At 37.5% G+C, this 72,089-nt stretch overlaps 1 long non-coding RNA gene across 1 annotated transcript; it reads left to right on the top strand.

Annotated features, from left to right (window-relative positions):
• The first annotated feature begins 14,832 nt into the window (after window positions 1–14,832).
• On the top strand, window positions 14,833–47,111 carry LOC110368959. Its single transcript, XR_002428573.2, has 4 exons — window positions 14,833–14,888; window positions 32,802–32,873; window positions 45,717–45,817; window positions 46,380–47,111. It is a non-coding gene; the product is annotated as an uncharacterized LOC110368959 (long non-coding RNA).
• Window positions 47,112–72,089: the final 24,978 nt, after the last annotated feature.

The raw sequence follows: 72,089 nt of genomic DNA, 5'->3' as shown, positions 1-72,089 counted from the left end.
AAGAGCAGTGTTCTAGGTTACATGACCCCTTTAGCGACAGATCCGACCCTCTCAAGTTACATAGGCGTGTTTTTGAGAAGGGCAGCCCAAACGGAGCACCCATAAAGTGCTGGATATTGACCTGAAAAATTCTTTAATATATCTAAAGATAAGCTAAAACTTGGGTCAAAACACAGTCACACAGTGGTGCTTTCATTCTTCATGTAGTTCTGATTAGGTCCCAGTAACATTGTTCTCTAGAATAATGTTTTTATACTCTGATCCTTAAGCCTCACATTCCTTCATGTTTTAGATGTCTCTGCTCTAGCACAGCTGAATCAAATTATAGTATTGTTACCTGAGCATTCTATTAAATTCTGCAAAACCCTGTTGATCACCTGTCCGTTCAATTCAGGTGTGTGGTGGCAGGCGGAGCCTAAAACATGCAGGATAGTGGATACTGGACATGGTTGAGAACCACAGCTCTAGGAAGCATATCATTGGTAAGGTTGGGAAAACTTTTACACGGATCCCCATTTTTCTGATGTCACAGATATCTAATGATCTACACTTGTTACTGGATCATTGTCAACTAAATACAAGATATTATATCTATTAAAAATCCAAATAATGTGTTTTCTAAATAAAAAAAAGAGGTAATTTTGGGCATAGAAATAAAAAAAACATAATTTCACCATTTTCTTTAAAGCAACAATTGAATAAATCAACATAATGGCAACGCTGAATTCATATTATACAAACACAGGGCTTATTCTTGAACATTAGTCATTTGGGGTTACTTTTTCATAGAAACTATGATGGACGGAATTAAACCTACATATAGGATTACTGCTAAAACTAAGGGACAAATGGATGAAATATGTATGTTTTCTCCAAGTGATCACTGATTAGCTGTTACACCCTCACAAAAAACCAGAACTAGAGAGAAAAAAGATTTTCAGCACCTGCCACACTCTCACCAATAAAATGGATGACACTGATGTCATTGTTGGAGGGAAAATGAGCTCTGACATATTTTTATTTTATTTGACCTTTATACAGGATATCATTGAGAGCATCCTATTGAAAAATAATTCTCATTTTCAATAGAGACCTGTTCTAACATTATATGCAAGAACGACAGTATAAGTGTATATTAAAATACAGTGTCAAAATGTTTAAGATAATAAATAATTACAAAGCCATGGTTGAGATCAAAAGCATGATTAAAATCAAAAACAGGATTAAGGACAAAAGAAGGAGCCTACGGCCATTTTCTCAGTAATTTTGACCCGCTTATTAAATTCACCCAGAGAAATCAGATCAAAGAGTTTCAATTCCTTTGTGCAGATCAGTCGGGCAACTCTAATCTAAACTGCTGCAGCAGCTCTGCATGACCATAGTCCAAACTAATGCAAACAATAAACATTCAGTCTGCCTCGCCTGCAGTGCTGCTGGCTCAGGTCACATACGTGAGATAAAAATCATTTTGATGTGCAGTGTAAAGTTGGCAATTAAGTCAAATGTGAACATATTAAATCTAGCAACATAAACAGAACAGTAAGGCAACCTTGGTGTTTTTTAAACCACCTTAGTTAACAAGTAAGGCCTTGACTTTCTGTTGCGTTTCCTATGGCTGATGGACCGCATAACTATAACAACGGTTTAAATACCCTAAACCACAGATAGATGTAGCTTATGGATGTAGGTTACTTTACCTTTTAAACTTGTCAAAGGTTCTACTCTTTCTTTAGTTTTGTTTCGCCGAACATGTATTTCCTTGCTGATCATTCAAGATATTTTAAAACAAATTTCTTCATCGAAAACGGTCACTATTTTTCCACTTTTTTAATAATGTATTTGGCCGTTATTAACCCAATTTCAATCATTTCAGCCAACTCCTTAGATGTTTTTTTTTTAAACTTGATCTGAAACAGACTAAAGAAATCAGAAGTTACTCACAGAACAACTTTCAGCCTGCTGAAAAGCAATTATTCATGTAGTAATACAGTGTAGGGCTCTTACCTATTTGCTTTACTTAATCCACATTGGGGACATTTCTTTGGACAGGCAGTGTCCAAAAAAGGAGAATTTAGCAAGCAGGCCAAAAAGTACAATTTTAGTCATATCTGCTGTCCCTCCTACATGGCTTGTAAGAAACTAGACTTATTGTTTTTTCAATATCTTTCTTCACGCCATTCATTCCTAAAGCCCAATTTGGCGTAGTGCATGACTAATCGCTGTGCCGTACAGAACAAAGAGCTCCACCTAAAATGAAAGGCTATGGTGGACCTGGCCACGTCAGCCTGCACAGGATGCATTGAGGATGCGTAGTTCTTCAACAATCACCTGTATTTTTACTGAGATTAAATAACACATGGGGGTGGACTGGGTTATCTAATTAGGGGACTTCTGAAAGTAATTTAGTTCAATTAATTTTCTTTTCCCTTTTAAAATTATACTAAACTTTGCATTGGTATATTACATAAAAAAGTGAAATCCCAATAAAATCCCAACGTTTTAAGGGGTATTTTTGGATGTCATTGTGAATAAGATGTTTTGTTTTCTGCAGTTTTGCTCCTTTTTCAGTGACAATGTTGGAAGTTGGCAAATTAAAATAAATTCAGAAGGGTGATACACCACCAACACTTGAGCCAAGGTAGCATACCAACCCTTTGGTGACGATCCTGAGTGGAGAATTTCATGCTTGGTCACACTGAATTTACTGCTAACAAGCCTACTAAGAAGTCTGCTAGCATGTTTATATATTCAAACAGCTCTTGGGACCTCTTTGTTGCATTCTGCTACACCTTGTAAGACGGCAACTTAGAACAGCAGTTAATTCAATCGAAGGGCCATGGATTTGAAAAGCCTCCCAGGTTCTTCCACATAAACAGCCACTGTAATCCAATTGAATAAATTATAAAAGAGGATTTAGGTTTTACAACTTTATCCATCCAGACACTAGTACTGCATACATGAATATATATGGATTTGAGCAAATGTTGCACACAGCTCTATCCTGCACACAAAGGCACATTTTGTGTCTAAAACCATTTATTTTCTTTGTCTGTGGTGGTAGAGGAGAGGAGATAATTGTACAGAATGACAAAAAGAAACAAGGAAAGGAGTGGCAGCAGCTGGAGGCAAAAGAAAAACACTGTTGTTCTAAGGTTGTGTTAACAAGTCTTATTTGTGGCTGTTTTTGGCTCTGATTTCAAGGGTTTAAAATGATAAAAATGGAATCATACTATGCGGTATTCAGGAATTTAAGTTCACACATTCATATAAAGGCAATTTTGTTTAGGCATTTTTGTCGCAAATAGTCTCTAATCAGAGGCACTAAACAATCTTAAGCAACTTTGGGCTTGCTTTTTTTTTGCTAAAGTTGCTTTAAAAATTTTTGTGACCCAGTTTTTGAACTTGAAATCACTTATTTGTGATTGGTTTTGAAGGTTGGCTTTAGCCAATCACCGTATCAAATGAAAACGTAAGCAGCTGACATCATGAGAAACCACAAGAAGGTATGCTAGTCAAAGCAATATTGCTGTTCTACTTGAAATTGTGGATTCTTACAAAACAGATGTGGTAGCAGCAGCTATGGGTGCGTCCTCCTGTGCTGCCATGATTGTGTTGGTTCAGCTGTGGCTTTCATTGCACCGGTATGTCCCGCCTTAAACCTCAGTACTGCAACGGTTGAAACTGGAGCAGTAATGCACATAAACCGCATGCATTCATCATGCAGGCAAGGTTACATTCCTGTCCAAATCACAGAAAAGACTATTCAGATTGGAATAGTATTATTACAGGACCTCAGAGTTCTGCAACGTATAGTAAGTAATTTGCAGGGGTAATTTTTACTGACATGGTCGATTTGTACGCGATTAGCAACACGGACAATAGCCACAATTATTACAAATTGCATGTGGTCCCTGTTAAAACTACTCCCATCAGAAAAAGGGTTAAGTCTGGATTTTGACTTCAGCATTTGTCAGATCTAGATAAGTATAGAAGATAAAATAAGAATGTGAAAATATTTGTATTTATATTTAATTCCCATTCCTGTTTTCCAAACATTGTGTCCTTGCTTATTTATCCTTTGTGTCCTTATTTTCTTACTTCTTTCTATACCTCTATCTGCCTTTCCAGTATGAACTTCCACACTACCTTCATTCCTTCCTTTTAAGCCTTTCCTTCTTTCTTTCCTGGCATTGTTCATTCTTTTGTCTTCCCAACATGTGTCCTGCCTGCCTTTTTTTCTTCCTTCTGCCTTTCTGTCCTCAGTCCTATTTTTTTTTCTATTCTTGATTCCTCCCTTCCCTTTCCAACTTTGTATAGTTCCTGATCCTTTCTAATTTATTATCCTTGTTTCCTTGTGTCCTTTGTTTTATTCCCTTCTGTTTATTCTTTCCATCCTTGTGACCTTCCTTCCTTGTTCTGCCTCATGTCCTTGTTTCTCTCTTGTACCATTCTCTCTTCATTTACATGTTCCTCTTTCCCTTTATTCTTTCTCTCATTGTCTCTGTCCTTACTCCCTTTTTGCCATTCATTCCTTTTTACAATGCCTTGTACTTTCTTCTTTCCTTTATTTCCTTCTTTGTGTTCTTTCTTCGATGAAAGGCGTAGGAACCCTGATTTATTCTGATATTTATTCCAGTACTTTGGATTGAGCTGTCCCATCTTTCTCAAGCTGGTTATAAGAATAAGTCTTGTCTAACATCAGAACTTCTGCATGTAAAACAATGCTGCTAGATGCACCAGAGAAACCCTTGAGGCTAGTAACAAATTAAAATACAGAAATTTGTTGTTGGGTGAATTCTGAGGTTCCATTAATTCCACCAAATCTAACCAAACCATATTTATCTGATTTAACAATCCAAAATAATTGGCACATTTACTCTCACTTCATCACTGTCATTGGTGTGTTTTTGTGTGCTAACGAATAAATTGTAAGCTCAGCAGGCAATATGACCAGTGGATCAATGCTTTCAGTTTTTCAAAAACTCTGCACATTTTCTTTTGTGAGAATCACATCAACACACTGCTTCTTTCAGTTGAAAATGTATTGGGGGCTCAAGGTTCAGTTCCACAAGGACCCCCTCTTGTTACCATTTTGTCCCTCTGAAAAATCACAATGATTGGTTTTGAAAAGGTGGGGATGGAATCTGCCGGTTAGGCTTTCAGACCTTTCTTCAGGGAGATGAACATTACTGCATCTCTGCCAGACTAATGTTGATCCCCGTAGGTCAGACTGTCCATTATTTCAGATAGTTAGTTGATGTCACAAATGATAATTACCACATATAGTTGACTGATATTAGCAAATATTTACATCACTGCAGGTATTCCCCATCCACTACTTTCAAGGATACATTTTTGTTTCACTTTAACAGCTTCTATGAATACTAAAACAATTGTGTAAAATTAAGTGTTGAAAACTATTCAGCAGTTGTGAGAAGTCATTGAACTCCGCTGCTCTTTAGCTACAGCTTTGCTGATTCATATTCAGTAATGGAAATGGAAAACAGTAATAGCTTTAACCTCAAGTCAACAGTTAGGCTTACCATTGCATTAAACTATAGGTCATGATAACGTTCAGTTTCTCATGTGGTTTCATCGGGAGTTCATAATCTCGTTTTGCACTCACTAACTAAATTTGATAAGCTTGCATATCTTCCACAGCAAATCATAAATAGATGTACGGCAAAACACAGAATTTAAAGAATGAATGCACAGACATCGGCTCTTGTAGAAACATGGGTTCAAGAGTTAATTGTACAAAAACTTGCAAGTATTCTTGATCCTGAACTTTTACACATTTAGAGGCTTTTCAGCCCGAACAAAAAGTTATTCATAACTGTGAAGAGGGAAATAAAGTATACATGAATTTTAGATTAACAAAAAAATTTATTTATGTATATAGTGTCACTTTACAACAAATATCACAGAGCACTTTATAAAACAAACAGATCCTGTTTTATATACTAAAACAAACATATGGTCATATCAGTGAAATCATATTGACCAATTAGAAGTTATTTACATACATTCAAATTTAATTCCAGTTTTAAAACAATTCAGTTAAACTTTGTTTTTCATGCCAACTGGTAAATTAAAAACAATCTAAATGAAGAAAACCCATCTGTGGCTACAATGTCTAATGTTGGACAGGTTTGGGTAGTCAACAAGAAAGTCAAGTTATGAAGTGGTTTTGTTGTGTATCGGGATTTGGAAAACCTGCCAATGTGAGAGTGCCTAAGGGAAGACTGTTTGACGCAGACTTAGCTTAGCATGATACTTTAGTTTTGTAAACCAGGTCCATATCAAAATTACACACCAATCAGACTTAAAAGTTCTGCCAGATTCCTAGAAACAAGAGCAGATTTTTTTTTTTAAATGGGATGGATGCCATCTCAATGGTCAGACCAGGTTATCTCCTGGTTTACCAATTATCAATCTAGCCCCATTGTTTCAAAACTTGGCCTAAAAAATCTGAAAAGTGTGCGATACATATGCACTAACTCCTGATGATCGTCAAATGGAGAGCATCTGTGAGCAGCCACAGGTTTCTAATTGGTTTAAGGTTTAGACTTTGACTGGGTCATTACAACAACTGAACATGCTTTTATCTGAATTATGTTATTGCAGCTGAGCTTTATGCTTACAGTCAAAAATATTCAACCCATATCAAATATTTTACAACATCTAACAGGTTAACTTTCTGGGTTGCCCTTTACCTTCATCCATCCTGCTAAAGAAAAGCATCACAACCGTTTGATGCTGCCACCAGCATTCTCTGGGATGATGTTTAAAATGCAGTATTAGCTCTCCACCACACAAAGGCTTTTTCATTTATGTGGAAAAGGTGAACTTCAGTTCTCATCTTACCAGAGCACCTTCTTCCAGATGTCTACATTGGTTGTTACAAACTGAAACAGGAATTCGTATAGCCTATTTTCAACAATGACTTTTTTCTGCCACTCATTCTTGAAGACCAGATTTATTAATCACAACTCATACTTGTCTTGTCAACAGGTTCCCCACCTGATTTGTAGATCTTTGCAGCCCTTCTATTATCATATGCCTCTTGGCTGCTTCTACGTTATGATCTCTTTACCTGGCCTGTCAGATTAGGTTTACAGCCAGTTCTTGGTGGATTTGTTGTTGTACCATAATCTTTTTGTTTCTGGATGATAAACTGAATAGTGGTCCGTGGTACGTTTACAGCTTGGGATATAATTTAAAACCTTTGCCTAATTTAAAGCATTACATAACTTTGAAATGGACTACATCAGACCAACCTGTCTGGTGTAGTCCTTGGCTTTCATTTTGCAATTTGTTTACTAATGTTCTATTTAAAGGGGAAAAAATGTGGGGCTTTCACAGAGCAGCTGTATTTATCCTGAGATTAGTATACACGTTGATGAATTTTATTAACAAATTTGGTGGCTGCTGGCAAATGGTTGCACTGGATTTATTTAGGGCTTTCAGAGTAAATGGGACTAAATACAAATGCATGCCACACATTTAAAAAAGTGTTAATCATAGATTATTTTCCTTCAGCTGTGGTTGTTGAATGATATGTTGTAGTCTTTCACAGAAAATCCTGATGAATACATTAACATTTATACTTGTACCTTGACAATCTATGGACAAATTCAACAGGTATGAACATTTTAGCAATCCTCTGCAAGTTTGGGAGTAGACTCAGTTCTAATGCAAAAGATGCTGTGGGAAAAATAAAAGCTTTGATGCATAGAAAAAGGTTGATATACAGTTGGAACCCATACACAAGCATGGATTATGAGAAAGTGTGTTTAAAGACTTGAGGGGAGCAGCAGAGACTACTTATTTCTACCAGAGAGGGCTCAAGTAATGCTGTATGTCCCCTGAGTCTCTTGCTTTTGGCTGCACTCGTGAGAACAATGTCTGTAATTTACTTTTTACAGATTTAGTTTCAAAGGGCTTTTTTGCTCAGATCCGTCTTTCTAAGGGCATCCTACATGGTTCTCTGTTGTGAAAATTGACTTATTTGCAGCATACCAATTTAGCTTACCTCCTGTCATGAATAGTATGTAGGTTTGGAACAAAAAGACACCTTTTTATATTAAGCAAGTAATTATCACTGCTGTATGAGTGCATGAGGCTAGTTTTGTCTCTTTGGAGAGATAAATGGTAGCCCTGGCAATTATTCCTGCCAGAGGCTGAACTACAGAGATATGTGGGCTGCAGTGAAGTGGCACCTTTGCAGAAAGACTGCAACACACACAAACACTGCTTGTACTAGTTTCTCAATTTCATGAGGGTGGCAGATGATGTTACTCGCATTGGGAAAGAGGAGTACTCACTCTGACAGAAATTTGCAAATCTCGCATATTTGAGCGTCTTGCACTCAGTGTGTCATTAATAATAAAGTGTAAAGCTGGGAGTTCAACTTAAGAGCTGGGACAGCCCAGTGAATCATTTAATGGCAGGTCTGAAGCAGTGGCATTACTAATTGAAGGACACAGAGTCTATTGGATGGCAAGGTAGTGGAGCATGTGGAGTGCATACTACTGTAATGAGACACCCAGCTCAATTGTTGTGACGTTAAAGTTTGTCAAAACAATAACCCCTTATTAGATTTAGACATCTTTTAATATTGTGGCATGAAGGCAAATGGTTAAGCTTTTGCTTATTTAAAATCTACATTTTAGGCCAGGATTTTGTCATTACTCAAATATTCTGCTTAGCAGCATCTTAAGCTTTGCCTTCTTTTTCAACAGTTTCCACTTGAGATGGCTTCAACAAACTTATTCCCGCACCTGCCTCTCTGTGGATCAAGTTTTTGATGAGTTTGCCCTCATGGGGGGGGCTGTGCAATCAAATGCATCACTGCATTAAGCCAGCGTAAAATGTCCCTATAAAAGAGAGGAGGAAAGCAGGCAGAGGAAAAAAAGAGTGGCAGGGGACGTGCGTGTGGATTGATCACACTGCTGCACTTAGAAAGGCAATAGTTACCAGCTATGAAAGAGTTGCTGTCTCCCATTGATCCTATAATTTCCTTTTTTTTTGTCACTGCTTGGATCTCTGCAGACATACAGTACAAACAGTACAAAATGCATTAAACGTGTCAAGAGTATTGTATGTGCGTGAGTTAGCAGGTTTGTGTGCATTTGTAGTGATAAGCTGGTTTCATTACCCTAGACAGCTATAGCTTGAACTTAGTGTCAACACATTTGTTGTCCAGCCTGAAGACTCAGAGCTCTGCTGATTTTCATTGTAGGAGAGTGAACTTTAATCTCAGCAAGATTTGTTTTACTCCGGGGTTTCCAGGTGAACGCAATTAAGTGGATCTAACAATATCACCCGATGGCTGTCTCGTGGTTGCTACTGTGTAGGACCCGACTTAGCCGAAGCTTTACATTCCAGAAGAAAAACAAATATAATTTACATTCAGTGAGGATTAGTTTCTAACATGTATTTTAAAGTTATATCACAAATAAACTGTATAAAAGCCAGTTCCTCTTTAACTTGTTCCTTTTTTGATGCGATGCTGAAGTGACATGGAGGAGGACCTTTGGAAATGTGGAAGGAGTTGAGCCACACGCTCCTTAAACCCAATCTGTATATAGATTTCCCAAAGTAACATCATAAATTCACTGTTATTGTTAATCCTACATATTTAATGGGAGCAAATGGATAAAAGCAGATAACAGAATGCAGAAATGGGAAATGTAGTTATCTTGTGACAGGGAGAATTACTCAGTCTGTGGATATTTAATGTTGTTTTTCGAGGAATATTCCTGCTTTAACGTCTACAAATATATCAAAAGACATCTTGCTTTAACAACCTGAATGCAATTAGTTTATAGTGGCTGGGCATGTTTTATCATACTGTTTTTAAAAATAAAACATTTTGTGTAACTAGAATTTCGCTTGGATTGGGAAACTAATTTTTATTTTTATTTTTTTATCAATGGGTGTTTTACATACTATACATCAGCCGGGTTTCCTCAATAAGTACTGCTATCAAAGTTTCTCATTACCTTGTGTATTAACTGGCAGTTTCTCTATTTGGGGTTAATACTTATAATAGGAAACAATTAAAAATTGTATTATTTTTAATGCAGTTTTATTTATAGCACCCTAGACAAATATTTGCACTTCTAGTATGATGTATAAAGGGCTTCAACATAAATTAATAATTTACTGCTGCAGCATAATCCCTATTGTTTAATGTTTCATTTATTCAATAGGGACAAAAATTAGATGTGTGTAAAGGTTTGTACAAAAGCAAAGGTGCCACCCCTAATAATTCCTTTAACCTGCAGCTAAAGCATGTTTTTCCTTCCATGATTCGCTGTTTCTCTAGTGAGAAAATATGTGATTCAGGGGCTAATTTAACCTTTCTTCAAAATGGGAAAGACAAAAAAAGATTTGTAGTATGTTGGGGGACAAAGCCACCATAATAGCAGTAAGACACCATCTGCACACCAACTTTCTGTTTTGGAGGCATGCCAAGAAAAGGACCATTACCAACTGTGGAGTGTGCCTAATACTATGGGGAATTTAACTGTATCTGAGTTTTGATCAGATAACAAGACTCAGCCTTTTGTCATCTGATCAGAAGTGTGTATGGCATCAAGAACTCTGAAACACCATAATCTTAAAAAAGACTGTGCTGGGTCTTTCAGCAGGATAATGGTCCAAAACAACAAAAGTATGTGTATGTACCAGAGTTGGTGTCCTGTGGGCAAAATAAGGTTTTACAATGTCTTTACCAGCAGGAATGCAACTGATTGTGGCATTGATGACTGTGTTAGTCATACAGGTGCTGGTCATATAATTAGAATATAATGAAAAAGCAGATATTTTTCCAACAATTCCATTCAAAAAGTGAAACTTTGTATATTATATTCATTACACACAGACACATACATTTCAAGTGTTTATTTCTTTTAATTTTGATGATTATAACTGGCAAATAATGAAAACCCCAAATTCACTATCTCAGAAAATTTTAATATTGTGAAAAGGTCCATTATTGAAGACACATAGTGCCACGCTATAATCTGTTAGTTAACTCAAAACCCATGCAAAGGCCTTTAAATGGTCTCTCAGTCTAGTTCTGTAGGCAACACAATCATGGGAAAGACTGCTGACTTGACAGTTGTTCAAAACACGACCGCTGACACCTTTCACAAGGCGGGCAAGACACAAAAGGTCATTACTAAAGAGGCTGGCTGTTCAGAGCTCTGTGTCTAAGCACTTTAACAGAGAGGCGAAGGGAAGGAAAAGATGTGCCAGGAAAAAGTGTACAAGCAACAGGAATGACCGCACCCTGAAGAGGATTGTGTAACAAAATCCATCTGATTAACAGTTTCATCGTGTAGTTTTTTTTTATTTTTTTATTAATCTTGTGGGTCTCTGACTAGGAATACCTTTAAACTCTGCTATAACTGAGTGCAATAGTAACTTTCCTGACAACGCGACATACAGCTGCCTCTGAAAGATTTTCTGCTTCACCTACATTATTAAAAAGTGCAGCACAAAGAAACTGTTCAGAAGTGAGAGCATCCCCTCGTTGTTAGAAAAGGGATGTGTGGGCTGAGAATATTGAAATAAATCAATGACGGTGGGAACAACCGGTAACACTTGAAAATATATTAATCCAGAAATGATGAGGCATTTCATCGTGGTCTGATCAGCCTCTCCTGCCAGATTTATATGAAATATTTGCATTCCAGCATACAAGCTCCTCCAGAAAGGACACGCCTTTTCTGACACATCCTTGTGCAGGTCTAAGCTAAAAAGGAGGAAAAGCTGAGTTTGCCCAAACAACTCTGCTCGGTAGCAGGGTTGTTTCAGTAATCTGTTGTCAGAATTTTACTCAGGGTAAAGGCTCCCAAGCTTTTTGAAGCCAGAATATGCAGGAATTTACCCTAGAACTTACTCTGAATATCTTCTAACCCAGCCTTGTACAACGGGCCCCTGCTGTGTTTGCTCGAGTATCAATAAACCAGCTTTATTTACTGTGTAGCCAAGATGGACTGATGATTTTTTTTTCCCCACACTGCACCTCTCAGTGTGACACACTAGTTGTTATAATCATCAAAATTAAAAGAAATAAACACTTAAAATAGATCAGTCATGAATATAGTATACACATTTCACTTTTGCAAGACCAAGGAGGATTACCGAAGGTACAGGAAGACTGATCACGCTCCTCTTAATATATGGGGAGGTGGTGGAGCATGTGGACAGCATAAAGTTCCTGGGCATTCAAATCCCAACTGATCGCTTCTGGAATGTGAACACCTCCCACCTGGTGAAGAAGGCCCAACAACGGCTCTTCTTCCTCAGGAAACTGAAATGAACTGGACGTTCCACTAACCTGCCAGAACAACTTTGACAGAGCTACAATAAAAAAACATTTTATGTTTCAGCATAACTGTGGTATGGGAGCTGCACAGTGCAGTAGAGGAAGGATTTAGCACCGATGGTGAGGACAGCACAAGGGATTGTTGGATCTAAAAGTTTTGGACACGGTTTATTGCCACAGAGCACACCCACCTGGCCAATGCACCGTTCAACGTACTTCCATTAGCTAAATGATTTAGAAGCATTAAATCAAAAACAAAAACAGCTTCTTTCTAAAAGCTGTAAGGGCTATCGCCTCCTGCTAAGATGTTTATGGTGTGTTACATGTTACAAACACACTATTGGTGATGCCTTTTTGCATGCTCTAATTTCTGAGGGAATGTCTGATTGCGCAGTTCTGTAAATTAAGGCTTATGGTTATTTTACAGCGTTTACTGCAGGCAGGAGTGCATCACTGGGGGAGCGTTGAGTGATTAAATCATGCAACACAATAAATCATATCGTTCACACAAAGGGATTGATATCAGACTTTTTATACTCAGATATGAATCTTATCAGACCACAGACCCTAAAGACTATTTGCTTCTTGAAACTTCTTAGGAAGAGTGTTGGTCAGTGCAATCAACTGATTTCATTCTTATAAAAAAGTGTGGAAATATGTCTGTTGTGTCTGCATGTTATATTATCTCTATGCATCCTGAGCTGGTGACTCTCAAAAATCTTTGTCACTATGTGTTACCATAGCAAAATCGTTTTGATATATTCAGATTTAAGATTCAGCTATATAGATAAGATGTATATATTTAGATTTAATATGTAGATTCAAGATTTGATTATTTGACATATATATTTGGATTTAAGATATAATTAGAAATGCATGTAATATTTATGTTTAGCATATCCTATTAAATATGATTTTAAAAAGCACCAAATGTGAAGTAAGTGCACTAAATAATAGACACTGAAATTTTTTCTAGCTAAAGTTTTGCTTTCAGCACACTGTAGAATAGTCATACCCATTTCCAATACTATGGAAACATAGATCTAGACAGATTTACTATACAGTGTTTTAAAAGAGGACTAGTTCACCTAAATGGATTTTAGTTAATTGCTTAATTGAATTAATGTACACCTCAATCAATCTGTACTTTTTGTCTCTTCATTGAAGAAATAAAAGCTTTGGTTAGTGCAAAGTTGTACACAACAGGGTAACATTCCTGTATATCAGCCTTCCTAAAAAAGATGGATCCTTTTGGGTGATCAGCCCATGCACTACTCTTAGAATAAGTCATCTCTCACCAGGACACAACCCTCAGGTTTAAATAAATAAGATTTTACATGCCTGCTTAGCCACATGATTGACAACCTAATAATAATTCTGATGCATATTAAAGAACAGCGGTTTAATGGGTTGAAGGAAAGGTAGTGTGGCATAAGCAAAAGTGACTGGCATATTTTTAATTCCACCCCACAGACCCACAATCATGCACCTGCCATCAATAATCCTCCACAAGCAGAGCTACACTAGTAGATTTTAATCCTGATGACAAAATGTGCGTCCTCTTCTGTTCACTCCTGTTAAAAAAAGCTGTCCTTTTTGGCCACCATTGTCATGTTTCCTCACTGTATAAGGTCAACGTAATGAACATTTAATGTCATTTTGAATAATTTATTGTCTGAGGTAATCATAAGCTCAGTTTCACAACAGAATAAGAGAGATCCCGTCTTTTATTATCTCATGCTTCGCTAATATTTTTTTAATTCTGAAAGTTATCTGTATCTTTTGGCTCATCATCTCATAGGTATTCATGGCACCGTATTGTGAAATTACAAGTCCACCAAATGCCCAAGTGATTCAGCATCACACTTTTCATTAAAAAAGGCTCACAGGAATGAATGAAGACCACACGAGAAAAAAGGGGAGATAGTCAGGCAGTGGAATAGTCTTTCCATCAGCAGGAACACTCATAAATATTGTAATTGTGTGGTTATAGAAAAGGGAGCGGTTGTGAGCACTGTGATTGACTTTGAGTGAATGCCGTGTCACCTTTTGAATGAATTGAACATGAATGCTGTTGTCAGAAAGAGGAAGAAGATAATGGCCATTGTGACTGCTGTATGGAAGACATCAGATTTCTGGTTGCTGTTTGGGAATAGGCAGAACTGCCTTTTCTGTTCACTGTAAAATTCTGTGGACCATTATTTGCTGATATCTGCTGGCTGGTTCCATTTATTCCCAAACTTAACAGTATGAACTGTTTGAATCCCTTCTGATAGCAGTTCATGTAATGGACCGTCGTAATGTGGCATACCTGAAGCAAAATTAGACCATTCTAACTGGATTTACAGGGAGTCCAGTTGCTTCTTCCTGGTGGTTGTCTCCTTAAAGGTGCTTAAATTTTTAGGGAGAGCCTTCCTGTGCTGCGGTGCCTTGAGCACAAGAGCCCTTGAGCTAAAATAACCAGTCTCCTAATTTCTGTTCTTTCCTGCAGGGAAGAAGTAATACCAGGCTGTAATGTTTTTGTCATTTCCAGGCCCAAGGTTTGGTGAGTTATCAACATCAAACACAAATTGTAGTAAAATTATTCACATGCACAACAGTGGAGAACATTCAGTTCTGACTTTTACTTACTCTGAAATGCTTAGTATCTTTATGATAGGCCCCGAGGTTAAGAAATTGGTTGTCTCCAGAGCAGACTAATACAAAGATAAAAACTTGCCATTTTCTGTATCAAAATTAGGCGTGGTTTTGTACCTTTGAGTATCAGAAAAACAAAATAGTAATTAGTTGACTGCAATTTTTGACATTTAAAGTAATTTAATTTTGGTCCAGCAGATAAAAAAATATTCTGACCACAAATTACAGCTTTACTGCAATTCTGAATTCTTTAAAAAAAAAAAAAAAAAAGATTCATTGAATTGCTTACTCTTGAATATATATTTCTCGATAAATATTTTGTTACCAATGTAAAAATATTGTTTAAAATTTAACAAAACTTTATCTTGTTAAAATTACCTTGGTCTTGGAAAACAGTGATGTTTATCATCACATGAGCCTGTGCAATTCTGCCATTCTTAACATATTATCTATGTAGGCCTGCAGTTGAGTTAGATTCCCACAGGATAATAAAAAAAAACAAGGTTTGATGGTAGTAGCACAAACATTTGAAACAAAAGTACACAACTATTTTGTAATTGCTTTTAAAAACCAGCAGCTTTCATGACCCGCTGGCGGTCACCAAAGACCAGCAGGTAATGATAGTTTCTCAGCAACCTTTTGAAATAGAATGGAGATATATATTTGCAGCAATCTACATGTTTGGTTTTGGTGCAAGGTTTAGATTGCAATTGCGTGTCCTAAATAATAAATTTTTACCAACTTGGAAAATTTGTGCTGTTCTCGGGTACTAAAACATTGGTGTCTGTCTTCAATGCTCTTTGCCCTTACTCTTGTTGCAATTTACTCATGTTTTTGACATGTTTTTTTTCCCTGTGCCATATACTATAAACTTCTTGTGTAAGATTTTCTCTAGTATTCCTATTTGTTTTCTCTGAACCATCAAACCTTCAGCCATTTACTTTTGCTTTTGTGTTTGTCACTTTTACTGTCTTAACTTCTGTTGGGATTGGGAAAACGTGTATGGCTGACAAGTATGTCTCCTTTCGGCCACTGAAATCAGAAATGGCGGCACAACATGGGGCCTCCCAGTGGGTGCACCGGCACCTATGTATTTATAAACCACTAAGTCTAAGGTATGAAAACACTTTTATTTTTCATGTGATGCTTGATTTCTACTAATTAAAAGCCAATTTAGTTGCACACCGTTCCTTTCAGAGTCTGCTCTGACCTTCCTTAACATTTCTTTTTTTGTTGTTGTTTCCACATTTCGGTTGAGGAAATCCTAAAGATAACCTTTTAGGCCAAAAACATATTACCATAAGGAAAACAACTCTAGTTTACTAAACTTTGAGAAAAAAAAGTTCTACAAAGTGCAAAATGAAAGAGGAGTGAGGTGAAACACTGCTGATGTTCATTGTGTTGAGTCTTAAAGTCTTTAGAACATTTGACTGCAAATTGCTTAAGAAGCTTCTCATACAAAATTGATTGTCTTGCTGGTTGAAACTCATAACTTATGCTATTTGATTCATTTTCATGCATCATTAAATATCTCTATTTCTAAAATAGTCTTTGATATCCTAACAGTAACCGATTTAGTTCTCCAAGACTTCTATTGAGTTACTTCATCTGGTAGATCTGCCGTTCATGCTGTCCTTAAGACATCACAGCGCTTATTGGGATTTTTGACTATTTAATTTCAAATTATTTAGTTCAGAGCCAGAAAAAAATATATAAACCAGTCTTGCTTCACATGAAATCATGTTTTGATGTGATGCAGGGTTATTATTTCAAGCATCCACACTGGTGTCTCATAACTCTTGTGATTGTTTGATTTTTAAATGCCTAAAATTTCTAACCTAATTTCTCCAACATAAACTGGATTTGTTAACAAGCAGGCTTAAATCTTCCCACACAAACTCATTAAGCACACCCCATTCATCCAAGGCATCACAGTCACAAGGTATATGAGATAAAGTATATGACTTTAGCTAAAAATGAAGTCAGTTTGAAGTGAGTGAAATGAGTTTTTCTGATGTTTACATGTGCTCTCTGGGATCTACAGCTGCATTATTCAGATGCATTTTAATATTCATCACTGTGGGCTTGGAGCAGGCTTCATGTCTGTGGTTAGTGTCTGCACCTTGCGCACTGCATGACAATTAGTGCCTTACATAACCACTAGCTAGCCACACACCCACATTAAGTGCACACTCACAAGCAATTGCACAGACATGCATTTGTACACATTAACATGTAGCAAGAAAACCCTAAAAGTACACACAGAAACCCAGAAGAAAATACAAAGCTTCAAGTCGCACACCCACTTGACGTCTTGCTTTACCTGGAGGGTGTGTTTTAGTACAAATTACCTCATACTTTGTCATTTGGACTATGGGTTTTATTCCTTAAATCAATCTTGCTTGCAGTACTATGATGCTACCTTTGTGAATGATCTGCTAATACATAATAAGGCATATACAATTATTGATATAGCTTTCTTTAAACCATCCCCACTTTAACTACCTAAAGTCCTATGGATCCCATGGCTTCACCCCTGCCCTAAGCCTACCATCAGCATATCACTGGTGGCTGTGTGTGTCTGTATATATATACTGTAGGAATTTACTTTCCTTCCCACTGAACACTGGCTGGCATCCTGTCTCAATCAGCGTACCTTGATGAAGATAAACAATCTGAACTTGATGATCTGAGACAGAAGAGGAGTGGGTTACTGATGGGAAAGAGGAAGGTAGAGGTAATGAATAGAGGGAAAATGGAGACAAGGGCAAGTGAAATTAGTTAGACAAGATGTGTGGTGAAAAAACTGTATCAGGGGAATCTGTTCTGTTTACTTGATTATGTGAGTCATCCTTATTAGTTGGATTTTGAACTATGTTGCCACAGAACAACTTCACAACAAGGGGTATGTTTGATAGAGCTAGAGTCAGATGTTTTATTTGTAAAATCTTTAAAAAGTTGGTGGGGTGGGGGGACCCTGCTAAAATTGAGCATGTAATACATGTGCTCTAACTGCGAACCTTCTTGATTTTAATACTCTATCAAGAGACAAATGTACCTTGCTCCCAAGGAGATGCAGTAAAAGGCTCCATTGCTTTTTTTGTTCACCAATAAGTTTTCTGAAAATTGGATCCAGGCCAAAGAATTGAATGTGATGAGCGCCACAGCTGAAGCAATCCACAGGCCTTGAAGGAATGCATTTATGGGATGGTGAAAGATCAAATCCAATTGCCTCAATTCTTACTTTAGACAGTCTCTTCTTTATGCCATAGAAGTAGAGCTTTAATGAGGTTTTGACTGCAGGATGATTCTCTGTGGTTGAAAGATTTAAAGAATATAGAGGGACTGCTGTGTGTAACTTAAAAGTTTAAAGATGCTGCTTTTTATCTGGATACATCATAAATGCAAAATAGCATATTTTTTATTCAGACAACGTATTTAAAGTATCTTCTTTCAAGAATTAAAACTGGTTGTATTTGTTCATCTTTGGCAGGATATTAGGTCCTATTTGCATTTAATATTTGACTTTCCACAGCAGGTTTCTCTGTCTATCTTTTTTCTGGGTCATTGTACCCCCTAAAGCCGATTGTTATCCTGTTCAACAAAATGGATCATCAAAATCTAAAAACAGATTGGGGTGAAAAGATCAGAGTTCTGCAGTTAACACTGCCATGAAAAAGATGGATATGGGTCACAAATGGGCAAAAAGATTGGATTTGGGTCACATTTCCCTGCATTGTGAACATAGCCTTAGTGTCACATTTAGTACGTTCAGGTTTAGTCTCATCTGGTTAGAGGACCGCCTTTAGCCTGTTGACTGTGACCTCTACATGGATTGTGGTAAACTACATATATGCTTTCTCTCTGTTTTCCTTTAACAACACTTTTTCTCTTTGCACTTTACAATCAAAATTTTCAATTGCACAGGTAATACCCATCTTGCTGATTGATCTTTTCATTTGAGCTATGGAACTCAGCAGCTCCCCCAGAGTTGCCATTGACTTCCTGGTTGCTTGTTTGAATAATGCTCTTTTTGCCTGGCTTGTTAGGTTAGATGGACAGCCTGGTCATCGTCAGTTTGCAGTTGTGTAATACTCATTGAATTTTGACACTTAATTGCTGACCTGCCAACTGTGCAAGAGTATTAATGACAGTGTTTGTTCCTTAATGTCCTCATAACAAACCTTTAGGTGCCTGTATAGAATATACTGAGATTACATTGCGTTCCATTGGACTCCATTACCTGGGGTACCACTAAAGCCAATCAGTAGTTCAGAGTTTATTTAATGGTGACAGAATAAAGGCAAATTAATTGAAATGTAAACCACACCTTTCAGATTTTGATTTGTATGAAAAATTCAAAGCATTACGGTTTTTAACTCCACTATTATGTACTACTTTGTGTCGGTCCATCACTTGAAGCTTCGTTCGGCGATTTTTTTCCAGAAGTTTCTAAAGTCCCTTTTTAAACAACTGCACATGCGCAAGACCGTCTTACCTTGCTCTTCAGGGGGATCATGTGGAAAAAAAATCCCCCAAATCCATTCTGGTCTTATTTCTTTCTACTGAGGGCTTCCTGTTCTTCTCATAAACATGAACGCGGTCACTTCTTGTGACTCTCAACCTTTTTCAAAGTATACGGTGAGAGCAGAGGAGCTACAATGAACAGCTATGCCCAGCCAGCAAGCGGAAACTAGGAAGGAAAGAGCGCAGGGATTGGCATTACGTGAGCACATCAGAATGACTGGCATGTGGGATAACCAATAAATATGATACCCCTTGAACTTGAGGGACAGAGGGGGGTGAGTGCAGGACCAAATCTGTCTGACCTTCAGACCGAACGACAGATATTGGTTAGAGTTTTTACAGGCCTTCAGCTCCCACAGAGAACAATCTTTTTAACCTCCTTTTTCTGAATACAAAATGTATTAAAGATTTTCAGGATGGGAGGACCCTTTTACCCGGTATAACAAAAGGTGTCTCTGAACAGGATTATCAACTATAGCTTTAAATCTCAATATAACAAATGTACCATGAAAAAATGTGAAAAAGTTCCAGAGGTGTGAATACTTTCGTAAAGTATTGTATTCCTTACTCCTTTTACATATTTTGCAGAGCTGACTGTTGTTCCTGGCCAGGCAAAAACAATTTAAATGCAAATCAATTTTCCAAATGAAGCAGATCCCGCTCATATTTAGCACACACATTATCTAATCGCTATTTAATTTCACATGCAGAGACATATCTAAGTGAAATCAAATAGTCTTTTTAAACTCCCTCTCTACCTCAAACATTAGCCATTGGATTCTGAGGCAGGGGGCCGAGTAGACTACTAATGTGCTTGCAATTGAGATCTTAAGTGTCCTTTCACACTCTAATCAAATTGATAAGGTGGTGCTACTGCAAGGGCAATCTCACTGTCCTCTGCTTTGAGAAAACTTCTCGTTGATTTTCTCTGTTTCTCTAAGTCTCTCCTACAATTCACTTTCATCAGGATTCAATTCAGAGTTGTTTTGAATGCATTCATAGGCAATAGTCTTTGATGCAGCCATCAAAGGCCTCAAGTCACTGATGAGTAATAACTTTGAAATATGACGGCAAGTATAAAAAAAAACGTATGAAATGAAATTATTAAAATCACATTTAAAAGTTTTCGATCACACATTCCATTGGGCTTGAAATAGTCACTCACCCAAAAAAATAGTTAATTGCACTGGAATGTTGTTTTGCATCAATTATCCTTAGGGATTTTGCCATTCATAAGGGCCTACATTTGGTAGATGAGTGAGCTGCAGCTAAATGTGGATTGTATTTTCTACTACTGTTTTTTTCCCCTTAACTTTAACAGGTTTTTTGCAATTCAATGTAAAAATATATTTTTCAAAGAGGTCAAAAGGTCCCGGGATCAACAGCGTCAAACCAATGGTCTTAGTCCCCTTGGTTTAAAATATCTTCAGCAGACACTGAACAGCATTAGTTTCCCTGGATTTTAGTTTTAGAGGGCTATTGACACCAAATCTATTTAATTCATTTTCTGGTTGGATAAAAGTGAAATTGCTTAGATGTTGGGATGCTGCTCTTATTTGGAAAATGATGTCTGTTTCTGCATTTTTCTTACCTTTCTTTGGAACCTGCTTTTTTATTCATTAATTGTGTGACTACCAGAATATGTGCAATGTTGGGTCATCTGACTACTTAATAGGTTCACTAGAAGTAGTTGTTTCATTAAATATATTTACCATAGCATCAGGATATGAGCTGTTATTCAGCTTGGCACAGTAGTTTGCCATGTTGTGTTAAAGCAAGTGTTCTTGGCACAAATGGGTTTTCTCTTAGGAGTGTCTTAGGAGCATACAATATCTGCATGGTGATTTGTCCTGAGTGTTTGTTACCCTGTGATGGACAGGCACAATGTTTAGGGTGTACACTTCCTGTCGCCCATTGACCTCTGGAGACGCAGTGACCCTGCATGGGTAAGGGGCTACAGACAGTGGTTTGATGGATTAATTACCTGCAACAATAGTTATGGAGAAAAATTAGGATTGATGGAATTCTTAACCCGAAACCGTTTTATTCCTCTGGTCATCTCTGTTTGGCCAGCAAACCCACAGAGCCAGATGTGCAAACAAACCTTGGTATGATCTTTTAAGTGTTGTTTGTTAGAGAATATGAATTGAGCTCATATTTCGTTAAAAGAAAGGGGGCAGTATACATATTGGCCTTTTTTCCTGAAAGGGGAATGTGGACTGATGTTATCTGCCTGAGGTACTGTAGTTTACCTGAAAACCTGTTGGCAGAAGCTTTCGTTCCAAATAGAATGTTGTTTAACTTTCTCAGGCTCCTTGATGTCTTTTGAATTTTATTTTTTGAATTACTATGGCTGGGGTGATGGAATTTGTACCAAATTTGTCAAGATTGTGTGTTTGGGAGAATTTGAAGTTGAATTTGAAGTTCTTTAGTCTTTTATGACTGCCTGACTGTAATGTTGAAACTAGAAGTGCATTCATGTAAAGGCGCCCACGTACTCGGGTGTACTTCACTCCGCAGAGGTCCGAGCATACTCAAGGCGGATAGGTACGTGCAGCGCAAAATTTGTATGACTTCTCGGCAGCAAGAAGTCTTTAAATCAAACTGTTTTATATGTGACACCTAGCTTGATACACTGAGCTGCTCCAAGCAGGTAGTCGCAAGGACGCTCGGCATCAGTCCCTCTCTGTTCTCGTGCCCGGAGTATGCACCAGCAAGAATAAACCTAGTAAGTTAATAAAGCATAAAAGTTATGTTTATTTCGGTCTTATGTTAGTAACAGGGCATTACAGTCCAACTATTCTGTCCATTGGACAGAGACGGATAGAGGACTGATATTACGCACTTAGGAAGAATATATAGTGGGTCTTATGGTCCAAAAAATAGGATATATACTGTGTTGTCTCTGCATTTGGGGCCAGCGGGGCCTGTCCTCACGAGATGTCATGTGGAGCTCTATGTTAATAATAATCAGCGGGACAGGATTGTTCTTTTATATAGTAATATTGTAAAAAAGACAGATCTCTTAAAACAGCCTCTATCTGTTTTAAGAGAAAGCCAAAGCCAAACTCAAAGAGTAAGTTTGCATTTTGAAAAAATATGAGGATGAGAATGGTGTAATAAACCATAAAAAGAGTGATCTGTGGATTCAGTTGAATACTTTTTTAATGGACTGCCGACACTCACTTTTGAAGTCTCTTTTATCTGCCACCGTAACCATATCCAACCATAAAAAGTACAATTTAGAGACAGTTAAGACTGTTTTATTCATGTTATATAGCATTCCAGAAAAAAGACCTTTCTATTTATTATCTCATACAGGTTGACTAGGCTTAACTATATTTCTTATTGAGGAGTGGAATTCCTTTCTTTTTCTCCTTTGCAATTTTGTTTTTCAAAATACTACAGAAGATTAACTCTTGAACTCTCTTGATTTTGTCCATATTTGCAAACTTACATCCAACGTTATACTGATTTTTAGACATTAGGAAGAAATCGGTGCATTTTGCATAAGGGTACATTTACTTGGAGAATTTGGAAAGTAGGGATAAACTATTGTGCGTGACAAGCAAATCACCTTTTTGTCTTTTTTGGCTTACTACATTATTTACTCAACTTTAAAAGAGACTCTAGATGGATGGCCCATTGACAGTACAGAGGGGTGCAATCTCTTCCAGTATTTAGTACTTTGTAAATAAAACTCACATACAGGTTTTAGTGTTGTGACTCAGACTTGGTTTTAGATTTTATAATCAACTAGCCATTGTTTCCATGGTGACAGAAAAATGCATAACAAGGTTGTCAGTATTTGCCCACCAATTCATGCAGAACAGTACAGCTATAAAAAATGTTTCTTGATATAACCTACTGAAAGATGAGGACAGAGAGATGAAGAGATGCAGAGATACCTTTACTAGGTTGCCTGTTATGCCTGGTAGATTAGTTAAAAGGATAATGTTGAAGGCATTTATTGAGACACGTTGAACAATAACACCCCATGTATACATGGATTATACTCAAAATTTAGGATTTAGAAAACAAAACTTGCCAAATCCGGTCAGGAGAAGGGTAAAAACATCGTTTCCACCAACAAAAGCCTTCAGAGCCGTTCTCTAATGTTCTTTTAATGAAACAATATTAGGTAGATTGGACAATACGGAAGAAATAGCAGCATCAATGTTAACACTTGCTTCCTTGATGCGAGCCGCCATTGCTTTCTGAATCAAAACAGTCTCACGTCACGGTCGCTTCTCCAATACGTCACATCTATGAAACTCCAGCCATGCGTCCTGATTGGCTTGACAATAAAATTGGTTGGAGAAATCACTCTCCATGGGAGAGGTCCCAGATGGATGTGAGTGAAGCTAGGCGGAGCTAGGTGGAGCGAAATCCATATGGCGAGAGTCAGGTTAACTTTAGTCATGAATAAATGCAACATTTTTGAAAGAATGGCACAGAACTCTGTAAATGCCCTTCTATCTAATTTTAAGCTACCTACCTACCCACACTTAGCCCCCTATACCCCATAACCTGATACACTTGTTTGTGAAAACATTGGAGGATATTCAAGCATGAGTGGCTTTGTTTATCCAGGTTAGTTCGGTCATAAAAAACAGCTTTTACCAGTTAAAAATTTTATCAAAAGTGAAAGGGTACCTGCCACACAGAAATCTGGAGACTGCACTCCATGCTTTTTTTAATACGAGATTGGATTACTGTAATTCATTATATGCTCGCTTGGACCACTCACTTTTATACCGTCTGCAGTTGGTATAAAATGCAGCTGCTCGTCTCCTTACTGGCACACGTAAACGTAAGTAATTTCCCTCTGGGATTATTAAAGTATGTTTGTTTCTGATTCATTTTTCAAAATGCAAACTTACTCTTTAAGTTTGGCTTTGGCTTTCTCTGATTCTGAAACGTGACCACATATCACCCGTTCTATCCTTGTTGCATTGGCTTCCGGTTGTTTTTAGAATAGATTTTAAAATTTTATTGTTTTGTTTTTAAAGCTCTTAATGGTCTAGCCCCCCAGCACTTGACTGAGCTTCTCCAAATCCATGCCCCGGCCAGAACACTGAGATCCTCTAATCAGTTGCTACTGGCCATGCCTAAAACCAGACTTAAAACCAAAGGTGACCGTGCCTTTATGGCAGCGGCACCAAGACTCTGGACTTGCCTTTGAGGTTTTTAAATCCTCTCTATAAGCACACTTCTTCTAAGTCTAAGTGGACATTTGGCAAAATTTTATTTTATTTTCAAATTTATTTTATTTACATTGAAACATTTACTCTATTATATTTTTTCTCCATTCAATTTTTTTTTTGCATTGTGTTTATGTATTTTAGCTTTCAGTTTTTATCTTATGCTCTGCAACTGTGATTTCTGTACAGCACTTTGGTCAACCCCGGTTGTTTTTAAATGTGCTTTATAAATAAAGTTTGAGTTGAGTTGAGTTTAAGGTCAGCCCACACATTGGGATTCATCAAGATGTTTTGGCAGGTATGAGACTATGAACTCCCCCAGATACCTCTTTTTTACCCAGTCTCTCATTCTTGAATCACGAACAGTGACCTTAACTGCAAAAAGTGAGGTCTTCAGGTTTTTAAATGCATAATTGTGTTATTTTGTGGCCTGCTTGATGGGTCATTGATGTGCATTGTAATTGTAATTTTGGTATGCTAGTCTATATGTTCTCCACTTGTAGAAAAGGTCTGTTACAGTGGGGTCCCAGAGCCTTTACATTTTTCTGCAACACTTTCAAGAGTACTAGATGCTAATGACTTTGTTTCCAGTCTGTTCCTGAATTACTTTTGTTTGGGACATGATGGTCTGCTTTTTGGAGTCTTTAAGCCTACTTTATTATTGTCAAACAGGGCAAATACTTTTTCACAGCACTGTGAATAGATCTGCACTTTACCTTGTCCCTTTGTTTGAGTTCAAGATTATCATGACCATGTTATGCTGCTTTTTATGCCAGGATATAGTGATTTATGTGTTACCACTGCATACATGTTAACATAGTTAAATGTGTAAGAGGAAAAGGACACAAACATGTGAGCACAAGCGCTCACGTGTCCACCTCATGGGACTTGAGCGGAAACGGTTGAAGCAGTTTTTGACACTGCAGGGACAAGGTGCTGGAGACTGTTGAGGCTGGTATGCGAAAAGTGGGAGATGGAAGAACCCCTGCCAGTGAAGATAATCCCCAGTTTTTTTCTCAGTGAGGAAAAGTTATGGGTGTGTGAAGAAGATGGAGCCCTGGGGGTAGCACATCACTGCTGTGGGTGTCTCTGAATGTCGTCATCCTCTACAACTGTGCAAAAAAAACCATTGCTTTTTCCGTCAGTGTGCACTCGTCATCATTTAATGAAGTTTCTTCATCAACCTCAGACACAATATTATGGCAATGTGTCTGCATATCTACTCATTGGAATGACCATTTATTACAAAATCCCTGAAGCATATGATCTTGATTTCAAGTTTGAGTGTAACAGACAAGCACTTCTGCGTGGTAACAAATTTCAAATTAAACTGCCTGCTTCTATTATATGCACCATCTTTACTCACGACACAGCCACAGCAAATGATCTGACAGTTATATCATCTTCATTCTTTTCACAGTTTTTTCTAGTTGTGGAGTATTATGAAGCATCTGAATGGACATAGAAACTAATGAGCACTGCAGCACAATAATATCGCCACATAGACAATATCTTACTGTCTGGAATGTGGTTTTCAAAGGTAGGAGGTTAAACGCTAATTTATACCAAAGTGAATATAATTATCAAAAACAAATACGTTATTCCCAAACAAATCAACATATTTTTAATCTTAACATAAGTTTAGAGTCCCCTGGTTTTCAATAATGTTTTCAAAAGGGAACAAATTGAAACTCTATTTTATTAAAAGTAAAGCAAAGTCCAATGAGAGTTTTAGGCTTTGTGATTCTAGTAATTATTGCTTTTCTATGTTTTCTGTCACTGCTATGTGATGTTGACATGCGTGACAAAAACAAAAGGGGTGTGATTAGAGCCAAGTGAGGTTGAAAACACAGGTCAAGTTTAAAGTAATATTACTCTAAAGTCATACTAAATACTGAAATATTTTTTTAAATGCTGAAACCTTTGTGCTACTGTACAAATGAATCTGAATGTGCACCCCCACAAATCTGCCTAGTTTATTTCCCACCTAAACCTTTTTAGACATTTATGATCATGATCAATTTTTTCTCTTAATTTTACAGTGCCTGTATTCACAAAGAATCCCAAGCAGCTCTTAGTGACGTCATTTTAGGAAAAATGAGATTCTAAGATTTTTCCTCAGGATTTTACCTCGGAAAGATGTTAATCACAAAGCATCTTAGGCCTTAAGAGTGCTCATGAAATGATAGAGCAAGGACTCTTTATCCAAAGCAAAATACCTCAGCAGTCTCCTACATAAGAATCAGAAATACTTTAATAATCCCAGAGGGAAATTACTGAGTGCTGTCCGCATAGTGCAGTCAGTAAGGAAAGAGCCTGTATGGTCCCTCCCGCTAATTTTGCCTAGGAACCTCACGTCGTTTCTTACCAGGGCCAAGAAGCCATAAGATATGCAAGATTTGCGTGACATGTATCAGAACAGCCCAAATACTGAAAACGTCTGGAGAGAAGAGAGCACACACTTTTTAGTTCATTTTCTTAAAGCTGTAGGCCTGGATTTGACTCGCATCTTTCATGTGCGTTTCTGTCACGTCATGACGTCGGAGTTGAAGGCTGTCAGAATTCAGCACAGCAGTCTGAAGCTCCTTTTCTCCCCACAATAGTGTTTTTACTGTTGATGCCATGAAAGGTCAAGAAACAAGAGCTAGAAGTTGTTATTAAGGGTACTCAGATGGAGCCTAAAAGTGTCTTAAGCAGGGAAGATGGCAGAAACAGAGAGAGATGATTGGCTGATCCACCACCCAAATGTGGAGGAGATGAACACATAAACGTCTATAACAACCATAACAATTATTAATATGTATAAGATAAACTTTATCTTCTTCATAGAGGGAAATTAATTAGTTTCAACGGCACCACGGGTTGAAGTTGAAGCTCTTGTTTTGTAATTTTAAGTAAATAAATACAGAAAGTTTTAATAGAAATGGAACAAAGTGTCATGATTTGAAGGTGTTTGGTTATGGTTTTGATTTAGTTTCATGTTTTCTTGTCATTTATTTATTTCCTTTTGGTCTTGCCATATTCAGTTATTAGTTTTGCTGTTTGGGTTTTGCAATAGTGCTCGCTACCATGTTTTAGATTTGTTAGATTTTTTCCTAGTTACTGCATCGTCTTACTATTTACCTTCTAGTTGTTTCATGCATTAATTTTTACTTAAGGTTTTGCTTTTCTGTTTTCAGACATTATGTCCTTGTATTTCTATTCAGCTCTATTCATGTTTGTTTCTCTTTGTCAACTTCTTCCATAGCCCCAACCAATTAAGCTTATTCAGCTCACATGTTGCCTTGTCATCACAGTCATGCATGCCACCTGTTTTCTTTGCTATTTATACTCCCATTTTAACTATCAGTCTTAAACTAAAACTCCTAGGTAGCAATGTTTAGGCTTAGCTCTCTGAGAGGACTCTGAGAATCTTTTTGAATATGGGCACTAAATTTTTTTCTTTCTACTAAAGCAATCCCAATGTTAAACTTGTTGTTAGAGCTAATTCTTCACTGGTTCTATGAAAAAACAGATTTCACAGCCGGCTCAGTATAAAGTAATTTCATTGCTTAATAAGTCTTTGAAAAAGGAACCCACTGCACTGAAACCGCTAGCACAAATTACATAATCATTCTCAAAATCCCTAACAAATATTTTATTTCCCAAGACTAATTTGTGAACTCTGTGTTAAACAAATCACTGCGTTTGAATGTTTCACTAGTACTGACCAACAGCTCTCTGATGGTCATTTACTTGAATCGAAGTATGCATTATTATCCATCCATTCATCCATTTTCTAACATGTCTATCCCTTGTGGGGTCGCGAGGGGTGCTGGTGCCTATCTCCAGCTGTCAATGGGCGAGATTCATTTATCCAATTTTCCAAACAGCAATGAAAACTATAATTAGTATTTTAAGCAGAATTTAAAACAAGGTGGTGATTATAGAATACCATTAGATTATAATCTAAAGGTATTAGAATTTAGTAATTAACCATAAATTATAATTGTAATAGTGACTCAATCTATACTCATCAAAGTAGCAAAATTCCTTCACAACTTTACACAACTAATAAATGCACATAATGCTATTTAAATAATCAGATCTGAACCAAGTTTCACTGGCAAAACATCCATTTAAATAAACAAAACACATCCTGTTATCCACAAATGGTACATTTCTAAGTATTCACCATCTACAATAACTTGTTGAAGAAACCCCTTTGAGTAACACCAGCATTTAATTTTCCTTTGGGATTAAGTAAGTATTTTTGAATAGAATATATGTAAGTCTACTTAAGTAGGGTTAGTCAATGCTACCTCTTTTAAAGAGAAAACAGAATTGCAATATAAATATTAAGAGTTTTCATTAGTCATTAGTTACTAATGTTTCAAGTACAGAGTATGCTGTTATAATATTGTATATTGGTGTTTTTTTTTAATTACAAGAAAATCAATCTCATGTATTTCACCATTAATTAAAAAAAAAAACATTCTAAAAATGATTTGAATTATTATTTTATTATTATTGATAATGCACGCAAAAAGGCCAGACGTTTTAACTATTTCTTAGCATTTTTTTTACCAAGAGAGAAGAGCACAGCATCTATATTTACAGGCATTTACGGATGAGAGACATAACAAACCCTGACAACGTATGTAACGACATCCAACAAAAAAAAAAGATCTACTAATCAGAATATTAAGGGCTTTGATCAGAATAAATTAGCTTTTAGCTCTAAGAGATGTCAGACTTTTTCCCAGATCCTATGTGGAAAGGTTTCATCATCTTCTGATGGCTGTTTCTCAAAAGAATGGGACCGAGGGCAAGAAGGAACAAGCGGGCAGTCTGATCCCACTAGACTTCTTGTGAACATGAATCTGTGGCCAATAACATAAACAACCCCACCTGTCTGCCTCAAGACTTTAGTCTTTCCTCCAGCCAGGGATCAGACATTGGACACAAGCTTCAGCTTCTTTCCTAAGTTACTCGAGGTTGAAAAGTATTGGCGCACAATCCTCTGAGCTGGCCTTGGTGGATCACTTCAAAAAGGCCCAGAAGGCTCAAAAAGGTGTCTTTCTCGGCAGAGAGATTTGTGGCTTCAGGTTCCTTTAGCTGTATGAGCAAAAGAGAAGGTTGTTTTTGTTAGATTTCCCCAAATCAGAATGCAAATTACAGAAAGTATCTTTTCATGTTGGAGGGAATGGTAGAAAGATGGGACAAGCACACATACAAACAGCATTTCTCCAAATGTTGCATGAGCAGTTGATCAGGAAGTACCACAGATGGCATATTCTTATTACCGTTTTCAGCTCCAGTTACGGCCCTGTCTTCATTGGCAGCTGGGAAAATGTCTAACAGTTGTAGGGAGAGGTTGGATTCTTGGGGGAGGTGGGGGTGGGGGTTATTCAAGTCTCTCACCTATCAAAATAAAAGCACATAAAGCATATTACTAAAAAAATTTTTGGCATGAGGATAAAAAAAAAATTCCGGAAGCACATTAAGAAGTAATAACTGTGGAATTACAGGTTCAACATTTCTTAAAAGTTATGATTTCACATAGTATATTTATCTGATTGGTAAATCCAATCCAGTTCAGCTTCCTTTATTAAACACATTGAATTACCACACAAGACCAAAGTGTGTACAGAATACACAAAATGTTAAAATTACAAATGCCATCACACAGAAGCAAAAATATAGAATACTAAAACACAAAATAATTAAAAAAACACATACAACCAGCCATGCAATAAAAATGTGGTGCCAAAAGCCAAAGCAAAGAGATGAGTTTATTGAAGTGATTTAAAAACAGACATAAGCTGTCTGATGTGCACTCATAAATCATTCCATATTTTAGGAGCTGCTAAAGCAAAAGTCTTTTTCTTTCTAAGTTATGTTTTAGCCAAACTAAGGAGCAGCTACTCAGAATTTATAGTGGTGTAGTTGCTCAGAAATGTAGGGTGGGGCAAGGCCTTGCAGAACTTTAAAAACAAACGAAATAACTTTAAACCAAATCCTAAAATATATGGGAAGCCAGTGGATTTAAGCTAAAATGTGGGCAATTTGCTCAGATTTGCGAGTACCAGGTGAAAGACGTTCCACAGCATTATGTACTCGGTAGGTGGGCACTAACCCCCACTAATAAAGAACGTTCTGTCTGGCACCGAGTTTTTAGAAAAAACAAAGTTATTTAGTTGCAAAGAGGAAAAACACAGAATACTTGAAGCTGACCTAAGGGGGGAAAATGTCACTTCTTAGGGGACCACGAGGATATCATTGTTCTCACATTTTGGAAGAAAAACTAAAACCAATGGCAGAATAAAAAATAAACAAAAGAAACGCTATACAATTTTTTGGGAAAATAACACTTTAGGTAAAACCAACCGTGGATTCTACCAAAACCTTTACTTTCTAGCTTTTATGTTGTTAAACTAATTGACAGGCCTTTTTACACCATACAGTACACATCTGCTGGGTTCCCAGAAAGTATCTAGGAAAATTCATTTTTGACTACAGATAAAATATATTACTGTTCAGTGGGTCCAAAATGTACAATCATCTAAAGTGGTTGACTTACTGAAGAATATTGTTTTCTGTTTCAATCCTCATTCGGTTACTCTGATCCAGCTCTAGCGATTTTGTTACTCCTGGTGATATTGGTTTTGCAGATCACGATTAAATAATACCCTCCACATTAAACAAATGCACAGCTCCACAATGTACTACATCCGGAAAGCTGACAAAAGAGTTGCTTCTGCCAAACAATATTTAAATTGGGGCAGAAAAAAACATCAGAATCAGAATTATCTTCTATTTTGCCAAGTTTGAGAGTATTTCAGTTTCCAATGCTCACATTGTGTTAGCCACGGACAAGAGTAAGCAGACAACAACTACAATCTATAACAGAAAAAATACATTTTCATGGGACAACAGTAAAACGGGAGCAGTGTGTACTGGGGATCTCTTTTTAAATGTTCTTTACTGTTTGATTAAATATTTTGTTACCATATTCAGTTAACACTAACAATGTGATGAATCAGACTTATTTGAAATATTTGTTCATAAACTGGGAGAAGGTGAAAAGATTAATTTTGAGCATCTTATCCTTTTCAATCATTTCAAACGGGGACACAGTGTTCCCATTTCTTCCTAGTGGCAGATTTATTTCTCTGTAAATGGAGCAAATAATGGAAACTACCCGATTTGAAAAACTAAACTTAGAAAACCAAAAGTTTTATCATTTTAGGCGTCACGAAGATGCAAACTAGAAGAAAATATGGGCCTAATATGGTGTAGAAACATATTTGAACTTTTAAAAACAACCATTAATAAATTTTCAAACAGGTATGACCTCTCCTTGGCCTATCTGCAGAAGAGATATGGTCCCAATAACTATTCAGCAGATACATGCGTATAAGGCTGTTCCAATATCATTGCACTGCTGGTTCAGCTGGAAAACACAGAGAAAGAGCTCTGTCAAAAGTCCAAATTATATACAAACTGCAGTTTGTAAGAACGGAACCTGCCTGCTAATGGTTTTTATCAGGACTGTAACTTAAGGAACACGTTACCAATCACTACCAGACACCCTTCAAATTCGCTTACAAAGTAACTAACTGTTTTTACCTGCTTTCATTGGATCAGCTGATTAAGGCATATCAGTTGGCAGGTTCGGTTTTCCTGTTCAGCATATTCGATTAACAGTGGTGGGAAGTCCGTTAGAATGAGCAACAGCAGGGAGTCTGTTATTTTCTGAGTTTTTTTTCTTCAATGGAGAGCATGGGAAATGGTGCATAGATTTGATGACTGCTGTAATCATCAGTTATAGTCCAAGATGTGTTTTTTTTTCTCCATACCATAGTCTTCCTAATTAATATATGTTTAGTGAAATGAGCCACCCAAGTCACAAGTTTTAGCTGCACAGAAATTTTGAGTAGACATGTCAAATATGAAAAAGACAATGTTACAACCAGATGGAGACAGATTAGGACCAGAAGGCTAAAAATGCTTGACAGCAAAAAAAAAAAAAAAAAAAAAAAAAAAAAAAAGCAAAAATCAAACACTGCAGTTTTTCTGACTTAGCTGTACTTGTCTGTCTGGTTCAGGATTCCTGTGGGAGAAGCTTACTGCTGAGTGTCAGAGGAAAAAGTCACTGTCTTTCAACACACGAGTGGGTGGTAAGTACGAGTACGAGCCTGTAGATGTGATGCTGTGTGTGATTATTTTGTAGTGGCTCTACATCATGATTTTTGAAAGTAATAATGTGGAGCCATCTCAAATTGACAGACATAAAAGGGAAGATTGAGAACAATAATGGAAAAGAGGAAAGAAAAACAGTCTGAAATAAAATTTTGTCACAGTGAAGCAATATGGAACAACAAACTTATATTGAGTCGCTGGAGACTTTGCTGGTTTGTCTTTTGTTGTCCTTTTTTGTCTGTTCTTTTAGAACATTTAAAGAGTTTGGAGTCAGTTTACTCCATACCCCAGTTTCACAGCTACATTATTGCCATTTTGTCCCCTCCCCACTTTCATTTCATGTCTATAAGCAAACCATTTCAAACACCACTGCATATATGTTTATTGCTCTTTTTATCCCCTTTTCAACCCTAACTAAAAAGAGCAAGCCAACATTATGATTAGCAATATTTCATTGAGTCTTTGAATCTCGATTGTGTTAGTGGTTTTTAGAGTTTATAGATACAAAATAAAACAATTTCATTAGCAAAGGGTCAAATAGTTTTCTGAAAGACTTGGATAATACATTAGGCCCTTGTTGAAATTAACCAATGAATGCTAATAGTTGCACTTTTTTGTTTATAATGTTGCATGTATGAAAGCATTTTCAGTCTTAGCTGATTCGGTGAGAATTTATTTTAAAAAGCATTTTATTACTTTTATTATAGTGGATTCCTATTTTTGTTTTTTACCTGGAAAATTATTTAAAGACATAAAGCTTTTTGTGTTTGCTGGTCCTTGGGTTTATCTTTTGCAAAAGGTTTCTGTCTGTGAGGTGCACAGATTCTGGAAAGATCTTTTATCTCTGATTTTATTAACTGTACCAACTAACTGGAAAACTTGCATTTATTGCACTTTTACTAGACACAGACCTATAATACAGAACAATTATGTTATGAGCATATAGGCACTAAGCTTTTCTCCATTTATTTGTCCGCATAGTGGTCTCTCTCAACTAGGTATGTCTAAAATTTAATATTAAAGTGTTTTTTATCTGTATGTAACCCTCTACACCTTTTCACTTGCCTTTGTCTACTCAAATCATGAACCTACTTTTTTATATCAATATGCATCTTGTGTACTGTTGATTTACATCTTTGCTTCCTGTGCTTTGTCTCTTTTCTCAGTCTTTTGTTTTGTCCCTTAGCTTCTTTTTCAGCTTCTTTCTTTTTCTCTGCTTTCACCATTTTCTCATTATTAATCTGATCATATTATCTCACTTTATTTTCAATTCTTGGAGTCACAAATAAGAGGGGAAAGATGTTTTCAAACCTTTCATGCGTTCAGGAAGTTGTTGCTGAATTTCTCTTTCATTAAACGTTGCTGTCCAAAGTAATTAAAATGCTGCGGAAACTAGTGAAGTCGTTGAACCTCTGCCTTTCTCAATCCTTTTCCTTATTTGTTGCCATGGCGCTCCAGGCTGTCGGCACACGTGGTGAGACACCGTCCACTGCGTTGTATTTTATAATGAAAAAGGCTGCTTTTGTTGTCCCTCATTTTCTAAACATATTAATTTAACCGCCATCATTGTCTCACTAAGGTTAAAAGGATATTTTATAAGTAGGATGGTAATTGTGTGTATATATGCAACTCAGATGTTTGTGGACACTCCTAATTGTTCATGAATCAATGGGTTGTTGTGTCCAGGCTCACAAATGGTTCTACATAAATTTTAAAAACACTGACAGAGAGCCCAAAAATATAGATATAATTTGATAACTTGCATAAAACTGTGTTTTCAATCACCAGAATCAAAGAAGGGTGTCTTGCAAAAGTTCTCATGCTCTTGGAAATGTTTTTACATTTTATTGTGTTACATCATGTTTGATTTCATGAAACTGACCAAATTTTGTGCAGTGACAAGATAACCTAAACTTTAACAAAAAAGATTAGCTTTGATTCATCCACCATGAGGCAATGCATTTTATGACCCGCTGTTGGATTGCTTGTTTCCCAAAAAAATCTATTGGTTATGAAATTGGAGGGGTTTTGATATTTTCAAAGCAGTCCATGACAAAGATGAAGACTGATATCATTGTTTTGAGGGCGCACGTCACGAGTGATCCAGAAAAATGGCTGAACAATGTTCAATTTGTGTCGCTTTGCAAACCTATATCTCAGAGAATAGACTCTAAAATACCTCTGTTAGTCTATAAATCCCTGAATGGCTTAGCACCTAAATACATCACAGACTTGTTATCAGTGCATCAACCCTCCAGACCACTAAGGTCTTCTAGCTCCAGCCTACTCTGCATACCCAGAACCAGAACCAAACATGGAGAAGCAGCATTTAGTTTTCATGCTCCACTTATCTGGAATAAACTCCCAGAGAACTGTAAAAGTGTTGAAACCTTGAGTTAAAAACCTATAGTTTAGAGTTGCCTTTAAATGATGTTAATGTTTTAGTTTGTAGTCCAACTTGTCTTATATCTGATCTGCTCCTACTATTCCAATGCAATATGCTTGCCTTTGTAATGTTTTCCCTCTGTCACTGTATTGCTTTTCTTTCCTCTGCTTATTTGTTGTTTTGTTCATGTACAGCACTTTGAATTGTCTTGTAAATTAAACGTGCTTTATAAATAAACTTGCCTTGCCTATATGTTTGTGCAAATGGTACATAGTGTTCATAATGGCCATGTAAAGTGACTAGTTTTGTATGTATAGGAGGGAGAGAATTATTGTGAGTTTAGAAGTCTGAAAATAATCTGTATGTTAGACTTGGGTTTTTAAATGTTAAAGAAAAATCTGTCCTAAAAGAGGTGCACAGGGGAAGGATGAACAAGATAAAACTGACTAAATGAAATTACAACATGTTTTGATGGTAACAATGATGATGTAGTGCTCTAGCATTTAAGTCCTTTTTAAACTGAAGGTTTGGTTGACTTAAAGTGTTAAACCCAAACCTGAAGTTGACCAAAAAAAATTATTTAATTAATATTCATTACAAGAAGCACAGCGTGCAGAAGAAGTATTATCTTATTTGAGAAAATTGTTGTCACCATTATGAAATAATCCCAAGTGTTTTTCCAACGGTATTGACATACGATCTTATCTGCTCCCTGTTGACTTGTTTAGGCGGATTCTTCTTCCTGGAGTGGTAAACCAAAACCATAGCCTGTGGTCCACTTTTATATCATTGTAAAATTTGGAAAACATTAAAAGGGGACATACCTTGTTTTATAATGCCTTCTTTTTCACATTAATTCATTCAGTTGTGGTCTGTATAAAGTGGAACTACTTTGATCTGAATGCAGAATACGTTGATCTGAATTCCTAGTTATTTTTGCCCCCTCAGTCTCTCTTTTTCCCCCTGTTCTGAGGTGCGTGTGAGAGCAAATCATTTTGGTGGAGGCCTAAAATCAACCTTTGTCACACTCCATGTTTCAACATGTTAAATTAAGCTTGCTTTCAATTTCCGTCGTCTTGACCACAGCCTCGCTTAACCCCCCTCACTAATTCCCATGCTTGGCTGTGCCCCTCAGTGTCTCGGCATCCTTGAGCTTTGACTACAAAAATCACAGTGAAAAAAATAGAAATGCTGGATTCGTGAAATTGGTAAGCTGGAAGTCCATGACCTAGTTTAGCAGCTCTGCAGCAAATACTGTGACGTAATTGACAAAAAAAAAAAAAACGTAATGGGGAATAGAGAAAACTGAAAACCTTGAAATATGACCCAAAGAAAATATAAAAAATATCTATGCAGTACCTGGACAGACTACATTGGAATTTCCTGTACTCCTATAGACTCCAAGTACACAACAAAATGTATTTCAGGGCTGAAAAAAGTGGATTTTGTATGATGTGTGCCCTTTAAATGCTGTGAACATTTTATGATTTATGTAAATAATGTAATGTATTATGATATGCTTTTGTGATTAATTTTCTTCACATAAGCCTTAATGTAGGATACTTAAGATGAACATGAAGCAAAACTCTTTTTGCTTCTACTGTGATATTTATTCAATCAGGTGTATACATCCTTTCTCAAAAGGATAAGCAACTACGTCCTTTCTGCTGCAGATGGAGCTGCAGAAAAATGTGTTCAATTTGAAAAATAAGATGCTCCAACTATCCCCTTCAGGCAACAATGTAAATGAGTCAATTTAATCACATTGCTTCACAGTGGTGTGTGTGTGTGTGTGTGTGTGTGTGTGTGTGTGTGTGTGTGTGTGTGTGTGTGTGTGTGTGTGTGTGTGTGTGTGTGTGTGTGTGTGTGTGTGTGTGTGTGTGGATGGTTTGATGTCAGCCAGTTTGATGATGGGTCAAGGGTTGATGCTGTACAAAGACCTGGCTGTCTCATTTTGGTCAGTGTGGCCCTGTGTGCCTCATGTTTTATTCATGTCAGTGCTTTACCTCTTACTTTTCTCTATTCAAATTGGAATCATTCCAGTCAGTGTGCCTGTATGGCTCATTTGAATCCGGGTTTTATGTTTTGTTGAAACCAGTAAAATGAGCATCTTGAGGCTCATTTCCATGATACTTAAGCTGGTTGGTTAAACTTTACACTGAAGATGCTCTGATCAGAGATTTGTTGCAGATTCCCTATATTTAGTTTTTGCAAATCTTTGACCTGCAGATAATGATTAAAACCAATTCCCAATTGTCTACTAGAGCTATAGTTAAAAGCATTAAAATATTTTTTAAAGCCCTCCTTTCCTTAAACTGGAGCTGAACATGTATGAACAAACAGTGTGTATCAGAGAGCATCTACTCCAGAACAGGGTTTTACTAATTTAAAATAAAGACAATGATTTGGAGTCTACATTTTAATCCTTTTTACTTCATTTTATATCAGTAATTGACATGATTAGTGTGGTGATGGTTACAGACACTTCCAAATACAAGGTTTTTCATAGCAGAGATATTTTTAAAGTTAAAAAATAAAATCAAGCAACTTTGCACTAATACTTTGTTAAATCTCTCTCTGCTGACATTCACTCCTTCTGAATTTTCATTCTACTATTTTCTGACATCCATTGTCATACCATTCTGCTTCTTATATGAAATGACAAAGTAGAAAATGGAAAAGGGGGGAAAAAATAGCAGCATCCACGGAAGGGTGGCACTCTTTGTTGACTGTATCAAAAGCTGGTATTCCAACATTTAATTGTTTTCCTGTGAATAGCTTCTTACATCTTATTTTGCTTTTTCTGACCATATTTTGAAACACCTCTGATACTAAAAATGAAACTTTAAGATTTGTTCCTTCAATGACTTCCACACTGCTGGGTGTTGAAAGTGCTTACAGTTAAGCCCTAAATTAATCACATCCCTGGCTGATTTTTACCAACATGTTTCTTATAACTGGAAGACTGGACAGACCGGCAATCAGTCTATTGTGGAGTATTAAAATTGATGCTCATTTTACTTTGTTTTGCCATTTTTCGTGACATCTTTCTCCCTTCCAATGTCTTGGTTGAATGAAAATCATTTACATTTAAGTCAGTTAGTGGTATTGACCATTTTGAACTTAAATGCAGTTATACTGTTTGGACACACTGATCAGAAAAGAATCAGATGTTTGGTTTCTGAGTTACCCATCACTGGTCAGTCCTGGTCAAACTGAGAATCACTGGATTAAGATTATTAACCAATTCTTATTACCGAAAGCCAAAAAGAGTAATTAACACATCTGACATATCAGTATATTTCAGAATTTTTGTTCATTGGTAAAAGTGATAAAAATGCAAACTTCTGTGTTTGTCCCCTAGGGGCAAAACATTTTGTTGGAGGAAGGAGACTTCTCCTTTTACAATGATTCAGTGGCAAGTCAGGTGCCTGAAAACTTTGAGTTATTCTACTTCTTGAAGCACTACAGTCATAAAATCTCTCAGTCATAAAGTCTCAAAGTAGTTTTTCCTTCAGCAGGCATTAATATGTCACCTTGTCACCAAAACGTTTTTGTGGTTTTTCCAGCTTTATTTTTAGTGTGATCCCCAAATTTGTCACCAATCTAATCTCTGCATTCTTACTCCTTCCTAGCCTTCTGTTTCTTTATTCCCCTACTCTGGTAAATATGTAAAGAAGGGCATGCTGAAGAGTACAGACTGTTCAGTTCTTACATAAAGTCAGTTTTTCAGTTTTTACCAAACTGTAATTTAACAGATTATGTGGAAATGTAAAAAGTGGATTTTAGTTGGTCTGTATAGAGCTTAGATGTGGGAGTTTTTTTTTTTTTTCATTGGAGCGTGTTTGGGCAGCCTATTTAAAAAAAAAAAAAAAAAAACGTGTGAAATAAGTATTTTGTTCCCATTTTGTTCCCATTTTTTCCCTTCAGGCCTTCTTTCTTATTATCTGCTTCCTGCTGTGCAACAGTAAATGTTGATTTATTCAATCTGAACTACAGTGAAAATAACTTTATTTTTTCAAATGTAGCAACATTTATCTGGTAAAGAGCTTAACAAAAAACCCTAATCTGTTATCACTCTGAAAGCACCGACGCATTTTCATTTTTGCTGTTGCACAGGCAGTACTAGATCTTAATTTCACTCCCATCACTTTTTTTTGCCTTTTCTGTATGCTTGAGCATTACCTTTGTTTTCTTTGTTTTTTTCACTAAGTCCTTTGTGTTAAGATCCGACGTTATGGTTTCGGGTCTACGCCTTCAATGACACGTACATCGATTTAATTATAATAAACAGGTAGGGGAGCCTGCAGTGCCTAATCTTAGTCAGCTTGATTAATGATGTTTGTACAGCCTGTGCCTGAAATTAGCCAAAGATATAGAAGAGTGGTTCTCTGTGCATGTGTGCATATATATACGTGTTTGGTTTACTATAATTGTTGCACAGTAGTTGAGTGAGCAGGTCAGCCCCACTCTCCTGTTACTATGCCATTTGTGTGCATCACTGAGCTCTGAAAACAATACATGAATTGTCGTTAGTCATAATAATGATAATAATCTACTTTCATGACCAAAATAGGAAATAATAATCATTTTGTGGCTGCTCCAGAGCTGCATAAATTCCCCAGATCAGTGCAACATTTATTTTACTGCCGATACTGTACTGGATGCATGCTTCAGTTATCCTAATTTAATTTAATTCTATTAATCTATAAAGCACCACATCGACAAAAGAGGAAGTAAACAAGTTCTTTTCATGTCCAATTAAATTCAGTTCACTTCAATCAAATCCAATTAAAGCAATTACATTATTTTCTAGACTAATTTGTTCCAATTGAGAGCTGGTTAAATCCTCTATATGTATATTTATACTAGTTCTGTTTACCAGTTCTGTTCGATATTGTTCAGTATAATTTATAGGCCATAACATACAATAAATAAATAAGAAATAACTTTTATAGTCCGTCAGTGTAGAAATTCCAGTGTACCAGCAGCAAAGTAAAAGGCAAATGGAAGCGAATATTTTTTTAGAATCAGACAAGGTAAAAATATATAAAATATAATAAAACAATAAGAGTAAGAGAGTAAAGGGAGTTTAAAAATATTAGAAAATTACTATAGCTTACTCAGATTATAGAAGTGCGCAACTGAGAAGGATTTTTAAAAATATACAAAATGTGCATGTGCGTTTTGCATAAAAAACTGACTATTTACAAAAATCAAAATACCACAAAAACAGCAAGGATGATGATGACCCTAAGCATGGACAGGAAGAATAGCAGGCAACAGTGGAGAGAACTCTTTTATAACATGAACACTCAAAACCAAAATCATGGTCTGGAAGTTTAGCCATCTGTCTTGGTTACTGGAAGCATTAGGGAATTTAATTACATTTAATTAATATAACATCATTTCCCAGCACGTCATCTCAAGGCACTTTACAAAGTCAATGCAATCAACTCATAAAGACAGAATGGTCAAAAGTTTTCATTTTAAGGAAACTCAGGGGATTGCATGGCATTATTTCCTCCTGAAAGAACGTGTGGCCACAGTGGATAGTGGGCTGGATTGGTTACGACAGTCTGAGGTTAGACTACTGTAACGTAAAATGAGTCAAAGGACCTGGGTCACATGATCCATTCAGCGACAGATGAGAAGGGCTGCCCCCACAGAGCATCTATACATGCCAAGTGCTGTATTTTTACCTGAAAAATAATTTTATATAAATCAAATTAAACTAATACTAGGGTCAAAACTTACACAGTGCTGATTTAATATTGTAAGGCAAGGCAAGGCAAGGCAAATTTATTTATATAGCACAATTCAGTACAAAGACAATGCAAAGTGCTTTACATGATTAAAATATAGCAAAATAAAACAGAATAAAAGCAAGTAGGAATAAAATATAGATAGAAAATAGAACAAAAAAGTGGTGATTCAGTTAACTAGGACAGTTGAAGGCAATTTTAAACAAATGTGTTTTTAATCTTGATTTAAAAGAACTCAGGCTTTCCGCACTTTTACAGTTTTCTGGAAGTTTGTTCCAGATAATTGGAGCATAGAAACTAAATGCTGCTTCTCCATGTTTGGTTCTGGTTCTAGGTATGCAGAGCAGGCTGGAGTCAGAAGACCTGAGTGGTCTGGAGGGTTTATACGCTGATAACAAGTCTGTGATGTATTTAGGAGCTAAGCCATTTAAGGATTTATAGACTAACAGAAGTATTTTAAAGTCTATTCTCTGAGATACAGGGAGCCAGTGTAAGGACTTTAGAACTGGTGTTATGTGCTCTACTTTCTTAGTCTTAGTGAGGACGCGGGCAGCAGCGTTCTGGATCAGCTGCAGCTGTCTGATCCACTTTTTAGGCAGACCTGTGAAAACACCGTTGCAGTAATCAATTCTACTAAAAATAAACGCATGGATTAGTTTTTCCAGATCCTGCTGAGACATCAGTCCTTTAATCCTAGAAATGTTCTTCAGGTGATAGAAAGCCGACCTTGTAACTGTCTTTAGATGCTTTTGGAGGTTCAGGTCTGAGTCCATCACTACTCCCAGATTTCGGGCCTGATTAGTGGTTTTTAGCTGAAGCGACTGAAGCTGTGTGCTAACTTTTGATCTTTCCTCTATTGGTCCAAATATTATTACTTCAGTTTTGTTTTTATTCAATTGGAGAAAATTTTGGCACATCCATGCATTGATTTCTTCTAGGCATTTATTCAGTGCCTGAATTGGTTCATAGTCACCTGGTGACATAGTGATGTAGAGCTGTGTGTCGTCTGCATAGTTATGGTAGCTGATGTTGTTATTTTTTATTATCTGAGCTAGAGGGAGCATGTAGATATTGAAAAGGAGGGGACCCAGAATGGACCCTTGGGGAACCCCAAATGGGATTTTTGTCATCTCTGATGTAAAGTTACCTACTGTTACAAAAAAGTCCCTGTCCTTTAAGTAGGATTTAAACCAGTGGAGAGCTGTACCAAAGAGGCCGACCCAGTTCTCCAGGCGTTCTAACAGAATGGAGTGATCAACAGTATCAAATGCTGCACTAAGGTCCAATAGTACCAGCACAGTGGTTCTTCCACAGTCTGTATTTATATGGATGTCATTAAACACCTTGATAAGGGCGGTCTCTGTACTGTGGTGAGCACGGAAACCTGACTGGAAAACGTCAAATCGGCTGGTCGTTGTTAAGAAGGTGTTTAATTGTTGAAACACAGCTTTTTCAATAATCTTACTGATAAAGGGGAGGTTTGAGATGGGCCTGTAGTTCTGGAGTAGAAGTTTGTCTAAATTATTCTTTTTCAGCAGTGGTTTGATAATTGCTGTTTTTAGGGACTGGGGGAAAACACCTGACAGGAGGGACGTGTTTATTATCTGAGTCAAATCAGACGCTATGACAGGTAAAACTTTTTTAAAGAAAGCTGTGGGGAGAACATCAAGGCAGCTTGAGGAGGAACTTAACTGCTGAATTATCTGCTCTAAGCTTTTGTGGTTTATTTGGCTGAATTGGGACATTTTGTCAGGATAAGTTCCAGCTGAGTACGGCTTTGGTTCTAGAGTTGGTGTGGATGTACAAACTGATCCTCTAATTTTTAGGATTTTCTCAGTAAAGAAGTTAGCAAATTCATTGCAGGCCCTGGTGGAGTGGAGTTCTGAAGCCACGGACACAGGAGGATTTGTTAACCTGTCGACTGTGGCAAATAAGACACGAGCGTTATTAATGTTTTTCTTAATGATCTCAGAGAAGAAAGATTCTCTTGCATTTTTCAGTTGTAAGTTATATCTGTAAAGTCTCTCTTTATAGATGTCATAGTGAACCAGGAGTCTATTCTTTCTCCACCTGCGTTCAGCTTTGCGACATTCCCGTTTTTCACTTCTAACTGGTGGAGCATTTCTCCAAGGAGATTTTTTCTTCCCGTAAAAAACCTTCACTTTAACTGGAGCAATGCAGTTAATGATGTCTGAGACTTTAGACTGAAAGTTATCTACTAGCTCATCTACTGAGTTGCAGCCCAAGGTTGAAGTAGCAGAGTAAGCTTGAATAAAAGTTTCTGTGGCATTGTCCTTAAAGGTGCGTTTTCTTACGTTGTCCCTTCGGCTAAATGAGTCACTGGAAATGATACATTCAAAGGTAACGGAGAAGTGATCGGATAAGGCAACATCAGTTACATTGACCTGTGAAATGTTTAGACCTTTAGTGATGATCAAGTCTAAAATATGTCCCTGTTTGTGTGTTGGCTGTTTAACATGCTGTGTTAAACCAAAGTTTCTAAGTGTGTCACACAGTTCTTTTGCACTTCTGTCTTCAGGGTTGTCAACGTGAAAGTTGAAGTCTCCAACAATAATTAAAAAGTCATAATCAACACATATCACAGACAGCAGGTCACTGAAATCATTAAAAAAGTTTGATGTGGACTTAGGAGGCCTGTAAACATTCAGAAACATAGTTCGTACCAGGCTCTTTACCTGGAGAGCCAAATGTTCAAAAGAGTCAAATTTTCCCCAAAACACCTTTTTACACTTTAGTGAATCATTAAACAATGTTGCTACTCCTCCACCTTTCCTTTGCTGTCTGCTCTCACAAAGAAAATTGTAGTTTGGAGGAGTCGACTCCAGCAGAATGGCTGCTTCATTAGATTCATGTAACCATGTTTCTGTTAAAAACATTACATCAAGATTATTGTCAATAATGAAGTCATTAATTAAAAGGGATTTTCCTGACAGAGATCTAATGTTTAATAAACCCAGTTTATATGATTTGGTGGTTGATGATGTCTCTGTGGCAGGTTGCATCTGACAGTTTATGACTTTTAAGTACGACTGATTATTCCTGTCTGTTTTCCTTTTGCTTTTCTTATTTCTGCCACGTATCATAACAGATATTCCATGTTCTCCGTCAGGAGGCCCAGGCTTATGCTGGTGGCGGTCTTGACTGATAAACGTACAGCCAGGGCCTGCTGTATATCACAAGGACGTTATGCGAAGGTCTTCAGGACAGGCATGTTCTGTGATATGTAAAGGAGGAGGAGGATCTGGACCTCTGCGTCCTTTGGAAGATGCTGATTTAGTCACAGAACTGTGGTTTTCAGAATTAATATGTGGGGAGGATGTCAACTGTAGACCAATCTTAAGGACTTTGTTCATGGTGTGAGAAAAATCCAGGAAAGGAACCTCTGGGCTTTGTGGAGAGGAAGGCGAGGCGGGTGTAGTCTGGATCGGTGTTCGTGACGATGGCGGTTCTTGGTCCTCTCTTTGTCCTGCTGAGATCTGGGATGAATCCTCCTGTAATTCTGATGTAGCCTCTTTCTGTGTCATCTTTCTGGCCATCTTTATCTTGGCTTGTTCGGGCTGCACTGGGCTTATCTTTTGTTTAGGCACTGGATGTTCTTTGTTTTGGGACAAAGCTGATGACGTATGGTTCACAGAATAGAAGATGTTTGAAATCAGCCGTTTTGCACCTGACCTATTTAGAAAGAAGCCATTGCTGCTAAACAGATGTCTTCTTTCCCAGAAGATGTTAAAGTTGTCTATGAAGGTTACAGTTGTTTCTTTGCATGTTTTTTCCAGCCATTTGTTTAGCATCAGAATTCGGGAAAAAATCTCGTCTCCACAAGCCGCGGGCGGGAAAGGGCCGCTCAGAAGCACCTTGACATTTTTGCCATGAACTAAGTTCAACAGACGAATGTAATCCTCTTTCAATACTTCTGATTTTCTTATCCGGGTGACGTCGCCCAGGGCTTCAGCTTGTATTATGAGTTTTTCCAAGGTCGGGCGCTCTTTCAAGATCCTTGGAAGGATGTCTAATAAATCAGACACCAGGCCATAGTTCGAATCGTTATAAATTAACACCTCTGTGTTTTTCTTGTTACAGAAATGTTTAATCCCACATACAGACCCACTGCATAAAATCAGGGTCCTTGGCCCCGTGGCATGTCTTTTCTCTGATGTATTAGAGCGAAAGTCGTTGACGTAGATGTCAATAATCTTTTTAAGTGTTTGTAGATTAATAAAAATTACTATATTCTGTTAAATCCTTGTATAATTTATTAGTATATTACATTTCATTATATAAAATAATAAATGATTAAACAAATGGCATTGTATCTTGCACTCTGTGAAATATACTGGAAATATACTGGACTGGAATAGTCCAGTATATTTAGAATCATACTAGTTAATAATGTTGCCAAGTGGAGTTGCATTTAATACAACAATGTTAAAATAGTCTTTACTAGTTGTCAAGCATCTTAAAATTCTTTAGTGATATTTGTTATGATTACATTTATGTGTCTGTGTCCTAGCTTGTGGTTGGAGCTGGAACATTAATGCATGCTCAATAAGTCCAGTGTTGTATGGCTGCACATGTGCTTATACTCAGCAGTCTATATACATCTGTGCCATTTCTGGGCACTTTTAGTAACACTCAAATTATCCTCTCAGGGCAGTTAATGGAAGAAGAAAGTCACAGAGAGGACAACCCATTTCGTCTCTATCTCTCTTGTCCTGCTGGCAGATAAGGAGATGCTGCATGCCAGGCTAATGTAAGCCCTCAAGACTTACTCACCATCTTCTCCTAATGTTCCACCTATTAGTTATTAATGGAGGAGCTACACACGCTGAAAGTGAGCTAGTGTACCTTGGGATTGGCTTCTGTGACCCAGCTCTGGTTGTGTATTTTTTTCTGTAAAGCAGAAAGAAAAGAGATCACTGATCCTAATCTCTCACATTGCCCCTAAAACGTTTGGATACCAAGTTCATGTTCACATCTTTCTATGATGCCACATGATGCATACTTTATTATCTACAACACAACTGAAACGCCCCTACAAAGTTTTGCCTTTGCCACTCCAGCTGTGTCCTTCTCTCTCGCTCTCTCTTGTGTCACCCTTTAAAAATGAATTACTGAATAGTGAGCACTACAGCTAGTTTATCCATGCAGAGCAGTTATTTTTGTTTTTCCATCCCAAAAGCGCTTCACCTCTGTACAGTGATTAGAATGCCATCCTGTCTCTGGGCACACTGGACTCCCCATATCTCATCACTACCCTCTGTCCAACCGCTCACAATTTCCTCCTCCCGAAACCTTCCTCTTCTTATCTGCAGAGCTCATACCTGTGGCAGGTTGGCCACTCTCTCCAATTCTTGCCAGTGGTCTCAGACAGGATGCCTGGAGATAACCTTTAAATCCAAGAAAAAGGATGGTAGGAATTGGAGACGAGGGAGAAAGCTCCCCACCCACATCCAGAGATTCTGCGGCCTGCTGAAAGGCAGCCAAGCTGAGGATATGGCTCAGCTTAACATCATCTCTGAGAATCAGGCCTCGAGCCAACCCAGCAGCTTGACCTAGCAGTTTAAGTGGGACTAGAAAATAAAGTCTCAAGTCTCTCTTGTCTGGCATTTTGGTGGTGATAGTAAGTTCAAGGACTGTCTTCATTAAGACTAAGTTGTGAAGATGGAGCTGTGCATCTGTGGTCTTTACGCAGAGGAGGTGTGTACGAGTACTGATCTGTTTCACTTGACAGCAGCCACTTAGCCAATTTTCAACTTTAGAGAAGCAAGATGCAAGAAAGTGACAGAGGAACAAGACAAGCCCAGGAGTGAAAAAAATACAAAGAGCAGTGTCTGTGTCTCTGAGTGTGAAATGACTTTTGTTTGGAGGTAAAGGCAGACTGTAATAAATTTAGGACTCTGACTAAAGCCCCTGGGTGAAATGTCCAATAGAAACAACAGCCCAGTGTGTTTACTTCCTCCACCTCTCAATTTGGTGTCATTATTCATCCTGCTAGCTGTGTGCCTGCTAGCCTTGGTGCTTCCAAACCTGTACAAAAATGCAGACGGCTGTAAGATTTTGACCCAGTCATCTATCAAGGCCAACAGAAAACATTATTAGACTGCTACCATTATTTAATTTTTGGTTAGAAATTGAATAGGCCTCTATCACATGTTACAGCAAGTATGATTGACATGGTTTTATCTGTTTATAAATATCCCTACAACATAAATTAACAATTAGTCATTATTGGGTAATATAAGCGATATTTCAAGGCATACTGTAGCCTGCATTTTGTACATATAATATATATATAGATAGATAGACTGTGCCACATGTCCTTGCTGTCATCAGGCAGAGGTGTAGACTGATTAACCTACTTTACAGCTTTTTTCCCTCTTTTTGTTGGTCTGGCTTTGTGGCATGATGTGGGAACAATCATCGCATCTTGAATGTGAACAAAATAGGTTAGTTGATTGTAGATTTCAGGAGAAACAGGGTTAACTCAAACCCTATTTTCATCATGAGAGAAGTGGAGGTGAAAATTCACATAAGTCACAAAAATTATGTTCAAACAATCTAAACCACTTGCATGGAGCCAATGAAATTAAATGCATCTTAACTTGGATGCTAATAAAGTGTATTGAAGTGAGAGTGAACTTTATAAGCGGCACCCAGGTCCCATTTGAACAGTGGTTACAACATAACCTTCATTTTATCCACACACGTCTTGACTTAATGCCTTTTATAGTCTCACTCCAGTGTGAATAAAAGTATCCAAAAAATAAGGTTTAAAAAATTGTGGTACAGAAGTGGGGTGATTCTCATTAGCCCTACAGATCTTAGCCAAGGGCAGAAGAAAGGCGTATTTGTAACACTGTAGCTGATGAAGCACTTGTGCAGGATTGTATTGTGTTCTTTTTGGCACTGAAATGAAGAATCACTGAACCAAAGCCAGTGGCAACAACAATGCTATCATCAAACATGGCAGATTAGAGAAAATCCCCTCAACTGACTCACAGTTTACAGGGAGTACTGAAACAGAAGTATTTTTTTTTTAGACACAGACTTGACAGCTAGTACAGCTCTAGTGTAGTACAACTATTGGGAAGGAAATGATCTGCCTTCAGGAGAATAGACGATTCCCCAACTTGCCACCCACACTGAAACACATTACACATTGTATATGTGCCAATGCAACTTTTTTGCTCCTGATCCGGGAGGTAATTACTGCCCTAAGAGACTGAGAACGTATCATAATAAATTTAACATTTTAAAAATGTTAATGAAAATAGCAGTTATGGCCTACTGCTAGCAATGTAAGGGACATGTCTCATTAACAAACTGGTCAGCAGCAAAGGAAGGCTGTGTGACTGGAACATACAACATATTTTTTCAAATACAAAGAACAAACCTCAGTTATACAAGTGAACTGATGTCTGGCAGTGCTAGTTGTTTGGAAAACTAATTGGATGGACTTTGGTGTTGTCAGTAACCACACAGTTACAGTCTTGTTGTTCTTTACAGTTTTGCTGCTACTGGGTTGTTGGTTTTTATAATTTTCAATTTTCTGCCAATACTAGCTCAGATAAAAGGGAAGAAGAAATGGTGCAATTGCATACAAATCCTCACAGGATTAATTAGCAGCAAGCCATACCAAGCTTGTCTGATAACTTCACAATCACCAATCTTTCTGTTTAAAAGAAGCATATTTGCCAAGGTAGACTTAGTAGACTCCATTGGATATACCTTTGAATACACTGTCTGCAACATTTAGAAGGGAAAAGGGATGGAATTCAACAAAAGCCAAAAATAATCTGAGATAAAAGTGCAAACAGACGGGGGTTGTCAACCCTCAGTGACTGCACCGTTGAGGCTGTTGGTTAATATTAATGAAAGGCGCATGCTATACAAAAGGCCATATTTATTCTCATATTTGCTCAGTGAACCACAGAACTGGAGATGAACCTCCATCAATATCACTTTACCCCACCCGCAGAGCAACGCTCTTTCCTTATTGGGTGTTAACGATGTCTACAGCTGCGCCTGTGGCGGCAGACCCCTTCTTTGGATTGCAGCCATAGCTCATGATGGTGCTGGCCCAGAGGCCAGGACGCAACTGGCAAGCCAAACTACCCGGCATCTGTTGGGGGTCGGATGGGCCATGGCTCTGAAGTGCCCGGCTGCCTGCAGCGATTTATTACTAGACACAAGTCGTTTCTTTTCCTCCACTCCTCTTCCCCCACCCAGGAACTCTATTCTACAGGCTGAGTGCAAGCCTAATCGGAGCTGACATGCTGAACGTCCTTGGTTGGCCTGACGTAGCTGTCACAGGTGTGTGTGTGTGTGTGTGTGTGTGTGTGTGTGTGTGTGTGTACTTGCTGTGGGTTTTTGAAAGCAATGAAGGATGCTTTCTGTTTGATAATCAGTGTTGTGAAAGGTTACAGGAAACACTTCAGAATTACAACAAGTTTAAAAGCAACAAGAAGACATTATAATGCAAATGAGACTATTTGGTGGTTAAAACCATTGTTTTAACAGATAAACATTAATGTCTATGCATTTTCTGCAAAGCTCATACTTTACCATGCAAGAATATTTGGTTGACATTAAGATATACATTTAAAGCTTATATGGTGTTGTGTGTACTTCAGGAACAGAGCCCATATTAAAGGTTAGACTAAACTAAATTAGCGGACTAGATCATTGTTCACTGGAAGGGGAAACAAGCTTGAACACACAGACTGTTACCCAATATATTGCAGGAGCATTGTTGTCAGACTATCCATTTCACTCGTTTCTTTCTGTAGACAACAATACTGAATTACTAATCCCTGTTGAGAGCCAGTATTATAAAAGCTAAACAATGTAAACCAGAAGACTTGCGTCCAACAAGCCATACCTCAAAACATATTTTCAGACTTTCAGCCTAAAATGACATTTCACAAGTCTGTTGTAGCACAAGTGGATAAATTACAGTCACGCCCTGTTAAAACTAAGAAAGTGACAGAAAAACAAAATGCTCTGCTCTGTACAGCTTGTTCACATGGAAACTGACATTTTTATGAGTAATACCTAGATTTGAAAAAAGATATTTTATTTTAGTTGTAAGTTAAAGTTAAGAAAATGTTTTATTTGTTATGTAGTAGTGTTGACTTGCTATATGGATATCGTTAAAAATCCTGGAGTGCTTAAAAAAAAACACTAATTCGGAAAATATGTTTGTGAATGTCCACAGTTGGAGTGCAGTTAACCGCAACAGTGAAGCATTTTAATTTTTAAAGGAGCAATAAATAGTAATGACACCTAATGTTTCAAATGGGAACAACACACAAAACGAATAGCGCCTCTGTTTTATATGTAATACTGAGCTTTATATACTGAGCTTCTCCAATCAGCAGTCACAAGGACATGTGGGACCAATGTCCCTCTCTGTGCCACATTGACAGGTGTGCAGTGGGTGCCTGCTGGAAAAGAAACGGCTCTAGGTGCTCAACTAGCTAATAAAACATACTAATATCCCTTCCCCTGCTTCGTCCCACTGGCAGAAAGTGTGGGAAATGTAGGAATTTGTCACAAGATATGTAAGCAATAGGTGCGATCGACTATCAAGGATAAAACATAAGGGGAGAGTCTGTGCGGCTCACAGTTTGCACACAGTACACTGGAGTTTGTATACAAATTTGTTGTTATGGGGCCATAACAACAAATTTCATTTTTTGAGGTTTTGGGGGGACAATATGATCTGTTGTGCACTGATGAGGCGGTGTGAATGTTAAAAATGAATACCAAAGGACCTGCGTTTTACCGGTTTTCCAAATATGGTTGTAGCCAGTCAGAGTGATGTCATCTAGGTAGAGCTGCATATCATTACTAGAAGCAACCCTTTTACTGAGGAGGGACATTTGGCCTGACAAAAAAACAAGCCAACGTTATTTTTCTATGAAATTCTTTGGAGAATTTACATATGCAGAAATATCAACTACATTAAATGGTTTATACAGTGATTTCATGCCGTCTTTAAGAATAAAAAAGAGAAAGACATGACAGCAACAACAAAAGAAATGCCAAATGGATGAATAATAAGTACAAAAATGTCAATGTTCCCTGCTATTCATATTAGCCTAACTGCACAATTTCTTGACTCCATTTTTAATCTAAAGAACGTAGTATTGTACTATTGTAGTATTGGCATCCTGTTGTTAGAAACAATAGGATGCCACATCACTAGGTGAAAATTATCAACCCATGGAGGGCTTGACGCGAAGTCACAGAGAAAGTGAAACTGAAAATGGATGTTGAAGGTTAGTGCAATTTGCTGAAATGCCATTGCAGCAAATCAAAATGGTACTAAGTAGTTTGTATGCCCCCCCTTGTGCTTGTATTCATACCTGACAACATAGAGACATGGTCCTTATGAGATGATAGATAGTATCATGTTCTCCAACGTGAAGTCAATAAAAAAAAGTCTATCTTATCATGGTGAGGGGCAACCTGGTGGACTCGGATGGACCTAAACATGATGTTCCAGAGATGTTCTGTTGGCATTAAGCCAGAAGTGTGTTTAGGCCAATCAATTGTATCAATTTCTCCATCCTCCAAAACCTACCATCATACAATTGCCACATGAGGATGGAGATTATTATGCACCAGAAGGAACCCAGAACCCACTGCACCAGTGAAGGTTCTAACAATGGGTCTGAGGATTTCATCCATCCTGATACCAATCACTGAACACAGGGTCTATTGGAGGATGTGAAGCCCACAGGCAACTCTTATCTGTTTGTAATGGTTTGGTCAGACATTCATGCCAGTGGCCCACTGGGGGTCACTTCATAGGGCTCTGGAAGTACTCAACCCATCAGCAGGACCAGTATCTGCTCCTTTGTCCAAGGAGGAACAGGATAAGGACATTCAACTGTCCTGTCTAGCTCTTCTAGAGTTATCTTTGTCTCCTGGAATCTCCTCCATCTTCTTGAGACTGTGCTGGGAGACAGAGTTAACCTTTTGGCAATGCAATGTATTGATATGCCATCTTGGAGGAGTTGGACCTCTGTAGGGTCCAGGTATTGCCTCACGCTACCAGTAATGACACTGAAAACGACATCCACAAGCAAAACCATTCTTGGTTTTGGGGTTGTCTAATTTTGGTGCACCTGTTGTTATCATTAACACCAAATCAACCAACACTGATTATCAACTCCCTGTACTACTGAACTGACCAGATGAACACCCCAGAAGTTTAACTGACTTGTCATTAATAAAAATTATGTAAATTAAAAATGTGCTTCTTTAAGGTTTTTTAGCATTTTTTTGTGTTGGACATTGCAGGAAAGATGGAAATAATAGAAGTACTAAAGGTGGTACTAGAGTACCAACTAATGAATGGATTTTGCACAAATAAAGGTTTTTTTTAACTATTATAAAGTATTGCCCCCCCTCCCCCAACACTCTGTATAGTGCTAGGGAGGTTGTAGATTATCTTGGATTATGTCCAGAATAAAATGACAATGCTCCCAATCACCAAATGTGAACATTAGGTAAAAGATCACTGACGGCATACATCAAAACCTTTCAGATGAGCCATTTTTTACAGTTTGCCCAGCTGACCAATTGGAAATTAAAATTGCTTACCTTTAGATAGATAATTACTTTGTGAAATTAAGATTAAGCAACTCATCTTCTTTGCAGAAGAAACATTCCCCCAAACATGCAAGTTTTATGTCAGAAATCAGTGTTTTGAGATTGAGGAGCCAAAATGTATTATGTTTTGTCACTTATTTTCATGTAATCCAAATTCCAGAGCTTTTCAGATCTACATATGTGTTTTTTTCTTAGCTAAATCATGACCATGGCTTTTGAAGAAGATGGAAGGGATTGACAAGGGTCACTAAAATGTCAAAAGCAATGCTCATGATTAAGACACCATGCTGAACCACATCTGGCCACAACCTTGCCGTCTTCTTTAAAAGTGTAGATGAGACTGAATTAGACACATGGTTTGTGAGCCCCTCATCAGCGGTTGTCCATTTACTGAGATGCATCACGGAGCCAACTGGTTGAAGATCAAAAAAGCCAAAGAACTGAAAGGCATATGGTGTATATGTTTCTTTTACTCCCTCCAGAAATAAAGACAGCTCTCTGAAGTGCTCTCTCAAAAATCATCTAAGGGTTTAGGTGATCACCTCTCTGCCAGCAAGAAAAAAGAGCGAGACCTTCAGATTGATCTCAGTTTTATTAGATGAGAATAAGACTGTAAAAGTAATAGAAGATGTATTCAATTAAAAGCATTTCTCTTTAGTCAATTTAAAAGTGGTGTTCACTGTTAACCGGTTACATAAAAATTAATTCAACTAGTGTGTTTTACCCTGTTTAAATTGAAAAGTATTACTGTTTTTATTGTTAAAGCCTCATTGTGCAAAAAATAAATTGTTCTTTCAAAACCAAACATCATTAAGGCAATTTTACACTTAAAGGAATTATATTCACACATTCTAACTGCTTTTAAAGTTATGTCACACATTTAAATTTTGTTTTTCATGTTTTCTTTTACTTGTTTACACTTCTGCAACAGTGCAGACTATAATAAAAGATTATAATCCAGCATTTTCTAACACTCAAAAAATTAGGACACCTATGAAAGTCTGATTTTCTATTTTTGAACATGTGGATATTTCTTAGCAGTTTTAACAATACTAAAATATTACTACTATGTAATAAAAACAATAATATAGTATAACCACATAATGTAAGCAATTAAAACTGGAAAATTAAATACATTTCAAAATGTTTTGTTAAATGTAATAAAAGCACACAATTACTGGGGAGTAATAAATTAAGATAATGCTCAAAACTACAAAAATATGTTGCACAAATGAAAACATCTTTACTCTGTATTTTTAAAGGAGACTTGCCCAATTTAGCATTTTTATTTGGTGAACTCCTGACTGTTGAAGTGAGAGTATACACCGTAGTAAGATTAAGAGTGGTCAGAGGCGTTTGGAAAGAACATTGGAGATTATCAGGTTATGATCTCAATTTACGGATATATCGATCGTCCAACAAACAAGCATCTGAAATGAGCTTGCTCAGTAGGGTGCCTGGAATAGGCTTTAGAAACGAGGAGCTTCATCATTCTTGGGTAGCTTCAAGTAGAATCCATGCTTCTCTGCATTAAAAGGAGTCTGCTCAGTCGATTGTGATGTCTATCACGATCTGCTGCGAGGCTCACTTTTAACATTTTCCAAATATGTCCTGCTGGAAGCATATCCCCCAGCAGACCCAGAACACTCCAGTGAGACTACAATACCCGTTTGGCCTGGGAGTGCCTAGAGATCCTGTAATGCAGTGGTCCTCAAATAGTGGGCCGCACCCCCTAAGGGGCATAATGGGTGTTGCAAGAACAGCCTTGCCTTTTTCTTGTCAAAAAAAATACAGCGTGTGTGTTTCAGTAAAAAAGTCCATGGGGGACACTAAATCCTGCTAAATCGGACAAAGGCTCCATCTGCTGTTCGGTCTGTACCTGCAGTCTGTTGTATGACGTTAGCAAGGGATTCTCAATAATCCTCAAAGCAACTGCTTAGCTATCAATTGCTGTGTCCGAATAATATTAATGAACTCCCGAAAGAGTAGAAAACTTAATGGAACTGTATTTCCTCTTTAAAATTAATGGCATATTATTTACACTATATTTTGAGCCAGTCTATTTTAGGTCTTTGTATTTTTTTCATCAAGAGGTTCATATCTAGCTAAAAGCAACGTGCTCTTGTTCCAGAGAGAGAAAGAGCTGTGTCCGCAGTCAGTGAACATTGTACTTTTTACCCTTTGTATTGACTGCATTAATGTGTTGGGCTAAAAAATGTTTTATGTTATTAGCATATCATTTATGAAATGCGGAACATTTTTGAAAATTTGCAGTTGTTAGAAACTATTGTTGTAAAATGTTTTAGCTGTTATAAAATGTAAAAGGGATTCTGGATAATCTTTAGAGCGACAGCTTACAGGCATTAAAAGATAAACAATTAAAGTTAAATTTTTGACCCATTTTGTTAGGCTGGTGGGTGGAGGGACGAAATTTTCTCATTCTTCAATGGTTGGCAACAGAAAACACCATGGCTGTAGAATGACCTGGGAGGTGTCACTGGATTGAGGGAAGTCAGGGTTTTCTCCCTACACCTAGCAACTTGATCATTAACAGAATAGATTTGTTTTCCTATAGTCAGCTATTAAAATGTGTCACATTTTGAGCAGTTGAATAATATGTACCCTAATAAAGACTAATCCCTGGTAAGACAGAAAGGTTTGGGTTTTCAAAATATATCTGAATAGATTCAACTGCAATGACCTCAAGCTGTTATCTTTGTTGCTTGCCAATGATATTGTTCCTGATGTTATCAGATCTTCAGATCTAATGTGCACTGAAGTGGTTTGCGGCTTTAGTGTAATGTTGTCAGGATGTGAATTAGATTTTGTGAGACTTTAACATGCCTTTTAAAAGAAAAGGTGGATTGCTCTCTTTAAGTAAGAGTGAGGCAGCAGCTTCAGGGAAAGAGTGTAATCAGTTTAGATGCTTTGACTGACTACCTTTCAACTGCTTTAGTGAGGTTTTCCTATTTGTGTAACACTTGGCGAAATTTGGTTTAAGTGTTTTCGGTATGGCCTCATTTCGATTGCATCTGCAAATCTCATTAGTTTTCATAATGTCACTAAAAGAATAAGACATTATTTCATGTGCAGGCTTTTGTGTGTTTTGTGGGTTTTTTTTCTTTGTTTTTGTATGTGATTAAACTGGTACCCCAACATGCAATCCACTTATTGGTTTTTGCTCATTTGGAATAAAATACATTTTTGGAGATTAACTTAATGTGGCATTCAAAGGACCGTATCTGACTTTTTATGAATACATTAAGAAGTGCATTTGCATTTTGCAAGGCAAGTGTATTTGTATAGTACCATTCCTACGCAAGGTAACTCAATTCCTTTACAGCAGGGATTCCCGAAGTGTGGGGGTGTGCGAGCTAAAAACTGTAATGGCGGTCTGACGGTGTTTTTCCCCCACACCATAAAGACGTGTAAATAAACATTTCCTTTGTAAAGATTAAAATCAAAAACTGTAAATTTAATCAATAAACAAAATTAATTGTAATGATCTGTATTAGACTTTATCGCTAAATGCTGTTGCACACTTACTGGTTCTCTAAGTTAGATTGTTTTGGGTTTATACCGGAAGAAATGTGTGGCTTCCGGCGAGATGAGTGGTGGTTCAGGGGACCGGCGGTTTGTCCTAAAATAAAGTGTTGGCAGCAAAACCTCGGTCTGGTGCTTGGGTGTCATAACGGAACATTACAGTATTTACACAAAATGTATTTATCTAAAAGAAATCTTCTTCTACGCTTAATTTTAAGATGAAATATCCACATTGTGCTGTATATGATGGCCTGTGGTCTCTGCTTTAATCATTCTGGCAAATATGCTCAATTGGCTAAAACCATGGAAAATGTCATGCAGGTAAACATCTAAGGTGATAGTTAGTGATGAAGGAGGAGAGGGAGTGATGAATTGGAGGCAACAGAGGAGAAAATAGCAATGTATCCAAAACGAGCGATAATCAGAAAATGTCTCTTTCTCTCTTCTCGCTTCACGTCGTTTACGTCAGCAAAGGAAAAATTTTATTTGGGCCAAAAGTTTTATTTACAAGATTAAATTGAGTGACTGTCCTTTATCGATTGTGCAGTACCTATAAACAGCGCTGCTCATGGGCCGCGATTGAACTGGTGACAAGCTCTGACTAAAAGCCCACACCGCTGCAGCCTCCGCTGGTACTGGTGTGTGTGTGTGTGTGTGTGTGTGTGTGTGGGGGGGGTAGATGCGATTTCTTCACTATGCTTAAGCACAGAGCTGTAATACTTTTCATTGTGATTCAGACAGGCTCAGTTCATTTTACAGATGTGGTTGTAGCGCATATTCCGACAGAAACAGGCAAACCAGAGGGGCTGCGGAGAGCCGAGATGTGTCGGTATGGGCGTGTTTACCTGCTGGATGTAATTGCTGTGAAACAATCAGAAAATAACTTTTTCTCAGATTAACAACATCTTTATGGAGCTTTCTGTTGTCGTTACTCTGTGCTGCTCTACCAAAGTGTAGCTTGCTAAGTCGCTTGTCATCAGACACAAATCAAATCAAACTTCTTCATGTTTGTATTTTGCAGCGTAAATTGTGAGTCAGACTCAGATTAAGAAGCTGGTACATGAAATAAATAAAGTGAGAACACACACAGGTAGATCATCAGAGTTTAGTCTGAGAATCCACCTAGTCTCTGCTTCAGAGACCTTTCTCTGGCTTCTGCTGTGGTTGTTGTGTGTAACTTTATTGTAATTTAATTTTAATTATGTTCTAATTTTATTTATATAACCTTTGTTATGATGTTCGAGCTGTAGCTGCAACTGCAATATATATATCTTATTATTATTATTATTTTTATTTTAATTAATTGATTTTTTTGTTTTTTATTTTTTTGAAGATTGGGGGTGCGTCAACCCGGTTGGGACACGGATGGGGGTGCGCGGCTGAAAAAGTTTCGGAACCCCTGCTTTACAGGAAAATAAAGGAACAGATGAAGTTACATAAAAACTATGAAATGCTTTGAAGGGTTGTGGTGAATTTTAAGCATGACCTAAAAAGAAAGAAATGATACATTGGCCAGTTTTAAAAAAAGAAGTAAAAGGGCTGGTTAAAATAACCTGATGAAGTAATTTTTGATCTATATGGTGTTGGGCAACAATAGGTTTGTTTGGCTAAGACTGACTCCTAATAAGCCTCATTGGCAATTATTAATGAAGTTAGGGATTTTTAATTAAACTAATGAGTGATAATCAGGAATTATTAGCCAAACAGCTCTGTCTCTGTCAGCTGATATTTTTATGAACAGCCTATTGAAGTTTAGTGTCATAGAAGAATAGATATTTAGTTAGCACTACACACACACTATATTGCCAAAAGTATTCGCTGACCTGCCTTGACTTGCATATGTACTTCTTAATACATAGGGTTTAATATGACGTCGGTCCACCCTTTGCCCCTATAAAAGCTTCAAGTCTTCATGGAAAGGTTGTCCTCAAGGCTCTGAAGAGTGTTTATGAGTAAAATCTTCCAGAAGTGCATTTGTAAGGTTACACACTAATGTAGGACAAGAAGGCGTGGCTCTCAGTCTCCACTCTAATTCATCCCAAAGGTGTTGAGGTCAGGACTGTGTGCAGGCCAGTCAAGGTCACCAAGGGCGTAACCATGATCTCAGAGGTGAAGGGGACTTCTTTCTTTTTTTTCTTTTTTAGAGGTCTTTTGACTGATTTATCATCCTCGCGCTTTCAATCACACCTCTCCTTAGTGGCTAAGGAATCACAGAAAAACTAACAGCCACAGTATAGCACCAGTGGACCACTTTTAGTTCTTTAAACTAAGAAAATCAAAAGGTTTTAGCTGCCAAAGTTGACACAATTATCCTCTGGCATCTACAGAGCAAGTAGCCAGATCATAACTTGCCAAATGAAAACATTGAACATGAGTTGTTTGCTTAATAAAACCCATCCCTGTTAAGCAAGGTATTGTAATAATGTGCTTACAGGACTGGTAAGCAAATGGTATAAATTCCATTAGCAAATAAACATACACAAACTTATCACACTGTATGGAATTGAAGTGACAAGGTAAGAGGGAAATAAGTCACATAATTTATTGGCATGGACATAGAAAGTGACACAACATAAATCCACATTTTAGTCAAATGTAACAGATGTGTAAAAATAAGAAAGATAAAGAAAAATGGCATTAAATATTCCTACTTCCTTTAAGAATGCAAATAATGCATAAGTCAAATAAGATCTGATAATAAATATTTATCAAAGAAAGATCTAGCTCTGCTCTATCACTGTTTGCTGGTTTCTGTCCTGGCACATGGCCTTCTATCTGGTGCCTCTAATACAGATTAAAATATTTTAGAGTGTGAATGAGTTATTCTAAAATATCTGTGAAAGCCCTCTCCCAATAACTGCTTGGTTTCTTTGTGCAGATAGATATATTTTACTAAGTAAGTTCTACCCTCCCCTTACCTTTGAAGACTCAGCAGCATCATCCACTGCTTCTGGCTTGTGCTCTACCTGACTCTGCTTTTTCTATTGTGGTAATAAAGATTTATTTAAAATATGTGTAAAGCCACAATGAGCACAAGTTCTACACACAAAGATGGTTGTATTTATTCTCGCCAACTGGCTAGCAGGAGATGGAAAAATGGTAACAACAATAGTATTCTTAATTAACAGCTCAACATGTTATACAGGCGTGTTAACGAGTCATCGTTTAGCTAACATTAGCTACGTGCGATAGCATTACTCAATGTACATGTTTATTTGGAAAGAAATGTTCAAAGTTTTCTGCCTTTTGCTGGCTCTGGCTGGTTTGTTGAACATCCTGACACGCACACACACACACACCCACGCTGCTGCAGCATCTCTCCCGTCTGTGAATCGATCCATCGTTTGCTTATGTTGCGTTTAAAGACGCCTTATGAAAAAACAGGTTACAACATGTAAATACTGGATTAAACGGTCGTCACGGATAATAAAGTGTGTGTCTGGGGTCGAACAAAGGGCACATATTCGAAGAGTGGGGGGGGGGGGGATGTCCCACCCGTACCCCCGTACTGTTACGCCAATGAAGGTCATTCACACCAAGCTCTGTCATCCATGTCTTAATGGACCTTGCTTTGTGCGCTGGTGCACAATGTTGGAAGAGGAAGGGGCCATCGGCAAACTGTTCTCACAAAGATGGGAGCATGGAGTTGTTGAAAAGTGAAATAGGGCAAATAAACTCAAACTGAAACACTATTACTAATTGTGCTAATTAGAATGTATCCACCCAAACAATAACACACTGACAATGGTCAAGAGATGGTACAGAAACATAAAGTTGTAAGTTATTGTGTGAATATTGTAAGATCAGTTACAATAGTCCATGATCTGCGTTAGAAAGATCATGTTAAATTGAAGTAGCCCAAGAATGAAATTCTTCCAGTTAATGCAGCCTTTTTGTTTTCAAATGACTTAAAACTGTTTTTATGCATATAGGTGTGGGTAAGAACCTGTCTTTAATTCCATTTTATTTCACTATATCATTTTATACATCATTTATCTTCACAACAAACTTTAAGTTCTGTCCAGCTTTTTTAAGTGTTTGTAATTTCAGAGATGTTCAACTGACTTTTAAATGTATGGATAAGCACTGTTCGTCTCTTCATATTCGACAGATTATGAATGTGTTTTCTTCAGTGGCATTTACCTCCTTATCTGAATTCTATATGTATATCTATTTTGAGAAAGTTTAATCCTTTCTTTTGACTTTATCTCATCAGGTCATCTCCTTTTTTATTACCTTCCAGCTTCCACAAATTTTCTTGTCTTTTTTACAGCCTGTTTATCCCCCTTATTAAAGTCTGCCTGTGCTGCTTCTGCTATCCTAACATATTTTCCCCCAGTGCCCCTCTCATCTCCCTGCACCCTTCAGTGTTTTGCTGATGCTGCATGTGTTTTTCCTGCCAATTTAAGGCAGGGCTATCAGCACAGCATGATTGTACTCATCATTTGTATTACAGAAGTCTCGCAAGAAGTGACAACAAAGATCATGGAGTAGATGTGCTGCTGTGTTGGGGAGTATGGGTAAAAGCTTTGTTACATCTACTTTGAATTGTCAAATTCCCTATGAACACTGTTCTTAGAGGACCATAAAAGGTTATTTGTTTTCCATAGTGGCTTCCTCAATTCACTCATTAAAATGGATCAGCGTTGACATAAAGGTCATTGCCTGCCATAGTTTCTCACGAACATCTCTTGCAGGAAGGGAAGCAGGAGTGACAAAGGAGGGATTGAGGGATAGTGACGAGAGTAGAAGGGTACCACTGTGGTTCTGCCTCCTCGAACCCAATGGTTGTTAGTCTGCATGTTCACACTCTAATGGGGCTGCAAAACACACTCTGTAGTCATTCAAAACCATAATTAACATCTGTGAACATGCTGATACTGACGAGATGGATGTCAAACTTAGAGATGGTGATTGGTTCTTTGGCATATTACAGTAATGTTCTGCAATTTAATGGAAAAACACACAGGGTGACATTAACTATAACACTTGTTCACATATTTATTTGACCCGCTGCTATGTGGTTCACCTCTTGAACTGGAAATGAACATTATGCTCCTGTGCTGGACAGCTTCTTAAAGGGGACATCTTGTGCAAATTCAACTTTATATTCTGTTTACATCCTGTGCTTTAAGCTGCTCACTTTCCTCTATTATCTATTGTTTCTATTTTTTAATTTAAAATTTTTTTAACCAGTAAACATCACAGTATTTTCAACGGAACTGCTAAACAAGGGTCGTGGATGTCCGACTTTAATCTTGTCTGTACAAACAAACAAGAATCCATCTCCAGCTTCAACTGTTTGTGTCCGAACCAAAAATAGCTTGGGCCAATCACATTGCAGTATTGAGGTTTAAGGCAGGACATACCGGTGTGATGAAAGCAAGAGTGGCTGAGCCCTCAGAATTTACATTTGCAGCAATATCAACAACATAAATTATTTATACAGTGATGTCATGGCACCTTTTAAAAATAAGAGAAAAAAACATGACAACACTAAAGAAATACCAACAGGATGAATGGCATAATTTAGATTAACATAGTGATTAACATGGTGTGGAAATGTTAGGTTTCTGGTATTATTCCAAGCTGGTAGTAAAATGTTCAGTTGTTGAGTGTATTAACCCTGGGTGTGAATTGCCTCCCTTGCCTTTAAAGAGACCCCACCAAAATAAGTTGATCTCAGAACACGGACAAAAGAGAGGCTGCGGGGCAACAATAATGAGGAATTCAGACCATTGCAGTTCCATTTTAGATAGACCACAACTGAATGATGTATATGTGTAAAGGAAGGCATTAAAAAGTATGATACGTCCCCTTTAAGAATTAATATGATTGTACTAAATCTGCATGCACAGTTTAAACTTTGGGTACATGTGTTCCTTCTTGTAATCTTCTGGCTACATGCATTTACATGCAACAGTTCAGGAAGTCTCCCTGATCCACCTCCGCTCATACTTGTAGTGCCTGGCAATGCGCTATTAATTAATGTGTCTCACAGATTATTGTCACTGATAAAGAAGGTAAGCTGATGACTCTGTGCATGGAAGACAACAGGGGTTTGCTGAAGACTTGAAGTACATCACTGGGATGAATAGTTATTAACAAGGCTATTTAAAGGTGTTTAGAAATGTATACTATTCTTCATTTGTTCCTTTTTGGAGCTTACCAAATTTAAGGACAAGGGAAAAGTTCCAGGTGATTAATTAATACTGCTATTTTCCTGGATTGAGAGATTCTGTTTTAGGGCACTCTAAAAGGTCTGCTACATTCAAACACCTAAAGAATTTACAAAATTCCTTCCGTGAGCTACCTAAACCATAGATCTCAGACGTCAAGGACAAATTAGCTCATCATGCACTTAAACAAATTGTCCCCAACACTACATTCTCATCCGGCTCCATTACCAACAATCAGTTGTGGAAGCACTTTTAGAGCATTCACTATTTTGGGCATTTGTTCAAGTTCACAGCATCTATTTCTGCGGAACTGTGTGCATCCCAGAGATAAACTGACTTTTGTTCACAAACTACTACTAGTGTATTTGTGCATCAGTATAACAAAATAAAGTAATTGTGGCTATAATATGTTATGGTAGCAGTACTATAGTTATAGTTGAAGATAAAATTAAGTAATTACGTATTACAGTGTATCTCATAAATGTAGAAGTGACAATTCTGCTCATGGTTATCATACCTTGAAAATTTTAGCAGTCCTATGCTTGGTTGTAAAAACCTCATGTACTATGTAATTGGTTGTAATAGAATGCATGATCAAGCTGAATTGTTATCAAATCCTTTGATTCTTTTGTAAATTTCCCCCTTTTAGAACAAAAATTGATTGACTCTCTATACCCAAGAATAAACACATTTGGCAAAACATTAACCTAGTTACTTTCAACATCAACATCATCAACTTAGCTGCTGTTATTTTCTATTTTGATTAAATTCTTAAATATTTAAAGTAAAATAGATTAAAACTATGGATCACTCCATTTGCTTGGAAGCATCAAATCATGGACTCAATCACATTACTTTTAAATGATTGGCACTGGGATCCCTGCTTCGGTCAACATTTGTGATCAGATGGCGGTGCACTTGCACTAATTTATTATCAACCCATTCCCAAGAGACACTTTGGACCACTAATTGTGTATGGCTAGCTAAACTGTATTGTTAGTTGCTAACAATATTTTATTGCATCTATAAATGAGGGTTTCTTTAATATTCGACGGTGTTTTCACACTTTACAATGATGTTCACAGGAAAAGAGACTTTATTGGCTGCTGCACATTCCTGTCTGTGTGTCATGTGACCTGTTCTGCATGGCTGAAGTGGTAGTTGTAAATTTTAGATTTCAAAGCAAAGCTGATCTAGGTGCCACATCTATTTGTTAAAGCAATTGTTTATAAGTATAAACAACCTGGGTATGTCCAGTCGTCCTGTTTGTTGAGAAAATGGGAAGTGTGTGAAGTGTGTGCATCAACCCCAGAACAACAAGATAGAAAAAAGGCTTGCTTGTGGTTAATTAATTACAGTGAAATAAGTCTTGTACCAAAATGGGTCCTCTCATAGAGGAATATGTGATTACTCCAAAAGAAACATAACTTTCAGAATACAGTTTTTACACAAAAAACTTAAATTTTGGACACTTGTCCCATAGTGGGATGAAACTAAAATGGAAGTCTTTGAGTATAAAGATTGTTGGAATCTTGGAAATTGACAAGCCTGAGAACACAATCCCAGCTGTAAAGTATTTGGGATTTATGCAGAATTTGCCAATATCTGCTTTCAGCTGAACATACTTTTGATATTATCTATGGGAATGGGGTTGTTTGATTTGATTCTGATTGGTATTAAGGATAAAATGTCATTCTGTTTGCCCAGTTAGCGTAATCTTTGCTACTCTGGGAGAACATAAGCGTGAACTTTGCATATTTCTCATGAAATAGGAACTACATTTTAAAAACTAAGCATCTTTATCTTTACAATAATATTTTCTATGTTAAAATAGATAAGACATTAAGATGCTAGTTCGGAGTGTTTTCTTAACTTTTTATGAAAGGTCTAGCTTGAAATTTTCATTACAATATAGACCCTATGTTCCACATTTTTACTTTTATGTGGGATATAAATGATCACATTTTTTTAATTGAGACTTTGATTCCAACAGGGCTGTAGGGTTAGCCTTTCCTGCCACTTGTTTATACTGCAGAAATTTATGGACAGTAATGTGGTAAATTCTGTATTTTTTCACTCACCATTTATGTCCATTTGCCATCAAATTTGTGGTGTGAAGCAAAAGCAAAGCTGCATTAGAGTGTGAATGTGCCAGTGCACCAATAAAAGAGACAGATGGTGTGGTAAAATAAGTTGAGTAAATGAAAAGTGGTCTATGAATTGTTTTTGCAGTCATCCATTTCCAGAATGCTTCATGCTTTGATGCCTCATCACAAAAATGGACAAGTACTTTCCAGAAAAAGAAAAACATTTACTTCAATGGATACCTTTGCAGATTGATGCATTTCTGTCTCTTTGCAAGGTAACAGCCCATCTTTGAATGTATGTAGTTTTATAACCTATTGTTTTGCTTCCTGCTGTACGTCTGTTTAGCTTTCTTGTTCTCAGCTGTCCAGCAGGCCTGTTCTGAACTTATCCTTCATCTTTTTGACATTTATCTTATCTTTGTCTCCCTCCTGAAGCGTAGTGACCTCTTCTACTGCTGTGTCTCTGTGGAGTTTTGTTAAGATAGCTAAGGAAAAGTTTAACATGCCTTTAAGGGATAATTATCAAACAGTAAAACTCCCACACAGCTCTTGCTGGGTAATTACATTTCCCCTCATCTCATCTCTCTTTTCCCTGAGATGAAACCATCAGTTTTTAAAGCCTTGACAATCCACAATTCCCTGGTGTTGCACCAGCTCTGAGATTTGAATGAAAACTCAGAAGACTAAGTGTTGCCTATTATGCAGCAGCTTAAAGCTTTTCCTCCACTTGCTCATTGTTTTTTCATTCTTTCTTTCTCACATTCTTTTTCTCGCTTGGTCTCACATTGACACAAACAACAGCCAAGCCCATTTGCATTTTGGGCTATTACGTTCAATTTGTAAACTTTAGTAGAATTAGATTGCGTTAACAGGCGTAATGACATTTAATGGAACATGATTTATTAATTTCTCTTTCATCAGGTCAAGATATGCCACAACTGGGAATAGAATAATAACAGTTACTTTTGTTTGTAGTGCTCTTGCTGCTGTCAAATGTTTAGTCCATTGTCTGTGGACCTCCAGACATTTTACAAGAATTAAGCCAAAGTTGATTCTAACAACGTCTCATTGTTTATATGTTGGGAATCCACTTGGCAGCCATTAATTTGGTGCTGGTAAAATGTGGCAGGCCTAATTTAACACTAGGACCTTGATAGAAAAACGTGACAAACCATTTGCTAAATTCTGTTGCCAGAGTTTATGACGGAGGTAATCACTTTTCTTTGTGTGCACCAAGGGAAAACAAGGTGCATGTTCAAAATGATCACCTTCCAAAAATAATGGCCTTTTTTGCCAAAACCAACCTTTCTGCCTAAATCAACTTAATAAGTTATTGTATAATTATTTTGTTTTCTGAAAAATCTGAAAAAAATACTTTTTGTGCCATTATTTTAATAAGGTGATGAAACTTTGAAAATAAACCAAATAAAGATGGATTAAAATGTAGGAATCCCCACCGGTAATATTTAAATGGTATGACTTATTCATAGCTGGACATTCTCAGGATGACGTAAGAAAATGCATTCATTTGATTGATTGATTGATTGATATTAGCAAACTTAGCTGCTTTGCCAACTAATGCAATAGACAATGATTGATGGTGAACATATAATTTGACTTTACATTGATCTGGCATTTTCTGTGCTTTTTAAAATGCTGAGAACTCATGAATTGTGTATTTGAGTATTTCAAGTGGTACGTTTTGTTGTCTGTAGAGAATGGATAGAAAGACCATGGTATTGTGGTGTTTATAATAACTAATAGATTTTTAGTTGTTATGAAAGGATGTAAATATGTTGCTTGCTGTTAAACTTAAAATTAAACTTGATGTAGCTACTCTAATCAGTACTGTTAATCCTTTTTAAAGCCTTTGTTAAATTTTGGACAGTTGCAACCAAACAAAAAGGCTAGGGTAATAATTTCCCCCTTTTCATAATCATGTTTAACGCAAAACTGTTGCTTTTTAATTCCTCAAGAGCGTACCACCCAACTCTACTGAAAAGTATGCTAATTGGCTACAGACATGGAATTGATGAAAAATTTAGATTTTCTCCAAAAACACAACATTACAGTATTAAAAAGCCTCTATGGGTAGTGCGAGTGAATACTATTCAGATACGAGAGGATAAAAATGGTCTTCCTGCCTCTGGTATTATATAATGTATGAAAGTACGACTTATGAATAACTGATTCACTACTGAAACATAACATTGTCTACAATTCTACAAAATCATGTTAGTAAATTGCAGGTTGAAGTTTTTACTTGATTATCATTCTTGTTATAGTATTTTTGTAAGATCATTTGAAGGAATCGCTGTCAAGCTCTTCGTTCAGTTGGGTATGAGTTTGATACATCGAGCTCATGCTTTGCTTTTGGAAAAAGCAAAAGGCATTTCATTTTTTGTTACATGATAAGTAGCTGATTCTGTTTATTTTTTTTTATTTATATGCTTCGTGCTCTCCTTTGTTTCCCTTTCACAAAATGTCATGTTGTCCTTGAGTTATTTTATTACTCTTGCACATAAACTTTGCCGTGAGTCATGGATGAATCTCTACTTTTCAGGACTGCTTCCCCAGGCATATTTTACCGTAGATATAAGAAAGTCAACAGCTGAGACAACCAAAAATAAATTTCATGGGATAAAAAGACAACACAACAAGATAATAAATACGTGGCTGAATGTGGAGCAGAGTTAACATATTGGTATGAAAGAACATAGTGATCAGACCAGGGACTTTGAGGTTGGCCAGCAACAAGTGCCAGCCAGCTTGTCTGCTGAGCCAGTTAGCACCCAAATGCATTCAAATGATGTTTTAGCATCTGTCTTTGAGATTTACTGGCACAAATCAGGTACATTAAATGCAAACACACTAACAAAGACATGCATCCCTTCTGGTTGTCTGTTGGCAAACTGAAATGTGTTCATAGCAGTCATCTCTATGAAATAATATAGTATATTTCAGATATGTTTTATTTCCTCCTAGGGAAGTCCCTGAATTCTTAGTCTCCACTTCATTTTCTAAAGTGTTCCTATTTAGGGAGACAACAGTGCCTTGGGACATAATCATAAAGCCAGGAGACTCAATACTCCCTTTTTCTGTAAATCTTTCTCCCTGTTTCACCATTTTAACAAAAAAAAGTGAAGTTTCTACCTAGATTTCTTCTCTGCAGCTGTTGTTATTGTCCCAGGGGTGATGAGGCATTAGGTGGTTTCTGCAGTCTATTCTTTCTTCCTTATTTTCTGGTTGTGTGTGTAACTAGACTTATCCAGTTTGTCTGAGACATCTGGTGTACCTCTCAGAGGGAGTCTAAACCACTAATTTATCATATAATTACAGAAACTGTAGTCTGTTACAATAGGGAAACATGACACACTTATCTAAGTGGTCCATCACAATGGCAGAGGTTACTGAAATTGTTTAAAAGCTCCCTGGTGGGAGAGCAAAGGGAGTAGACAAGATTTACTCTGAGATGCTGAATGCTCTGAACATTGTTGTCGTTATAGTTGACATGCATCTTCAGGTTGTAGGGAATGCTGAGACAATGCCTGTGGAGTGACAGAAAGAGGTGGTGGTGAAAATTTTAGACTAGACTAGAATTTTTTCCAACTATCAATGAATCACTCCTCAGCCTTCCTAGGTAAGCTTACTTTAATTGATTTGTGAAACTCAGATTTAGGTGGATCCGTTTGGCTGTTATCCTGGCCATTAAACAATGAGCAGAAACAGTGGCCAGATCTTTACCCTCACCTCACAAAGCTAATAATAATAATAATAATAATAATAATAATAATAATAATAATAATAATAATAATAATAATAATAATAATAATAATACATGTTATTTATAACCGCCTTTCTAGACACCCTAGGTCACCATAAATTGGTTAAAAACACAACATAAACAATAAAAAGTGATCATAAAGTACAAAATACAAATCAGGTTAAAATTACACATTTCAAATGAAATCATAGTAGACATGCAGTTTTGAGTAGGTTTTGAGTTTGGATTAGAAGTGTGGGAGAGAAATTTGTGTTTCTGGGTTCCGGAGGTAGACACTTCCTAAGGCGAGGTGCAGAGTTGCTGAATGCTCTCCTCCCTATGGTGGTCAGGTGGATCAGTCAGGTGGATAGAGGAGGAGGATTGAACAGTCGAGATTAGACAGGTGAGGAGGGTGAGGCTGTGAATGGACTTAAATGCTAAGAGGTGGATATTAAACTGAATTCAAAATTGATTTGGGGGCCAGTGAAGATGTTGTAAAACAGGGGTGATGTGGTGGGTGGAGGATGTCATTGTGATGATGTTGGCAGCTAAATTCTGGACTGTATTAATTTGTGAGTGACATCAGGGAGGAGAAAATTGCAGTAGCCTAGGCGAGAATTGACGAGCCTATTAACAAGAAGAGAAGTGGTATGGGTGGTGAGAGAGGGTTGGAGGGGCCTGATGTTGCCTAGGTGAAAGTATGCAGCCCATGTAATGTTATTGATATGTGAATAAAAAGATAGAGTACTGTCAAGGATGACACCCAGACTCTTAACATGTGTGGAGGGGGAGAAAATTAATTTGTCAATGGTTATTGATTTGGATTCAGCTGATATGTGGTGGGCTTGGACTTGTGGATGAGGTCAGAGATTTCTGAGAGGGAGGGGAGCTTGAAGGAGGAAAATGGATGAATGGGTGAGTGAAGGTCAGAAGTGACACTGGAGGAGTTTGAACCAAGATCCTGGGGGATTGTCCAGATTTTGCTGTTGAAGAAAGACATAAGAGAATTACATAAGGCAGTTGAATACAAATGGGGGGGGGGTATAGAAACTGGGGATCAAGTGATATTGCTGAACAATGAAAACATAGTATTGATGTTACCTATATTAGAACAGATTATGCTGGAGTATAAATTAGATTTGTATTTAGTGATGCAGTCCTGGTAGTACAGAAAATGGTTTCTATACATCTCTTTGTGGATACTAAGTCCAGTTTTATGGTAAAGTTGTTCAAGCTGCTGACCTTTGGCAGTTCAGGCATGAAACGGAGCAGAGAGGGAGAACGAGACAGATCTGTTTTTCAGTCGAGTGAGGGTGTTGAGGATATCATGAAGTCCTGTGTTATAGTGCAATACCAACTCTTCAGGGGGGATAAGTGTTCAATGTCCATGAGGTTATCAACACTGGAGGATATAGACTCCATGTTTATGTTCTTAATATTGCAAAATGAGATAAGATGGGGGGACTTAGTGATGGAGAAAGTGAGATTGATGGTGAATGAAAGGAGAAAATGGCCAGTGATGGGGAGCTCAGCTGCTGCACAGTCAATGGGGGTGACACCAGAGTAGCATATGAAGTCCAAAATGTGTCCTTTGGAGTGTGGGTGTGCTGCTTAAGAGCTTTTAAGGGAAGATGTAAAGTATCTGGTAAGAGAATGGTTTATATTATCCATGTGTATGTTAAAATCCCCCAGCAATATTGTATTTGATGAGAGAATGGATAGCTATGTGAGAAAAGTAGCAAAGTCATTCAAAAATTCACTATTTAGTTTTGGTGAGCGGTAGACAGTTGCAATAGTTGTAGGAATAGGTCCAGGCCAGTTGACAAACAGTGGTTTTGAAGGAGCTGAAGTCAGGGACAGACAGGGGCGAGACTTTCCAGGTACTAGCTGGAACCGCAGGGTTGACTGATATAAGCGAACCCAGGAGGAGTTGAGTTGGTGAGTTGAAAAAAGTTGTTGGGCTGTTGCTATGTCCTAGTTAAACAGATAAAACCAAACTGCTGAATAGTTAATGAAAGTTTGATTTTCTGGTCCACATGTATTTTTTGGATTTGGTGAGGGGCTTACTATTGTGTCCCTTACAGCATGTTGTAGGGTGTGCTTTGGGAATAAAGGGTAAATCTGTGTTGGTTTAAATGGCCATTCAGTCCCTGTGTACCTAAGGCAAAAACTCTGTCCACATCTTCAGCATAAAATCTAGTTTGTTTCTAGGAGAGTTTGAACTCCAACAGGGCTGCACAGATTGTCCCTAACCCGCTTTGTGGTTTTCATGGAAGGAACCTCATGGGGAAGAAGGTTGGTTTGGGAACCTGTTATGGGAATATTATTCTGAAGTCACTATGGCCTCATGCCACTCTGGTATCTGAGCAGGGGCCTGTTGACTGCAAGGCCAAATGCTGCATAGCTACTGTGTGGGATGATGATTGTCTAGGATAGGCTGTCTTTGTTTTGTCTCATGCCAAGGCCATTATCGAGTATTAGGGAGAGCCGAAAGCAAGGAGGGACAGAAACAGACCGACACAGACTGCAGCGGGACCGTGGGGTGCAATTACTTTCCATCTATGTGATCTCTGCTCTGTTTCTCAATAAAAGTGCTGGAACTTCATCACGCCACCCTTTCCTTTTGCAATAACTCTTGTTTGGAGTTTCGACCACATAACTTCAACATATAATCGTTTATCTTTGTGGACAATATGTTTTTTTTTCATGCCATGAAATTCAGCATGCACTTCAAATGGTTTGCTACCAATTGTGAAGTGAATCAGCTCTTCTAAATTTGAGGCCATGGTTCTCAAACAGAAAGGGAGATTGCTCCCTCCATGTCACCCGTTTCATCCATGAGTAATGTGGTTCTTACAGTTTTATTGACCAGCAATGGTAGGAGGAAGTAGGAAATTAACTTATTGGGGCTTTACTTTATCTCTACTAATTTCGACACTGCTCGGGTCTGTCAAGATACAAGCCAAAAGCAAATAATTTTATTGTCTATCTATGTTTGGAACTTCACCTATGATGATTAGATATACTGTAAGTCATAAGTGAAAAGAAAAGCTCCAGGACATAGATAGCTAAACAAGGCTTTGCATGTTAGCCAAACTTAGACTTGAAGAAAGATTAATAGGCATGGACATTTAAGAGAAGTTTGGCACGGAGTCACTGGTCTTTTGCACTTCAGGGTGAGAAGGTTTAGACCTCTGCTTATCATACATAATTTGATGTAGGCCTAAATTAAATAAATATTTTTATTTGATGTATTTGTACAAAAATGTAAGGAAAAAAATTGACATGGCCCTTTTCTATGAACCCCGTAAAATGTTCTAGTGCAAATAATTACCTTCAAGTCACATAATTGACTGATTTGACTCACATCATCCATGTGCGTGTTCATCACATAATGACGTCAGAGTTAAAGGCTGTCCAAAATCGGCACAGCAGCACGAAGCTCCTTTCCTCCCCGTGTTAATGTTCTTACTGTTGACCCCATGAAAGGTCAAGGAACAGGAGCTTGGAAGTATAATTAAGGGTATTTGGATGGAGCCAGAGTTGTTGAAGTTCAAGCCAGGGTGGGGTTATAAAAAGTATCCAAACCTTTGATGTTCTCCTGACGCACTTTCACATTTATCATCCTCAAATGGAAAACATATGGTATCCCAACAAACCTGCCAAGAAAGGACCACCCACCAAAACTCCAACTGTGCAAGGTTGGCATTAATCAGAGAGGCATCACAGAGACCAAAGGTAACCCTGAAGAAGCTTCAGACTATCTGTCCATAGAACCACAGTAAGCAATTCACTCCATAGAGCGGGTGATAAAAATAAGAAGGCACA

The sequence above is a fragment of the Fundulus heteroclitus genome, chromosome 17 (genome assembly GCF_011125445.2).
Source record: "Fundulus heteroclitus isolate FHET01 chromosome 17, MU-UCD_Fhet_4.1, whole genome shotgun sequence".
NCBI lineage: Eukaryota > Metazoa > Chordata > Actinopteri > Cyprinodontiformes > Fundulidae > Fundulus > Fundulus heteroclitus.
The sequence above is the reverse complement of the archived record's forward strand: the minus strand, read 5'-3'. Positions and strand labels throughout refer to the sequence as shown.